Consider the following 72,089-nt stretch of genomic DNA (forward strand, 5'->3'; position numbering starts at 1 on the left):
TCAAATTATTCTCTCTACTGGACATGGAGGAAGCAGTTTATGGCTTCCTAACTGGAAGCTGTGTGTAATTAGTGTGGTTGTTAGCGTGGGCGCTAATGGAAGGGACAACATGACCTGAAGGGAAAGGGTGCAGAGAAACGCTATGCACTCAAATCAGTTAGCATCTATCCACTGCTGTATGTGTGTGCGTGCACACACTCACACACACACACGCACACGCACACACGTACACGCGCACACACACACACACACACACACACACACACACACACACACACACACACACACACACACACACACACAAGGGACACGGACACACACACACACACACAAGGGACACGGACACACACACACACACACATACACACACACACACACACACACACACACACACACACACACACACACACACACACACACACACACACACACACACACACACACAAAGGGACACGCTCAGAAAAGCTTTTCTAGCTTGACCATTTAGTTCTGACATGCATGATATTGGTCTACAACTAGATTCAACCAAGCTCCACCCTGTCTACATTCAATTGGCTGAATGCAAGAACGAAAAACCTAATACAGCCCAAACCCCTGCTTTAGCACCTGGCTCGGGGGTGGGCCTCGCTAGTCATTAGACTCACTTCACACGGGTGGGATTTATTTTTATATCGATGTAGAACACTATCACTCGTCTGACATCTCCATGGTTACACTTCCTGTAGGTGTGGCCTGTTGCAGGTGGGGGACCGCCTCCTGTCAATCAACGGAATCGCTACGGAGGATGGAACGCTGGAGGAAGCCAATCAGCTGCTCCGAGATGCAGCTCTGACCAATAAGGTCACACTGGAGATAGAGTTTGATGTGGCAGGTTGGTTCTTCTCTTCTCTTCTCTTCTCTTCTCTTCTCTTCTCTTCTCTTCTCTTCTCTTCTCTTCTCTTCTCTTCTCTTCTCTTCTCTTCTCTTCTCTTCTCTTCTCTTCTCTTCTCTTCTCTCGGACGATTGGTAATCGTCTCAATTTGGTGGTTGTAGTAACATTAGCGTTTTCTCGCCATCAGTTGATGCGTGTGCGTGTGTGTGTGTGTGCGTGTGTGCGTGCATTTGTGTGTGTGTTAGAGTCAGTGGTTCCCAGTAGTGGGACCTTCCATGTCAAACTTCCCAAGAAGAGAGGAGTGGAGCTGGGACTCACTATTAGTGGTAAGACATGCTTACTTTACTCAATATTAGTGGTAAGACATGCTTACTTTGACTCACTATTAGTGGTAAGACGTGCTTACTTTCCACCACTGGTTGTGTTGTGTTAATGTAGCATGGTGAAATGGTGCCATCTGCTGGTCAATCAGGTCCATGCAGACTGGTTTTGTTGTAGAACTTGAAGTGCAATCACTATAGTGTCTCGTACAGTAACTGGGGCAATAACCCATTCTGACCTGAGATCAGATTCATACGAGGTTTCCACTGGGGACACACTGGTCTGATTAACCCATTCTGACCTGAGATCAGATTCTAGAAATGTCAGTCGCTCTTCGATTTTTCAAAAATAGCTAAAGCATAACATGATGCCGACACCAAAATGGGTGCCCGGTCAGAATGGGCAATAACAGTGGCTCAGGAGGTAGAGTGGCCGTCTATGGAATCTCAAGGTTCCAGGATTGATTCCCGGCTCCTCCTGGCTAAGCATCAAAGTATCCTTGAGCAAGACACTGAACCACTAACTGTTCCCGTCCGGAATCACGCTCAACATAAACAGGAAGTAAACGAGGAGGGGGAAATGGCTTTTGGCCACTAAAACACTTCTTTATTGACTACTACGGACTAAAATCCTTCCACCTCTCTATCATTTGTGGCTCCTTATATTTTGCATTTGTACATGTCCGGAGTTGCTAATTCTGAAATGGTGTGTCTGCAGTGTGCACAGGGGTGAGAGCACTTAAACTCTCGTAGAGAAATACATCTACGAGAGTTTAGATCTTAGGTTACCCAATGAGCAGGCTGGTGAATCGGTGAATGTGAAGTACATTTCAATGTAAAGCACTCTGGCGCAATATAAATGCTGTCTATATATAACTGTCTTCAGTCTCCACTTTGGTGTGGCTTGATGACGGTGTCATGTTCCTCCACAGACAGTAAGAAATCAGGAGAATCCCTCATCATTTCAGACATCAAGAAGGCTAGCGTGGCTCACAGGTACATTCTATATGTTTGAGGGGCACTAGCCCCTCCTTGTTCACAAACTTTGTCTTACACAAACATTCAATTCCCATTGTCAATGAATGGAGAATTTTACGACATAGTGTCTGAGCAAAATAGGCATTGTGTCTATTATTTGTACCACACGTTCATGGGGTCGATCCCTTTGGACCACACGTCCATGGGGTCGATCCCGGGCACCACCAACTCAGCATAGGAGTAGCACAGTTTGGTGCAGCAAGTCGTGCGGGAAGTACTGGGAGCTGATGGTAGATGTGGCGCTCCACCTCAGCAATCCATCTCCCAGCGGTCTAGCGCATTGTAACGGGGACAGACTCCCACGTGTTACCGGCTGATACCGACAGTAAGCCACTCCCGATCTTCAACTTCTTCAAACATTCAATTCCCATTGGCAATGAATGGAGAATTTTACGTCATAGTGGCTGAGCAAATTAGGCATAGTGTCTATTTTACATCATGATGATGTACAATGATAAGAGTGCCCCTCACTTCACACGGGTGTGATTTTTCTAATTTACGAAATTATGTGTAATATATATATATATATATGTATGTATATATACTGTATACACGTATATAGCCTACTGTATACATATTATTCAAAAACAGGGCAAAGTTACAAACTATGCCTGCCAGCTCTCTCTCTCTCTCTGTAGGACGGGCACATTGGAACCAGGTGATAAGTTGTTGACCATAGACAATGTCAGGTTGGACAACTGCTCTAAAGAAGATGCAGAACACATCCTGCAGCAATGTGAGGACCTGGTCAAACTGAAGATACGCAAAGATGAAGACAACTCAGGTGTGTGCGTGTGCGTGTGCGTGTGTGTGTGTGTGTGTGTGTGTGTGTGTGGTTACAAAAATGTAAACCATGTATTACATATATCCAATTATCCATGTATGCATTGTTATGGCTGGCTCTGAGGCCATAAAGAAGAAGGGGAAACCACACCAGAGGACAATCCAAAAAAATAAATTGTGAAATAGTAACTAACTAGAAAAAGTGCCCTTCTGGGCACAGGTCTCCACCAGGATAGGAATGTAGGACATTGCAGCTTGCCTTCATCTGGTGGTTGGATAAAAGGGCAACAAAAGTAAATTATCCACAGATCCGTGCAGTTAGAGGTAAAAACACTTTTCGGCCAGTTATAGCGCCACCTTGAGGCTGAGTTGAAATTGTTCATGTGGCATTTCGTCCTCGGCCTAGTGGGAATGTGCGTGCACAATTTCACGGAAATCACGCGATGTGTGATTTGCAGCATTTTGTTTGAAACTGAGCACTCCTGTGAACTTTGGAAGCCAATCTTAACCTATCAGGATGGAGTCTGAGAAATCTGAAAGACACGTTTCGTTGAATGGCTCTAGAGAGACTGTACCAATTTGCGCGATGTTTGGACAAAATCTGTAGGTGTACTGTGCAAAAACTTGTTTTGCACAAAGCGGCCTCCTGGTGGCGCTATAACAGGCCGTTCTGGAAAGTTTGGGGCAGAGGTTCATCGTTGGCATCCAGGGAGTGTGTGTGCAAAATGTGGCATCGACCGGGTTAACGGTGGCCGAGATTAGCTGCTCACGGACACACGGACGGACGGACACACGGACAGACGGAGTGCAAAACATACTCTCCCCCCATGCCTTCGGCCTGGTGGAGACAATGAACTGAATCAAAGTTTCCAACTTAACTTGGCAGGGAAACATGCTGCCCAAAATCTAGAACCAAAACAAAGAAATGAACAAGGGTGTTCTCCTGCGGCCGCCCCTGCAGCCTGTGGAGAAAGGCCGATCTGAATAGCAGGTCTCTTAAATAGTGTTTGGAGACACAATGGCCAGGTGTCTCCCCTATAATCATCTCTGGCTCCGCCCTCCAATCCAGCACTGCAGGCACAGCCACACACACACAGAACCATAGTAGGCCCAGGGGCAGTCACAGCATTCATACAGTTTCTCCATACTATAGACAAAACATCAGAAGTAAGGAACCTGCTGGAACTCAACTAATTGATGGCCCGTTCCAGCTGCTGTTTTGATCACAAGGTGGCATTGTTAACTTTTGTTTTTCTTTGATTAATTACAATAAATAATAACTAGAAAAAGTGATCCTCTGAGCACAGGTGTTCCTGTATACGGCCATGCAGCCCAGGTAGGTTATTGTGGGCCAGCAGCAATGTTTGGAATTGCTAATAAGAAAAACGAAGGAGTAATATAAAAAGAAAATGTTTAATAAAATCTGCCTCCTGTTGGGTTTATAGGCTGAGGGCTGCTTTGATCATGTACATGATTTACACATCATGTATGGTACTTGAACACGCGTCTTAAATGACCGGGGCAGCAGCGCTCTTCTACGTGTAACCTTTATTTTCTTTAAAAAGAAAAAGCAAAGCCTTATATAGTTTGGGTGTGCACAATCCCCGGGTATCGATTAGTAATCAAAATAATAATAACTAGTCCATCCATACCTGGGTATGTGCACACTCAAAATGTTTGCGTGCTTGTATAGTGCTATGTCATGGGCAATGCGTGTGTTCCTATGAGAATAAATGTATTTTATTTCTATTCTTAATAGCGAAAATTGCTAAGCTCGCCACGTGTCGTAAAGTACACACACACACACACACACACACACACACACACACACACACACACACACACACACACACACACACACACACACACACACGTTGCCATGGAAACTGGCTCCCCTACTGTATGTCTCCAGATGAGTTTAACTGCTGGCCTACTTTTAACACTAAACATTAAACACTGTGTGTGTGTGTGTGTGTGTGTGTGGGGGGGGGGGGGGGGATTTGTACTTATGTCTCTCGCAAGTGTGAGACAATTTCTGCATGTGGGCGACGTGTGTGTGTGCGTGCGTGCGTGCATGAATTATCAAGTGACATCAGGGTGAAACATATATACAATTGGTCTTCAACAGGGAGAACAGGACCCCTAGGGGGCCCTCAAAGTCACTACAGGAGGGCCACACATCATCAAGACCCGTGACCCGTCTCTATACTTTCGTGTGGGGGTTAAGTGTGTCACCTCAATGTTCTGTTCTTTAGTTATTGGCCGTTGAATATAGCTTGTTTTCACCAAAAATGCTTCTGGGAACAGAAAGCAGAGACATTTTTTAAATAAATTCTATAATATTAGACTAAACCAGCTGGATTTTTTTTTGATCAGATTATTTCCGGGTGTACTCTTCTTGGGAAGTCCTATAGGATCACTCACAGGTTGTGTTACAACCTGGCCTAGGGGTGCCTATCCGTGGGGAGACACAGTACTCAAATGAAATATAAATGTATTAAGTAATCGAAATAAGGAATGAAATCAAACCAAATCAAATCAAGAGCAAACAGATGAGGTGTGGAAATCAGCAATCAGTAGTGTAGTGCGTGTATGAATGAGTGAGATGTATGTGTGTGCATGTTGTATGTATTGTATATAAATGCTGAAAAAGGTGCATGGTGGGAGAGGAGCAAAGGAGAACTGAAAACAACAGAACTGAGGAAAGGACTGGGGAGGCAGGCTTATATAGGGCGTCGGCACCGGGCCCAGGTGCAGACCCTTGGCTGATTGATCATCATCATCATCCTTAGCTCTGCTCCCCAATCCTCTGAAACACAAGGAGAAAGGGAATTAGGAATAGCAAAGCAAATGACCTACAGAAACCATAAACTAAACAAAGTGAATAATAACTATAATATATATATATAAAGCTACACCAGACCACATAATATAAGATACCATATACCATAACCTATACCAGACTATATACAGGGAACCGTCACAGTTGCGGAAGAGCGATATCTATCGTAAACACTGAAAAACACCACATGACAAAGTTATTCGTCAATTGCAGTTAAGTTAACACGAATCCATCCAACATTAGCAGCAAAGATAATATGTAAACAATTAAACAATACAAAGAAATACAATACAACACAATAAATATAGGAATAAAACTCAGAGGGGGTGGGGAAGGTGGATTCTACCATCAAGGCGTTCAGGAATTAAGTTAAGCTACTGTATATTATGCTCAAATTTGTATTTTAAAATCAGCCAAACCATAATACATTTTGGTAGGTCATTCCACATTTTGGTAGTAGTTGTTTAATGGACCACAAAGGAAACAAGCCTTTGGCTTTTTTGTGTAACATAATTTTATACAATGTAATATATAAGTGGCATGTACATTTGACCACAGTCTGGAAGAGGCATTCCGTACCAATGTCTTGGACACAAATGTAAACAGCTTGTGTTCATATTTGGAAGCCTCGGTAATGTCCATAAATCAGTTGTGAGAGGCCTGCAGATTGCAGGTATGCCCAATTGAAATTCTGTTCAGTGTCTGTGATTATTGGCAGTCACCGACTCACCATATGTGGCGATGCTTCCTATACCCGTGATCTGTATCCTGATTCCTGAAATACTTTTGAGTTTCCCAAGTTTGTTTTTGATTGATTGATTGAAATATTTATTAACAGTTTGTAGAATTTACAGTACATTTTAAGCACAAACTCAATACAAAGACTGTCAACTGTGAGTGGACGACCCAATTAAGCATTACACTTGTTTACAACAGGGTCCACATTGTTCAATTCATCAAAACATTTAAAGACATACAGACATTTAGAGACATACAAATAGACATTTCTATGTAGCTAAAGTACAGAACAGGAATTCATCATATGGGAAGCAAAAAAGGGAAAAGATACAATATACAGTGAGGGAAAATGGGGGTGGGGGGTGCATCTACTATTGTTTGTGTTCAAGAATTTCTTGTTTAATGTGAACGCAAATAAAGATGGTGTGTGTGTGTGTGTGTGTGTGTGTGTGTGTGTGTGTGTGTGTGTGTGTGTGTGTGTGTGTGTGTGTGTGCGTGCGTGCGTGCGTGTTATAGATGATCAGGAGACCTCAGGGTGTATCATATACACAGTAGAGTTGAAGAGGTACGGAGGTCCTCTGGGAATCACCATCTCTGGAACGGAGGAACCCTTTGACCCGATCATCATCTCTGGACTCACCAAGAAAGGCCTGGCAGAGAGGTAGGCCTGCATACAGTTAACCCATTCTGACCTGAGATCAGATTCATACGAGGTTTCCACTGGACACACACTGGTCTGATGAACCCATTCTGACCTGAGATCAGATTCTAGAAATGTCAGTCGTTCTTCGATTAAAAAAAAAAATAGCAGACCTACAAGCTCGTATCGCGCCACTCGGTGGCGCGATATGAGCTTGTAGATCTGCTATTTTTCAATAGCTAAAGCATAACATGATGCTGACACCAATTAATCATCAAACTAGTCTAACCATTTAATTGATGAATAGATGTTTTCTTTCAAACACTTTTAACCCATTTTGGGCTGGAACCCCTTTTGGTGTTTCAAGCATTCTGTTATACTTTAGCTATTGGAAAAATAGCAGATCTACAAGCTCATAGCACGCCACCGAGTGGCGTGCTATGAACTTGTAGATCTATCGTAGATAATCGTATAGATCTATGAGCTCAAAACCGTCTCTATATAGTGATACTACTTTTAGAAAGAAAAATCTGAGTACTTCTTCCACCACTATACGTTTGTGTGAGCGTGCGTGCGTGCGTGCGCGCGCGCGGTGCGTGCGTGCGTGTAAATGTGTGCGTTGGTGTATAGGACGGGGGCCATCCATGTCGGGGACAGGATCCTGGCCATCAACAGTGTGAGTCTGAAGGGGAAGCCACTCAGTGAGGCCATCCACCTGCTGCAGAACGCTGGAGAGACGGTCACTCTGAAGATTAAGAAACACACTGACAGTGAGTTACTCCTTTTACAGCAACAAAATACATTGAATAGATTTTTGTACTTTGAGTTCTGGGTACTTTCACTCCACTACATTAGAAAGGTCCATGGTTCAAGCTTGTACTTTATTGTTACCAGTGTTGGGCAAGTTACTTTGAAAGCGTAGCTTGTAAAGCTACAAGTAGCTCACCATGGCAGTAGCTTGATCAAGCTACATAGCTACCCCTGGAGAGATGTAGCTTGTAAAGCTACAGCTACATGGAAAAAGTAGCTCAAAGTAGCTCAGCTACTTTTTATTTTTCAGCGTTAAATTGAGAATGTACATGCGGGAGACCCCTCCTCCCCTCTGGGAGACCCCTCCCCTCTGGGAGACCCCTCCTCCCCTCTGGGAGACCCCTCCTCCCCCTGCTCCCCTCTGGGAGACCCCTCCTCCCCCTGCTCCCCTCTGGGAGACCCCTCCTCCCCCTGCTCCCCTCTGGGAGACCCCTCCCACCCTGCTCCCCTCTGGGAGACCCCTCCCAGCCTGCTCCCCTCTGGGAGACCCCTCCCAGCCTGCTCCCCTCTGGGAGACCCCTCCTCCCCTGCTCCCCTCTGGGAGACCCCTCCTCCCCCTGCTCCCCTCTGGGAGACCCCTCCTCCCCCTGCTCCCCTCTGGGAGACCCCCCCCACCCTGCTCCCCTCTGGGAGACCCCTCCTCCCCTCTGGGAGACCCCTCCTCACCTTGCTCCCCTCTGGGAGACCCCTCCTCCCCCTGCTCCCCTCTGGGAGACCCCCCCACCCTGCTCCCCTCTGGGAGACCCCTCCCCTCTGGGAGACCCCTCCTCCCCTCTGGGAGACCCCCCCACCCTGCTCCCCTCTGGGAGACCCCTCCCACCCTGCTCCCCTCTGGGAGACCCCTCCTCCCCCTGCTCCCCTCTGGGAGACCCCCCACCCTGCTCCCCTCTGGGAGACCCCTCCTCACCCTGCTCCCCTCTGGGAGACCCCCCCACCCTGCTCCCCTTGGGGGAGACCCCTCCTCCCCCTGCTCCCCTCTGGGAGACCCCCCCACCCTGCTCCCCTCTGGGAGACCCCCCCCACCTTGCTCCCCTCTGGGAGACCCCTCCTCCCCCTGCTCCCCTCTGGGAGACCCCCCCACCCTGCTCCCCTCTGGGAGACCCCTCCTCCCCCTGCTCCCCTCTGGGAGACCCCCTCCCCCTGCTCCCCTCTGGGAGACCCCTCCCCCTGCTCCCCTCTGGGAGACCCCCCCACCCTGCTCCCCTCTGGGAGACCCCTGCTCCCCCCTGGGAGACCCCTCCCACCCTGTGATACCAGGGCCAATCAGAGGCCAATTAGAGGCAGCTGTCAAGTGCTGATATGCCCTCAAAGCAATCAGAAAAAGGAACAGTCCTTGATTTTTCAAAGGGGGTTCTAGTACAAGAATTAACACAGCAACCAATGGTCAAAATTAATATATTTCTTTCATGTTATTGCCCAAAATTGTAGCTTGTAACTTGAGTAGCTAAGCTACAAAAAATTACCCAAAAGGTAGCTGAGCTACTTGACGAGGTACACAAATATGAATGTAGCTAAAATACCACAAGCTACAGCAAAATGTAGCTCAGCTACGTAGCTCAGCTACATGTAGCTTAATACTCCCCAACACTGATTGTTACATCTTTAAAGGTACATACTGTAAGACTAAAACGTATTTTTCTCCTCTTCCGTTTTAAAACTTATTTTTGTTCTGCTTCCTTCAGACAAGGCAGCACAGCAGCATAGATAATAACAATAAATAATAATGATTAAAAAATCAAATTAAATACTAAGGTACAATTAAGAGCAAAAATAAAAATAAATAGAGAACATCCTACACATGCATATCCTATATTATATATATATAGCTAGGCTGCCAACTAACTTTATGTAAACATCTTCACAGTATATTCTATATACAGCAGAATATCAAAGTAAAGTCAAACATAATCGTGCAAGAAAAGGACAGGGAGGAGAGGAGTGAGGGATGGGGGGGGGGGTGTTAACATCATACAGAGACACACGCACGCACGTGTGCATGCGCGCACACACACACACACACACACACACACACACACACACACACACACTACGATACTATATAGTTTAAGAATAAGAATAAGAATGGTTTTACCAAGGTGTGTAGTTTGTTATCGGAATCCGAGTATGGATTGTACTGAGTTCAGAACTGAGAGCCTTTTGTCCTAGCCCGAGACCAGGAGTGAGTGTATCAGCGAACAAGAACAATGTGCATTTACAGGCTGCTTTCCTGTAGTAATGATGATGATGCTGATGGTGTCATTGTGTCTGTCAGACGAGGAGATGAGGCAGGGGGCGGAGTCAGAGGTCGACGACACCACAGAGAATGACCTCAGTGACCCAGAGGAGGAGGAGCTGGATTTGACGGACAGCCAGCGGACCAATAATATGTCAGAAGAACTGTATTGCATCACCGTGCCCAGTGTGGACTCTGCTATGGAATCCTGGGATGGATCGGGACTGGATGCAGGATATGGAAGCCAGGTGTGTGTGTGTGTGTGTGTGTGTGTGTGTGTGTGTGTGTGTGTGTGTGTGTGTGTGTGCGTGTGCTCACGTGCTCACGTGTGTGTGTTAAATTGAGGAAATTTTCCTGGTTTTATGTTAGGAAAATTAAAGAGGAAGGTGCACGGAGGTGTGGCCAGGTGCACGGAGGTGCAGTGTAAACAGGAACTGCGATGATGGAGTGTTCCAGCAGAGGTGCTAGATAGAAAGCTCAAACCTTGTGATGTACATAATGAGATCCAGAACAGTTGAGAATTAAACAGCAGTCACCCTTCCCTTTTCAAATATTTTATATCATCCACAGCACTTGAATGAACAGTATCCATGTTCCTTTGTCATTTCACAAAAATACAAGTTTAACACATTTATTACAATCAAAGCGAGCATCAAAAGAACATCCACAAAAGAAAAATATACAAAAACATTAACATTTAGTACATTTACTTGTCCTTTGCCTTTCAGTCTGTTATATACAACATTTTTTCCACACAGTTATGAAATTGACTTTTTAAAATAAAAACAAAATCAACATCGTACTATTCTCTTTTTTTTATATCCTTTTTATTATTTCAGTTCAGGGTCAAGCACCCTTAACCCATTCTGACCGGGCACCCATTTTGGTGTCAGCATCATGTTATGCTTTAGCTATTTAAAAATAGCAGATCTACAAGCTCATATCGCGCCACCGAGTGGCGCGATACGAGCTTGTAGGTCTGCTTTTTTTTTTTTTATCGAAGAACGACTGACATTTTTTTAATCTGATCTCAGGTCAGAATGGGTTCATCAGACCAGTGTGTGTCCGGCGGAAACCTCGTGTGAATCTGATCTCAGGTCAGAATGGGTTAGAGTATCTAGCACCTCTGCTGGAACACTCCATCATCGCAGTTCCTGTTTACACTGAGCATAATGCAACTCCCGCAGGAGACCGGGCCACACCTCTGTGCACCTGCCTCTTTATTTTTCCTAGGTTTTATAGTTAACCCATTCTGACCTGAGATCAGATTCATACGAGGTTTCCACTGGACACACACTGGTCTGATGAACCCATTCTGACCTGAGATCAGATTCTAAAAATGTCAGTCGTTCTTCGATTTTTCAAAAAATAGCAGACCTACAAGCTCGTATCGCGCCACTCAGTGGCGCGATATGAGCTTGTAGATCTGCTATTTTTCAATAGATAAAGCATAACATGATGCCAACACCAAAATGGGTTCCCGTACAGAATTGGTTAAAGATGGAGTGCCACGATTTTTTGCCACCCTAAAACATGAGCATCAGGTATTATTAATATAATATAAGGAGGAAGAACTTTTTCCAAAAAGTGTACAGTATTTGTTAAAATCATGCTTTTATGTGGACACGCCCACCAGTTCATTAAGTATGCCTGGTTTGCCTGGTGGGTGGTGATGGGTGGTGATCCACCTGAACTGAAGCCGCACCCACAGCTGTAGTTGTATGATAAAGGGGGACGGGTTAGGGGAGGGGCTGATAGTGTGATGTCACTATATTACTGTTTATTTCATTGGCCCGTTTATTTCATTGGCCCATTTAGGAAGAAACCCTAAATACAAAGTTAATACACCATTGCACATAAAAACGAGGGTATCTAATAAAGTACTGTGACCTCATAGACACTGGAAAAATAAAAAAATTGTGGCACTCCATCTTTAAGAATGATTTGTATAGTCTTTAAATCCTTGCACACTGGGAGCTTTTATTGTATGCATTTGATTTACATTTATTTAAACGTAGACATTTTGTACCGCTAATTATCAATCTGTGTGAATGAGAAATCACAAATTAATAGTTTTATCCTACTAGAAATTTAACACACCAACTGCCATGGACGGAGATCTGCGTCTTCAAATCCATCGGTTCACTCTGATGATCTCAGTCTTTTAATGTTTATATTGATTCGGTTTGAGATTGCGCTATACTACTGTCTATCAGCGTCTCTGTGTCTATAAACCGGAAGTGGTTGGTCCGCCAGTAAAAAGGTGCCCCCCTCGTTGTCTTGCCTTTATATCGGATTCTAATCCCAGATTCTGATTGTAATAACAAGCTTTATTTATTCTGGTATTTCCGTTTAGACACTCAACCGGCTAGTTCTTGCCCAGCGTGTAAATGTCACACACATAACCCAATAATTACTACCCATAGCTGTTTTTCCTGTTTTTCTTTCTATAAACTGCCTTGTGTCCTAAGCAAAGTGGAGTGCAACTTCTTTTAACTGAGGCTTTAGAGTTAAAGTTAAAAATGGACATTCATAAAATTGTCATCCTTTATGTCATCACAACTTACAGGCCTACAGAAATACAAATGTGTACACTTTCACAGACATTAAAGTGAGGTTGTTGTGCAGGTACGTACAGTCACCACCAGAGCGCAGCAGCGGGCATCGCCCTGCACCCGCACGAGTGGCGCAGTGCAAAGCAGCAGCAGCGTGGTTCCACGCCCCCTCCTGGCCGCAGGAAGAACTACCCCTTCAGTGACGGAGGCTTCAGCGAGGACGAGTGGGACAACAAAGCTCCTGGGTGAGCAAACACACCCCATAGTGCTGGAAGAAGTACTCAGATGTTTTACAGCTAAAGTATCATTATGCAGAATCAGAATGTCCCATTTCACAATACAAACTCTACACATAATCATCAATAGTGATTTTAACGTCAAATTCACTGAACATGGGCGTTCACACAGTGGGAGTCTATAGAGGTTAAATTCCACCACTGTGCATCAAGTTTGTCGAGTGTCTATAAGAACAGGAACAGAGTGGCATTCCGACGCGCCGCCATTCCGACTACGAGGCTTCCGCGTGCGGTTAGCGTTAGGATTAGGGACATGGTTAGTATTGAGCACATCGGAATGGCGGTGCGTCGGAATAGCAGAGTTGGTCATGTTCGAGGATGGATGCCGGTCAGGGAGGTTGATCTGTCACTATATTATGCACTATGAACTACATGCCCTCGAGGTGGGGGCTGCTCACTAGCCAGTGAGCCAGAGGAACTATGCTTTCGCTGTTGGGGCTCCTCACTGCCAGATGAGCCAGTATGTTACAACAGCAGAGGCAAGCAGTGGGAGGAATTAACTGGAGTAATGACTAAAACCCGGGAGAAAAAAAGTAAAAAAAAAAAAGTTTGGCTACTCTAATGATAATATACTTAACATATTGTGTGTGTGTGTGTGTGTGTGTGTGTGTGTGTGTGTGTGTGTGTGTGTGTGTGTGTGTGTGTGTGTGTGTGTGTGTGTGTGTGTGCGTGCCTGTGTGCGTGCGTGCGCCAGGTATGGCAGCCACCATCCAGACGGAGTTCCTTTGGACCCAGAGGACAGTTTCTGGTGTCAGGCACTGGAAGACCTGGAGACGTGTGGCCAGTCAGAACTGCTCCGCGAGATCGAGGTCATTCACATGTTAGCATTCACATAGCAAAATGATTGAACCTATCCATGAGTTAGAGGTCTGTTGGCATGCTAGCACATTAGCTAGCACGTTAGCTTACACATAACCACATGAAGCCTAACCAGTCAGAACTGCTCTGCAGGCCCAGGCCGTAGCGTAACGGTCTGGGCACCGGACTGGTGATCCAGTCGCGGTGTGCCGCGGGTTCGACTCCCGGACCCGACACGGCCCCTACCGCACGTCATCCCCCCATCCCTCTCCCGTTTCCTGTCAGCCTACTTTCTATCCCTTACAAAATCAATAAAGGCGTAAGCCGCAAAAATATATCTTAAAAAAAAAAAAAAAAAGAACTGCTCTGCAAAATCTTTTCTTTTTCAGGCCTCCATCATGACAGGAACAGCCATCAGTCTGGGTGTTGACGGGGTGTCTAAGCCTCCTCCAGAACTGAGCCACAGCAACATGAGCCCCCTGCGGAGAAACTCTATCCTGCTCCAGGGTACCCACCTGCACCAGGGGACAGAACTGCACGAGGAGGACCACATTCATCATGGTACGGATCCTACTCCCCCTGCATTTCACCACCTATTTTTACATACTATATTCCCCCTTCTATGGATATCTGTTTTCATAGATTTTCTATGTATCTCTGTATGCATTTCCATCAAACTGTTGAGCAGTTGTGGGGATCAAACATGTGGCCTTTAAGGTACAGAACATTATTTCTAACCACTAGGCCACTGCACAAAACCAGTGCCTATATATCACAAAAAGGAACATTCAGCTGTGCTTTTTATTCCAAAAGGATACCACCCAGAGACCCACCTGCATCAGGAGGCCCACCTGCGTCAGGAGGCCCACCTGCGCCAGGAGGCCCACCTGCGTCAGGAGGCCCACCTGCGTCAGGAGGCTCACCTGCATCAGGAGGACCACCTGCGTCAGGAGGCCCACCTGCTTCAGGAGGCTCGCCTGCACCAGGAGGCCCACCTGCGTCAGGAGGCCTACCTGCAGCAGGAGGCTCACCTGCTACAGGAGGCCCACCTACGTCAGGAAGCCTACCTGCAACAGGAGGCTCACCTGCCCCAGGAGGCCCACTTGCACCAGGAGGCCCACCTGCGTCAGGACGCCCGGTCCCCTCAGCCCAAGGCGTCTCTGCGAGTATCAGAGAGGACATGGGAGTCTCGACGTATCAAAGAGGAGATGCAGGAGATTCTGTCTCCAACACCACTGGAGCTGCACAAGGTCTGTCTGTCTTTTGTTTTTCTTCCAATTTAGTTGTTATGCCAATTAATTCCTTCTCTCTCTCTCTCTCTCTCTCTAGGTAACAGTAATGAAGGACACAGAGAGTGAGGAGTTTGGGTTCAGTGTGTCAGATGGCTTCATGGAGAAAGGAGTTTATGTAAACATGCTCAGAACAGATGGACCCGCCCACCGTGCTGGGCTCAGACCCTACGACCGCATCCTACAGGTGCACACACACACACACACACACACACACACACACACACACACACACACACACACACGCATTCCTATATTCAAATTGCCTGATGTGAGACTTGCTCTGATCCGCACCAAACTTTGTACAAAATCTGTTCAGGGGTGTGGCATGACAATAAAGTCGCACAAAAAACTAAATTGTACACAAAAGGGGCACTAAAGTAGTGGTATGGTGACCATCAGCACAATATACCTGTAAATAGTAGATTTGACGGCCACGTGCCGACCTTCAAATCTAGTATTATTCAAATGGTTGAAAATGTGCTATACTGTACTGACAGGATGTTTGTTTCACTGGTTGTACGTTTGGATCTTAACGAGAGTGTACACATGGAAACCAAATGGACCCTTACAGGTCTGTAACTCTGAGAGTGTACACATGGAAACCAAATGGACCCTTACAGGTCTGTAACTCTGAGAGTGTACACTTGGAAACCAAATGGACCCTTACAGGTCTGTAACTCTGAGAGTGTACACATGAAACCAAATGGACCCTTACAGGTCTGTAACTCTGAGAGTGTACACTTGGAAACCAAATGGACCCTTACAGGTCTGTAACTCTGAGAGTGTACACATGGAAACCAAATGGACCCTTACAGGTCTGTAACTCTGAGAGTGTACACATGGAAACCAAATGGACCCTTACAGGTCTGTAACTCTGAGAGTGTACACATGGAAACCAAATGGACCCTTACAGGTCTGTAACTCTGAGAGTGTACACATGGAAACCAAATGGACCCTTACCGGTCTGTAACTCTGAGAGTGTACACATGGAAACCAAATGGACCCTTACAGGTCTGTAACTCTGAGAGTGTACACATGGAAACCAAATGGACCCTTACAGGTCTGTAACTCTGAGAGTATGCACTTGGAAACCAATTGGGCCCTTACAGGTCTGTAACTCTGAGAGTGTACACATGGAAACCAAATGGACCCTTACAGGTCTGTAACTCTGAGAGTGTACACATGGAAACCAAATGGACCCTTACAGGTCTGTAACTCTGAGAGTGTACACATGGAAACCAAATGGACCCTTACAGGTCTGTAACTCTGAGAGTGTGCACTTGGAAACCAATTGGGCCCTTAGAGGTCTGTATTATTATACCCTTGCAGTACTCTCAGAGTTACGTGAAGTCCACATAACCAGCTCTGACAGTGAGATGAAACCCGTTCTGGAATCGGTTCCAAATGTGATGGAACCGAGATGTTCCAACTCTATTCATTCCAAATAAAACCCTCTGCAGTCTACTGACCAGTATCTCCCCCTATCTCTCTCTCTCCCCCCCACCCAGGTGAATCATGTTCGTACCAGGGACTTTGACTGTTGTCTGGCGGTTCCTCTCATAACAGAGGCAGGAGACAGACTGGAGTTGGTAATCAGCCGAAACCCCCTTGTTTCGGAGGACAATAACAACATTCTACAGCACACACTAGACCTGTAACACACACACACACACACACACACACACACACACACTCTACAAGGTCAAGGTTCAGGACTCACTTCATCTCCATTCATACACTTTCAAAAAAAGAAAGAAAAATAATACTGTATATCTGCATCTCCAGACCATAAGTACACTGTAAAAATATTCCGTAGCTGTCAGTTGGAAACCTTGTATGTCCAAAACGGTTACGTTTCAGGAAGTTGCATATCATTTAGTCACAATCTCTTGTTAATACTTTCATAATATTTAAGCAATTGCAAAAAATAGCAGAGCATTCAAATTTACAAAAAAAGCATGGACTGAAATATGGAGATACAAGGATTCTGCCTGAGAGCAACGGTACATCAGCTTCTCCAGACCACATCTGCTGTGTAAAAGAAGAAAAAAAAAAACTTTCAACAAGTCCTTCAATCTGCTGTGGTGTATTCAGTTGTAACCACTGAAACCCTGTATTCTTAGTAAAGAAATGACCTGGGTTACAACTGTACCTGGACCGCCCTACGCCAAATCTCTTTGCCAGAAATAGCTAATGTACAACAAGCTCAATGCCGTTGTGATCAGTATGTGCCACAGGCAGATGAACAACGTTTGTTGGGACCAGGGGGTCTTTTATTAATGCATCCTACATGGATGCAATTGATTGGACGTCGGATGGAAGACGTAACGGAAACAAAAGAAAAGTGCACAGAAAGATGGATTTTCACCAGAGGCCAGAGGAGCGCCATTTACAGACTGGAGGAACGTTTTTGTTCATTTGGATGTTAGACTTCCGATGAAGAGGACCATGCCATGGACAGTGTGCAAACAGTGCTCTCACACACACACACACACACACACACACACACACACACAAAACAACACTCATCGGAAACAGGGACAGGTGCTGTGTGTGCACATGTTTGTGGCACTAGTGTGCAGTTTACATTTCTCTCTTCCATTTGCCATTTTCATTGCCCTAGTAATTCACGAGTCCAACTGAACTGAAATGAGATCTGTCCGAGTCCCGAGCCGGGACCATATTTTATCATGGTCACTCAGATTCTATTACCGCGGTGTGTTTATCATGATGTGAAATACCATGCATATGAAAAGAGCCAAATGTACAAACCTTTCATAGCAGTTTATTCTGTATTTACCCTCTCGCTCTCTGAGTTACAAAACCTCTTACGCCACCAGGCACCCGCTCCTTCGAACATTCATTGAGTTTAGATTTCCACCCTCACCCTTGTGTCAGTAGGCAGGGATCGGTGACACAGTTGGACAGCAGGAGCACTTTTACTGATGTGTCTTTGGAGCCAAAGGTGTCTTTGTGAGGAAAACACTGTCTCACGACAGAGATTGATGTATACATAATACAGTATATCGTATCTCTCACATGCGCGATGTGAACTTGTAGATCTGATATTGTCAGTGAAGAGATTTGGTGTACGGGGGTGTGTGTGTGGGGGGGGGGGGGGGGGGGGTATGTAGGGTTTAAGTGGTGAAGCCTGATTTTTAGACTCCATAGTATGGCGTGTTGCTTGCCGATATGTTACGTATCAGGTGATCTGTCATGCAATTGAGTGTAAATCTCAAAGCTTTTTTCTTTTGTAATATTTTTAATCTTTTAAGAAAGCACACTGTTGAATACCATGTACTGTAAGTATTTATGTATGATGAACAAAAAAGACAAAAAAAACAAAGAACAAACAAAAACAACAGTGTATGTTCTTTTTTACACAACTGTTTCTCAATGTGCGACCTGGGGACCACCAAGGGACCCTTAGGGGGTCTGTTACGGGGGTGCATGTGTTTGGTCCAAGGTACCCAATAATGCCCAACCCTAAACCTAACCTCACAGGAAGCCACGGGTTACTTTTAACTTGTTAGTTGTAACCTGCCACGCATGTCGGGAGCCACCGGTGAGCTTTAACCGGCCGCATGGGTTAGTTGTAACCGGCAGCACATGTCGGGAGAGACGGTGTTGTCTAACAAACGTATGCACCCCTTTTACAGACACCTAATGTTGAGAACCAGTGTCGTACATAAGAGGAAGTGGCCAAAAAGAGGTCATCTGCAAATAATAATAATAATGAAAAAGAATAGCCCTTGGCTATTCTGGTTGGATTTCCCTTCCCCTGAAGTTATGGGGCATACCAATCAGGGCACTGCAAAATATGGTGCGGGGGGGTGCATACTTAGTTTAGACTAGTCATTGGTTAGACATGGGATAAGGTTAGGTTTAGGTGTGCTGCCCCGTGGGAGGTTAGGGTTAGGGTGAGGGTTTGAGATAGGTTGTAGTTGTAGGACTAATGACTGGTCTAACCAATGACTAGTCTAAACCAAGTACTAGTACTGTCTAAACTAAGGCATTTCTTGAATTTGCTTCCTTTGAAAATGCAGGTTCCACATATAGATTACGCAGTGATATTAGTCTGGCCATGCCAGGCTAGAAAAGAGGAACACCCCCTATGCAGTTCAAAGGTCACCCAGTCTAGAATTGCACCCTGATGACATAACTATAAATATGCTAATAAGACTTTGGATTGGGCCCATATTGATCATTTTCATAATACCGGTAACACGAACACTGTATGTGTTATGTAATTATTATATATTTTTATTTTTTTCTGAATGATATAAAGTTGTAGCCTATTCTATTCTATGTCATATCATATTATTTTTCTATGCTGATGGAAAGGATTCAACTCTCGAGATAGAAAGCACATTTAAGAACGATAAGCTAGAGAACTTTAGGTTAGGAACATAACTCCCAATCTTTGAAACATTTCATGAGGTGACTGCCATGTTGTTGATGAACGTCATTGTTGTCATTTCATTTTTATTTGTTGTCTTTTTTTATTACTAATGATACTTGTACTTCTCTTTTGGAGACAGATGAGGGGGGGGGAAGCGAAAAAATAAAAGCAAATGTCTAATTTTAGTGATTTAATGTTGTGATTTAATGTTTAATCATTGGATTTATCTGCTCTGATGAGGAAACTCAGCCATAAAATCACATCATGAATGTACTTTAATTGAGTGAGGGCTGACGAGCTGCTTGTGTCCTCATTTAAAATCTTTAGTTATTTTCCACTGGGCCTTGATAGCCTGGCTTTGCCAGACATAGCGTGGATTCATACCGCGGATGAAGCGTCTGTGAATCCATGTTATGTGTCTGGCAAAGCCAGTCTATTGAGCAGGGTGTTGGCTATTAGTTTAACATACACGTGGACCAACTTTTTCATAATACCTCAAGTCCATTAAGGGCAGAAGAACAACCTAGGTCTGTCACAATTTTTACATGATCGCCTAATCGTAACCAATAGATATTTTTCATAATCATTTCCACGTTGAAATACATTTTCAAATATTTTCATTAAATGAATTAATAATGTATTTATTTATGTATTAAGTATAAAGTTTATGAATATGTCAGTCAGTCATTTATTTATATACGTTATTCAAAATTCTCTCAAATTTACGGAGCCTAAAAAGACAATTATGTGTGACAGGCCTGACAATCAAATGTCTGGATTTCTCCTCTGCAACCAGCGCTCTATTCAAGGAGCAGGACAAGAGACCAAGCAAAGTGGAATTATTATTGTCCTGAATGAGCCATGCATTTCACCTGCCCTCAAAATGAAATAAACACCATACTGTGCAAAACAGTAGTACTACCAGGCAATGCTTGTTGGAGTAGACAATACTGAATACTGATGGTGGAATTGAAAAGCGTGGTCCTCTCGTAATTCCGACGGTGCATTATAGTCTGACAAGTGACAACGTGGCTTCGCGTGCGGTTAGGGTTAGTAATGGGGCAAGTCAGACCAATGCGCTGTCAGAATAATGGCGCTGACCCAAAGCAACATATCATGATATCAAATCCATTGACTAACAAAAACATTGTTTCCATACGCAAAATGAGAATCAACTTTGCTATACTTTATTTTATTTGGATGGGACAATGCACAATGAACACAATAAATAGATGGCAACCTAGGACCATAATGGTGCATAGACTCCTTCACACAATAAATACAGTACAAGTTTACTGTTATGAATGTGCAGTGGATCAATATTCTGCTGCTGTCATTGTGTCAGGTTATTTTCCGGCTACTACTAGTAGGGCAGTGTTATATAACCTCACAAAACTATGCCAAAAAATAACCCTAAGTTCAGTAAAACTATGCCTAGCTATACCTAACCCTAAACTGTAAAACAAGCACCCCCTCAGCAACCATCGACTCCCAGGCTCTGCAAAAAAGCTCATCCCGGAGAAGGAAGGTCTGAGTGGAACTACAGGAAACATGGGGGCTGTAGTCCAGGAAGAGCTGACATTATGTACAGTCACCAAATCATGTTAAAACTTTCAAAACACATCTAATTTAAATAAACACATTCCATCATTTTTGAGCAGTGCCAAACAGCTCCAATTGACTGGCTGCGTGTGTATGTATGTCTGAGTACAAACAGTGGTGTCGTTGAGCAGCCTGCACCGCTCAGTTGACACAGTGTGATTTGTATTATGTTCTCAACTTCATTTAAACCGGAAAATTGGTAACGAAGAGCTGCAGGTAAAAAAAATTACAGATAAACATCTATGAAAAAGCAACACAAAAGTTTTATATTCAATCATGGTGATCATGGCATTCAAATCCACTGACACATTGTTACCATAGAGAAAATAATGTCAATCTTAACACAATCATTCCCGGGATTCCTTCAAAATAGGAGCTTGGGATTCCTTCAAAATAGGAGCTTGGGATTCCTTCAAAATAGGAGCTCTGGGGTGCCGGAAAGACATGGTCACTTTTACAGCCAATTGGTGTTATTATAGGGGAGAAAGTTTCCAAATTTCACTCAGAATAAAATAAATAATCTTATTATATGTTTTTGGTGAAAACCATTAGTGCTGAGGGACTCCTCTGGAACGCTAGGCCCAACCGGGGCCTACCAGAAGGCAGGGCGTTTCCTACTCTTCGGACACAGTTGGAGACGTGCCATCCCAAGGTACCTTGAGCCACGAGAGGCGCTGCCGAGTGCCGAGCAAGCTGAACTAAAGCGAGCGAGTCGCCGCGCCAATCGTGCAAAATGTGCTTGAGTCGGCTCGATAAGAACAGAATCGTAAATAATCGTCCACCCTACTCGGAACCTCCGACACAAGTTAGCAACTAAAGCTACGTTTTAGAAAGCCAAGTGGCCAACTAGTAGCCTGGGGTCCACCTATGCTTTCTATGGCATAGGCAGCTCCCGGCAGGATCCGCCGGGAGAATCTAGACACAGCTGCGCGACATGAAACTGATTAATTAGAGCGATAGAGAGAGGAGTGTGTGTGTGTGTGTACATGTGTGCGTCAATTTAACAAAGGTGCAGACGATCAGAAATCAGCAGAGAGTGATCGACGTTTGCGCTACTCTATGCCGAATTGAAGTGGACTCGGACCCAGACTTTTTTTTTTCCTCCCTGGAAATAAAAACGTCTGGGTTTCCGAGGCTAGCCAACTAGTAGCTTTGTTGTCGTTTTTGACCGGAGGACCACCCCCGCAAATGAGATACCTTGGCTCTCATCGGCTGCTAGTGTTGATTACCCAACACCAACAGCTGTCAATGGGTAGCCTAATCACAATATGTATATGAAAGGGGCGTCAAAACGCTCCCTCGTTTTGATGAGGGGGCATGAACTTGAAGAAAACTCCTTTTCCGATTTCCCTGAATTTTCCCTTTCACTGTAACATATATACAGTATTGTTGATTAATCAGCTCCACCCCTGCATGAATCATCACATGTCAATACGTTGGTAACAAAACATTGCCACACACTGCAACTAAATGGTTGTCCCCTTTCTATGAGTCTTTAAGTGCATGTTTAGATTACTTTTATCACTACAGCCTTTTCCACAAATTGTACAAGTAAAGGGTTTTTCCCCTGTATGAGTCCTCATATGTTTGTCAAGATAATCTTTCCGACCAAATCTCCGTTCACAAACTATACAAGTATGGGGCTTTTCCCCTGTATGAGTGAGCATGTGTCTTCTTAGATGACTATTGTCACGATATGCTCTGCCACAAACTTCACAAATAAAGGGCTTTTCCCCTGAATGTACCCTCATGTGCAATTTTAGATGACTTACGTGACGACAAGCTTTGCCACAAATGGCACACGTAAAGGGCTTTTCTCCTGTATGAATCATCATGTGTTTTTTTACATTGCCAAATTGACGAAATACTTTTCCACAAACATCACAACTAAAGGGCTTTTCCTCTGTATGAGTCTTCATGTGTTGTTTTAGATCACTCTTTTTACTACAGTTTTTGCCACAAACTCTACAATTAAACCCTTCTCCTTCCACGTGTTGTGGCGTTTGTGACGTCAGTGGGTTTAAAGCTGACTGACCTTCCCAGGTCTCCGCCCAATCCTCATCACTGTCTTGAGTGTCTTCAATGTCAGGTTCAGAACAGTATGAAGATAGGAGTTGGTCCGTTGAGGTGCTTGATAGAGGCTTTGTCTCTCCATTTTCATCATCATTTTCACTTTTCACTGCCAGTAACGTCAATGTTGACCGGTCAACCTCCTCTGGTCTTTGAAGTAGCTCTTCATATTCCTGTTTAATCTGTGGAGCCTTGTCTAGGGAAGAAAACATAACATGGGAGAGCAACATTAGACAACCCAGGTGCTCACCACAGACACAAAAGTCAAAGTTAAAATAGTGCCCAGTGCCCACACTTTTTTGACTTGAGAGCTACTTTCAAAATGAGCTCAACGAGATCTACCCACCAAAAGAAAAAAAGGGATCCCATTGCTGAAAATAGTTTAAGTAAAGTAAAGGGGGGACTTTGGAATAGCGTTACAAGACACATTATAACATACATTAATTAACACAAACACTGCTCATGTCAATTAAAATCCAACTGTCAACTGCTCCAGGCGGAACGCTCCGTCAAATAAGCTTTATTATTGATATCAAACGGGATCGCTGTATTATTATTTTTCTGGTTGGCCTTTCCTTTTTCAGCGATCCTATAGACCGGTTTCACGCATGTGCACTGCAGTTCACCTCTTGTATACAGGCTGAATAAAAATCTGAATAACTTTAAAGGGGCATTCCACTCATTTTCAACATTTTACTGTCATTAATATACCTTAGAGCTGTGTGGAAATATTAAAATAAAGTCCCCCCCATTCTGTGTTTCCTAGAACTGGAGGTCTGAAAGAAATCATTAACATGGTGAATCACATCTTGATGACATCAAGATTTGATTAATTATTTTTGTGTGTGTCTCTGTTGTTTCCCCCCCACTGCATCCTACTGACTGACCTTGCCCGCAAGATTATTGCTGAGGAAATGATCACATTCTTCATCACGAGCACCATGGCAGATTTATTATATACCTATGCATAATAATTAATTATTACCCTATGAATATGTCTGCTAACACAGACCTCAATGAGCAGTAGTCAGTGGAAACAAGTAAATGAAATAAAAGTTAAACATTACATACCTATCCTATACAACTTTACTACAGGTTGCAGTCTTCCCTCAAGCATTCCACGTGCCCGGTTCTTCTCTCGCTGTTCCTCTGACAAAATTGAATATCTTCTGGAGGCCATCTCTTTAGAAAGTGACCTTTCCATGTGGTCGTCTGTGGATGACACCAGAAAAGAGGGGGGGAGGGGTGGATTTAGCATTCACCAACCTTACATTACCAATATATATATAAAACTACAGGCTGTAGAATAAATGTTACAGGAAGTTAAACATTTGAATATTCACGAGTGGTTCAGGTTCTAAAAAACACCTCGTCTCAAGTGTAACTAAACCCATTTCTAAGTCTGCTAAGAATGACCCAAGGGTCATAGGGGTATTAAGGCCCTTTACCCTTAATTAAGGGTATTCATAGTCCAGTATTCGTTCAAGAGGTGGCCACCGAAAACTACATGACGTCCCGCTGCGGTGGTCACCGCTCTGGTGGTCACCGCTCCGTTTCCCTGTTTTTACTAACCACCGTTTCGGTGGTCACCACTTCACTGAAAACTGGACTATGAATAGGCCTTTAGTCTCATTAGGCCACTTGTGTTATCCTCTGATTCAGTGTAGAGGGAGGTGACCATAGACTAAATCCAGCCCTCAACGGCAGTTCCAGTTTAATAATAATCTGCCCAAGGCACCTGTAACCTCACACAGCAGGTGGTCTCACAAGATGACAAACAATCTGTCTGAGAGACTGCAAACTACGACCCTCCCTTGCTATCCACAGAAATATAAAGTGTAATTAAAGCATAGCAAATCTGACTCCCCTGTTGTCATGTGTTCAGTTGAGGTGCTGGCTACAGGTTCTGCCTCTCTGTTTTCATCACCATCTTCATTGTCACTTTCCACTGCCATTAGTAATGTTAACCCATCAGCCTCCTCTAGTCTTTGACGTATCTCCTCCTGCTCTTCTTTATTGTGTGGAGCCTCTAGTTCCTCCTGGACCAGACTGGAGCTCCTCTCCTGTTGTTCAGGGGAAACCTCTTCACAGACAGGGAGGTCCATGGAGTCTAGGCAAAAGAATGTTTGAACTTTACATTAACTCCTTCATTTTCAAAATGGTTTGTCTTCCACTCACTCCGTTACCATTGCCTCATTCAAAAGTTTTGTTATTTCCAACACAGCAGCTCAGACAAAATGGTAAATGACAGCAGAGAGTCTTGTAAGCATAACATTTTAAACATCTACCAAATTTCAAAGAAAAAGTGTCCATAGAAAGAAAAAGCTACAGTCAATGAATCTGTAAACACCCAAATGAAAGGAGCAATTCCAGGAACCATGACACAACACAGTGAAAGTGCCATCAGAAAAGACATGGCGATGACAAAGGTGTGAGATGCCACCAGCCTCAACAACAACAGTTAATAATTACTAATTTCGACATCCCTACTTTTTACAGATGCAAGCTTGCATATGTCTATACTCTATAATCTAGGCCAGTGGTTCTCAATCTTTTTGGGGATTAAGGAACACCACAGGTTAAGTCAGGATCTCAAGAAACACCACTGTAAGTATCAACATAATTGTGTATAATACTTAGTCTCCATCAGGTCAGAAGGCTATGTTTTAACTGTCCGTCTGTTTGTTTCTTTGTATGAGCTTCCTACATACCGTTACCGTGGGTTACAAACGTTCATGAGGCATGAGGTCATATGTTGCGTACTAAGCTTGTGCACTGGGAATACACCTGACACTTATAAAAATGACCTCCGGGAGTCTCAATAAAGAAATAAATAATAATCTGCATCCATGATGCAGATGTTATCTGTCTATGGGACAAAATGTTTTTAGTTCATTTAGTTTTTGTATTATGGGGGGATCTGGTGTTCCCTGTAAAAGCCACACACCCAAGTCAAAGTCATGGAAGTGCCGGGGTAATCGCCTTGGTCTCCTCCCCCGTGCTGCTGCTGGGAGCTCTGGAGAAATGGTTCTGGCTGGTTCTGGAGAACTCATTTTCACCTGAAGGCTGGACTCCATAGACCGGTCTGGAGTCTCTGGAATGAAGGAATAGAATAAGGATGTTTTTGTACTGTAGATGAAGGTTGAGTGTGTTACACAGATGTAAATACTAAGCATTTAAAGTATGAGGTATAAAGTACAGCAGCCTTGTGTTCATACAACAGAATGTTTGGGTATTGGGTAAGACGGACGTTATGTATCCTTTTAGCAGACCTGAGATTGTACTGTACTTCCCTGTGCTTGTCCATGCAAACTGTTAATAAAATATTAAATTAGGCTTCTCACCTACAGTACAGAGTACAGACCATTGTAGAATTCTGTACTAAATGTAATAGTTACTGTCTGAGACTATATTAACCAACTACAAAACTGTCACAACTGTTATATAATCGCCTAATAAAAATTATGGCAAATGACAGCAAAATGATGGCAACTCTTGCATATACTAATGCTACTAATTTCAAAAGAAAAATAATACAATTATATTAAAAATAGAGGAAATAGCTCAATCTACAAGCTTATTTTGAGAACTTTGAGTGTTAAGTCGCTATTTGTCGTGCATATTAAAAATAAATGCATTTTTCATGTTCAATCATTCAATGCAAAAACACAATTAAATCGTTATAACGATTATTTGCGTGACAATCAAACATGTCATGATCGTGACAGCCCTAGTTGCCTGGAACCATATGTTTCAAATGGGAGTCCGTATCAACAAATGCGGGGTCCTTGACATGAAGTGTTTATGAACCACGGGCTTGCAGTTGCAATTCATTGAATACTTAACGTGTGTTTAAAAGAAACATGAACAAACCTGCAGTATGTAGCTGTCTGTCAATCACTTTGTTGTGTCTTAATGTGTGTTGCTCTGAGTCCTGCAGTTTCCAGTTTGTGAGACGCTTGCTTTTCGTTCACCGTGTTTGTTTTTCCTCACCACCATGAAAAAAAAAACTACGCGCACCTAATTTCCGTTTCCGGGACAAAGCCAGTTCATTGGTCAAAAGCAAGGGACAGCTATGCACTCCAATGTTGAAGCGCTGGGCCCCTTAGATATATATACTCTATGCTGGGCCCTAGTGGTAAGAGGAAGGACTGCAGGCGGACCCGTAGATTCTTGACGAGGAAACCCCGTGCAACCGAGCGCCCAATGTTAAAGCCCAGCTGCACTTCCGCATTTCCGGACACCAAAATTTGGTGTCCAAATGCTGAATCAGCGAAAAAATGCGGAAATAGACGGTACTTCCGGGTGCTTCAAAACGCCACTGAGCAACTTCCACTGACATGAATAGCGGAGGGGGCGGAGCTTCGCGCCAGTTTAGTCTCTATCCTTTTAATACTCTATGGTCAAAAGGCGTCCGAGCGATTCCCAAGCAGGTTCGGCCATGAAGCCACGCCCTCCGTCGCAGCCGCGCTGTGTGTGTGTGTGTGTGTGTGTGTGCGCGTGTGTGCGTGTGTGAGAGGAAAACATTACTGTCTAACATAGGATATATAATATAATTATAATATTCACGATGCTTTATAGAAATAAAATAATCATAAGACATTGCATGACTTAGTTATAAGGTGGGCTATAACTATTCTACTGCATAAATCTACTACATTTATTGTTACTTTAATTACAGCACCAACAGCAAATTTATGAGAATCATATAAATATAAAAGGCATGTAATAAATATAGTAGGATTATTGTTATTTACCAAAAAGTACTGTTAGTCTGGGTTGAAACCTGTGATCTAACAATGTACAGCCTATAATCATGTACCTATTCTGCATACTGTCAATCAATCACTCAATCAATCTCTTTATTTTATTTGAAATGAGATTGGAGGATAGAGATGCAGCAACTCCTCGTTTCAAGAAAATAATCAAAACAGAACAAAACAATCATCCACTGCAATACTACATCATATCATTTTTCCATTTTTCATACAATATATGGCAGGGACCCCCATAGGAGATTTGTACAGCTCTAGCAGTGATTCTCAACTTGTTTAATTTCAAGGACCCCCCGTTTGACATGCATTAGTCTACGGACCCCCATTTGATGGCATTTCTATCTCCGAGACCACAATTTATATTGTAAAACCAAGGTTAATTTAACTCTTGAGTGTACAAATGGAACCAAATCGACCCATTAACACAGAGTTACAGACCCATAAGGGTCCATTTGGTTCCAAAATCATTTATCATGTCCCCGAACCCCCTTTGGGAACCACTGCTCTACGGTATCAAGTACCATACCCCTGCACCTCTCTCTCTTGTCCTTATTTTTGCTGGGAGGAATTCATTGCTACATAGTCTGCAAGTTGGTGAAGCCCAAACCTTGCAGGTCTCTTTTTATTCTCCTTGTCAGAGCAGTATGGGTGTTCAGGAGCACTTGTCTGCTTCCTTGAACGGCCAGGGGTCAAACGTCTCTTTTAACCAGATTTTGGGCTGCGCTTGCTAATAGCAGTAGGCTGGGCTGGAATCATGGCACCCGGACGCCTTGCTGCTCTGCGAATTGCCTTTGAAAGTTTGATCTGTTGGTTGCAGTGGTGAGGGATTTCCCAAAACTGTGCATTGCAGACAGCACCTTTGCTGGATTATGGCTCAAACGTTTGAACTGCTTAGCCATTGCAACCAGCCCAGGGCCATGGTACTCATCTGACTAATCCAAATGTTTGGGCTACATCTGACTGATATTTCTGCAGTTCATTAAACATATATTCAACCACTTCATGATCCATCTGCTTCTGCTCCATGGTGGTATCTGCCTGGTCTGTGCTGGGATCCGATTGTGTATGCAGATCGATGTTGGAGTCCATCTGCTCCATTTCTGTCAACATAAATTGATTGAATACTTTATTAGACAAAATACTTTACATAGACATGATATACTTACTTATATACATTATATACATACTTATATACATAAAGACAGACAAAATACTTTATTAGACAAAAATATAAACAGCAACAGAGTACAGTCAAACTAAACTAAACTAAACTAAAGTAATTGTGGTGTTCCATTCGGGTAATTTGTAATCAATCCATAAACATGAAAAGAAAAAAAAACATAAAACACTATAGGAAGGTAATTTAGTTAGGTCATTCCACACTTGGGTGGCAATGCTGTAGAAGGTAGTAGAAGAAAGTAGTAGAATGTCGATCTTGATAAGATTTTGTCCCAGGATCCCCCATCTCATATTTGTTTTGCTTATGTTTTATTACAGAAAGTGTATGAAACTGTAACCAGAAGAGTGGACATTTTTACAGATAGCAACCCTAGCAATATATTAAAAAAAAATGTAGACTGCTTATTGTACATTTCTGCTTGTGCTGGCATCTGTATTTCATTAAATTTCATTGTTGAGTCACTAGGTGGCGCATTTACGTTGTGCAACTCCAGCCCTCTATCACTGTACTCAAAATTTGGCCTAATTAAGGGGAATTAGGAACACCTTTTCTTCATGCTCAGAACTCAGTTTGCAAGTTGTCACTGCAGACGTTTGACCTCCATGACCAGTCACCAATGGCAATGGGATCATTGCTTGTAAGTTTGAGCATTATATGTCTTTAAAAAAAATGATTGTGTCGATTAGGCTACATTTGTGGGGGTTTTTAGACATTGTAGCTTGCCTTCTTAGACTTACACGGTTACAAGCTTTGTGTATGGCATTAGCTGTTAAAAAACGATTGTAATAAAAAAACGATTGTAATCCCCTGTGCAAACCTGTGTCCATCAGTGGTTCTTGGTATCAGACCTAACGAAAGTTACAAGACCAACTTCGATGAGGCTGTATTGCTTTGTTTGAAAAATATAAGGTTTTCTTAATTTCCTGAAAAATGAGCATTTTGGAGAGCAGAGATATATACACATTACACACTATTTTTGATCCATACGCTTCCCCCTGCATGAATCATTAGGGACTTTAATTAAGCAACGACGGCTACGGGAGTCCGCTCCGGCAACCGGAAATGGATCAGTGCTCGATACATAAACAGGCTTGCCGTCACAGCCCTTTCTACTACGGCAGAACCTACACTTACACGTAGTGTCTACAACGCCATGTCATAACCATGTTTATTGAAATTATAGCTAAAATACAGTACATTTACACCGATTGCTCTATCACCTCTTTTCTGTGCTCTGAATGAAGAAATAACACTAATACCACATGTCATATTAACCATGTTTATTAAAACGGTTTTAGAATAACAGTTAGCTGACGTGCGACGGGGCGTTAAAAAAAACAAAACAAAAAAAACATGCCGCATAGACTCGTCACCATGGGAACCAATGTCACCGTCGCCGACGGCTGTTAACAGCCGTCGGCGACGATTTCGACAGCTACGGCGATTGTGTCATAGCCACCATACTTCCGCCTAGCGTCGCCGTCCTGAAACAGTCGTTGATTAAAGTCCCTATTATGTCAATACGTTGGTAGCCTGAGCTAACGTGTTAGGTTTCTGGTCTAGAGGGGCTGGTCGCGGCTCAGATTTGCGCACGCCCTGATTGGATCTCATCGATCTGTCCGTCACCCCCGGCCCCTCCTCTCCCCCCTAGTGCAGCGCTACGTCACATCATTTGTAGCGACGCCCACCCGGAAGGGTTGACTCCCACTTTTAGACCAGAGCGGCCAATGCGTTCTTCCAGGCTTTCAATTTTTGCACCAACAAAAATGAAAGCCTGGTACCGAGGCTAATACGTTGGTAACAAAACATTTGCCACACACTGCTACTAAATGGTTGTCCCCTTACTATGAGTCCTTAGGTGCAGGTTTAGATTACATCTTACAGTACAGCCTTTTCCACAAATTAAACAAGTATAGGGTTTTTCCCCTGTATGGATCCTCATATGAATGTTAAGATTTGTTTTGCGAGCAAATCTACGATCACAAACTTTACAAGTATGGGGCTTTTCCCCTGTATGAGTCATCATGTGATATCTTAGACGAATTCTGTTACTATATGCTCTGCCACAAACTTCACAAGTATGGGGCTTTTCCCCTGTATGTACCATCATGTGCGTTTTTAGATGAGTTGCGGTACGCAAACCTTTGCCACAAATTGCACACATAAAGGGCATTTCTCCAGTATGAATCATCATGTGTCTTTTTACATCACTAGATGTACTAAATCCTTTGCCACAAAAATCACAAGTAAAGGGTTTTTCCTTTGTATGAGGCCTCATGTGTTGTTTTAGATTATTTTTACTATATCTTTTGCCACAAACTGTACAATAAAACTCTAGTTCTTCTACATATTGTGTCTTTTGTGATGTCAGTTGAGTGTTTTCAGTGCCAGGTTCTGCCAGTAACGTCAACCTCGACTCATCAACCTCCTCTGGTCTTTGAAGTAGACCCTCTTGTTCCCCTTTATTCTGTGGAGCCACGTCTGGGGAAGAAAAGATAACATGGGAGAAAAAACATTAGATGTTTGAACGCAGAGAACGAAACAAGCAGGTGCGGCGCTAACCACAGAAAAAGGTGCTCCTAGCCCTGGGGCCTGTTTCACGAAACTTGGATTAACTAATCCAGGATTTAGGCCAAAGCCAGGCTTTTTTAATCCTGATCTTTACAGCCTGGTTTATTCCGTTCCACTAAAGCCAAGCGAGGCTCAGAATTGGTGGATTTGGCGAGCCGGGATCAGTAAGCCTGGCTTAATAGACAGTCTGGCTTTTTGTCTCTAGACCCATTCTGTAGAACACAGATTTACTGATCCTTCTTCTTCATGGGGTATTAAGGCAGTTTGCATCCTTAATAGTTGCATTACAGCCCCCTTCTGTATATCTCATTATCTTTACTAATCTATTCAAGACTTACTGATACAAGGACTTAAGCTTCTAAAATAAATACTGCTGCTGTAATTAAAGAGAGAACATACTCTCAATAGTGGATAGACTGAATGATTAACTACCCCAAAAATATAGTTTACATTTTACCACTACTATTAACTTAAAACAGAATTCTTAATATTGTAAGCATAATGATATTGTCGCATTGTGATATTTGGCCATAACTCCCTCCTCTGAGGGAGCTACCTTTGGGGAAGGGGGTTGTTGTCCAGACAGGGGCCAGACTGGTGAGGGTCATGGGTTCATGTAGCATGCCAAAGTTTGTGCTATTGCCATAGAGAATGCATTGGGCGTTTAAGTTAAATAACTCAGAAACTACAAAACATTTCAAAGTAAAAAGTTCCAGCATGTGTCTCCACAGTAAGCTGAATTTTACAAAGTGTGAATGGAGTTTCTAGGTGAAAGTGATTTTTTGAAGTGCCACTATCTGCCTATAAATGTCTCAAATTTGAAAGCACTATATTTCTAAAACTATGAAACATTTAAAAGATTCCTTTTCAGGCACACATGTAGGATGAACCTAAATAGGTTTGAATGGGGTTTCTAAATATGTAGGACTAGTAGTGGGTGAAACGTTACAATGGTAATATGTTGTAAAACAATGAGTAATGGTAATATTTAGTGGTTTTCACTTTTACAAAAACAAAAATAATAATAATAATTCTTCTTAACCGTGCACTTGCACGACAGCAACCCTATTCATGGGGAACATTCACCAAAAGCAGCTGATCTACAAGCTCACAAGCTGTCATGATGTTGTGCAGCCTATATATTTAGGTTATTTGATTTTATATAGTGCTTAAATTAGTCCTTTAATGCAGACCGATACAAATAAGGCAACATAAACCCATAATAATTGAATTAATCTGGAAAACATCATTGGTTTGTGATCAGTTTGACTGCTTAATGAACAGTAAAGACATCAGGATTAGGTTAAACCTGGCTGTTAGCCTGGTCCGGAGCAGGCTAAGTCCAAAGCATTAGTTTCCATGGTAACTAATGTAGCATCACTTTCATGAAACCGAATCAAGCCTCAACATATCCAGGTTAACTGGTTAAGTTAATCTGGCAAGATCAACCAGCTTTCATGAAACCGGTTAATCACTGATCCTATATTTTATAGATGTGGTAGTTGTTAACAAAAAATCATGGCATGGATGCACCTGGGACGTATCCTCAGTGATGTATCCCAAGGTCATCGAGGTTTCGGGTCTCTCGAACATCATACCCCTCACTCAGGTGACCCAGCCGGGGTGATCAAGTCCCGATATACGTCCCAGTATCTACCCTCAATCAGTCCCATTAGGGAAAAACCAGGGCCACACAATCTGTTGTTACCAGAACTACTCTGCCAGGACTGGGAGAACCAGATTCTGGCCCGTGGAAGGAATAGGCTCTGTGGGTTGACTCCTGTCGGGCCCCTCCTACGTCTCACTAGGTGCACTTCTGCTCTCACCAGGCCCAGGACCTGTGCATTGCACCAGACTCCCAGCACCAAACACTTCATTCAGGAGTGGTGGATTATAATGGCCCTCCTAAAAGCCTTAACAAGGGTTTTTTGGGCTTCCTCCTCACGGAGGACACAAGCTGGGGCGCTAACCCATACTGCTGGTGCCGTCTACATTCCGGCTGTCACGTGTCTCTCCGGTGGTCACCAGGCTATACCTGGTTGTCACATAGTCTATTCCTATGAGTCACTATAAATAGAAGAACTATAACAAAAAACATCGACTGTAATACACTGTAAATAAATGGTCTTTTTCCAAATAAATCTAACCCTCAAACACATCAAATCCATTTTTATTGGCTTTCTATGTAATTGAATTTGAACAATTGAGAAATGTTTCCCAGTAACAGGGGTTTACCCCATTTTGGCAATTAATTCCAAGTATCTCGGGGTCTTGTTCACGAGTGAGGGGAGGACGGAGAAGGAGATCAGCCGGAGAATCGGAGCGGCAGGGGCGGTATTACAGTCACTGTACCACACTATTGTGACGTAAAGAGAGTTGAGCCAGAAGGCAAAGCTCTCTGTTTACCGAGCAAACTTCGTTCCTACTCTCATCTATGGTCATGAAGTGTGGGTCATGACCGAAAGAATAAGGTCGCGAATACAAGCGGCCGAAATGAGTTAACACTCCGTTGATATAAATCGCTTGGGCGCTATGATTTTATGGATTAAATAACCCCGGGCAATCGGAGTACTTTTACAGACGGACCGGCATGATTAAATCTAACGCGACTAGCGACTGGACAGTGGGAGGCTGTCTAACACAGGATCTTTTCTTAGAATTGGACGGTGATTTAGATCACGAGTTATTAACGTTTTAAGATTTTAACTAATAGAAAGGACGCTGAACTTCGTCCTGGGCGATTGGGGTGTTAAGACAGACCTCAATGTGCAGTAGTCAGTGGAAACAAATAAAACAGAACAAAATAAACATTACATACCTATCTTACACATTATATATCCTATTACCACAGATGGCAGTGTTGCATCAAGCAATCCACAACGCCGGTCCATCTCTCTCTGTCCCCCTGACAACGTTGCATATCTTCTGGAGGACATCTCTTTAGATACTGTAGACCTTTCCATGTGGTTGTCTGTGGATGACACCAGAAGAGGGGGGAGACTCAGCATTCACCAACCTTACATACCAGGATGTATAATGAAGGACAGAAAGTTCAACGTTCAAATATTCACGAGCGGTTCAGGTGCAAACGAGTCTTTCCTACACTTGTCCATGATGTCATGGACACTGGGCTCACTTCCTTCCTGGACTACAATTCCCATAATGCTTTGGTCCACTGCTCCTCCTTGTGGATTCAGTGTTTTAGCTGTGACGTGAGCGCCCCCTCCTGAGATACTTCCGGGTCCTACCTTTGTGTCGCTTTTGTGTCCCCATAGTTATACTGTGACGCTCCGTCGGACTAAATCTGAGACGAAAACAACCATGAAAGTCTCATTTTACCGCAACAACAAAGCTGCGCTGCTCTCCCAAATCTGGCTGTGACAGGCCGTCTGCCCCACATGGAATACTATCGCCATTTTATTTCATTGTGTCAACTAAAATCCTCATTAACGCAAACTAGATTCAACATTGCACACATTCTAAATATGCCCCCGAAATATTTTACCGGGTATTTTGGACTGCTGCCACCTTCAATAATAATGATAATAATAGTCTTTATTGTCTCCACATCATATATTTTTGTTGTCATGGACACTTGTACAAAACACAATAAATCTACTCTAGTTGGAAGCATTAACCCATTCTGAACGGGAACCCATTTTGGTGTCAGCATCATGTCGTGCTTTAGCTATTTAAAAATAGCAGATCTACAAGCTCATATCGCGCCACCAAGTGGCGCGATACGAGCTTGTAGGTCTGCTATTTTTGAAAAATCGAAGAGCGACTGACATTTTTAGAACCTGATCTCAGGTCAGAATGGGTTCATCAGACCAGTGTGTGTCCGGCGGAAACCTCGTATGAATCTGATCTCAGGTCAGAATGGGTTAAGACCCATTTTAACCCTCAATGGCTTCTTTTCTGAAAAATAACGTCATTGTAAAAATATTCACGCGTTTAGATATTCTATTTACAATGGGATGCGGACGGGAGCTGGTGCCACTTGGACCCGGACGTAACGTAGCACTACAAAATGACGTCGGACTTAAATACTGAATAGGGGGATGAAGTCCAGGAAATAAGTGAGCCCAGTGTCCATGACATCATGGAGACCATGGACACTTTGAAATAGTGAAATATCTAAAAAACACATATTACCCACATAAAAACCCCAGGAAAGTGTTTCTTGTCTCCCAAACATCATTCAAATAAGATCTGGTTGCAAAAGGGGTGAAGTGGCCCTTTAACACACAAGATGCATTCAGGGAAAAGGAACATGAAGCCAGAGATAACTGGGCCGGTGGTCTCAATACTAAGGGGGTGGTGAAGTAGTCAAATCTGTCACTGTTGTTCTGGTAAGTGTGAACTGGGAGGGGGAAACAAGTTTCCATTAGTTGGAGCAAAAGAAAAAGAAAAAAAATCCAAAACCTGTTGCTGTTGTAGCTTCCGATGAAAGATTACTGGTTAATTGACTGGCTAATTTAGTGCAGGGGACACACACACACACCATAGGGATCCAGCCATCATTGGCAGTTTCACTTTAATAATAATAATCACAACCATTGGACTGAGAGATGGCAAATTACAGCTTCAAGTTAGGCCTGCTATCCACAGACAATTAAGTAATGTAGCAAAGCTGACTGACCTTCAGAACAGTGTGATGAGAGGAGCTGGTCAGCACTAGTTGGTTGTGATGTTCCACAGTCCTCTAAATGAGGTTGTGTTGGCATGTGTTCAGTTGAGGTGCGGGCTACAGGCTCTGCCTCTCTGTTTTCATCACCATCTTCATCGTCACTTTCCACTGCCATTAGTAATGTTAACCCATCAGCCTCCTCTAGTCTTTGACGTAGGTCCTTCTGTTCTTGTTTATTGTGTGGACACTCTGGTTTCTCTCGGGCCAGACCGGAGCTCCTCTCCTGTTGTTCAGGGGAAACCTCTTCACACACAGGGAGGTCCAGTGAGTCTAGGCAAAAGATAAAATGAGAGAAAAGCATTGAATGTTTGAACTTTACATTTCCTGTTCCTCATTCCAAGTTGTTTGTCATCCACTCCGTTACCATTGACTCATTCAAAAGTTTAGTTATTTTCAACACAGCAGCTTGGCCAAAACAGTAAATGACAGCAGAAAGGGGGTCTTGTAAGCAAGTGTGGATAGAGAAAAAAAGCTGGTCAATGAATCCGTAAACACCCAATGAAAGGATAAATTCCAGGAACTCAACCACGACAGCACAGTGAAGTGCCATCAGAAAAGACATGGCGATGACAAAAGTGTGGGATGCCTGAACAATGCATTATTTTGAATGCATTAATTACAAAAAATAATCACCCCAAGTTAACTAATGAGTACATTTCAGCTATTTAGACAAGCTATTTTGTCTGTACCTGTGGACATATGTTTTTATTCATAAATACAATGGCAATACTTCGTACACGGCGGGACCGTCTGACAATTGGATCTCGTGTCTTTCCCTGACGATGAGCGAAGTGCCATGCATTGTGATGGTGAGATGCTGAGTACCTACCTACCACCCAAGGAATAATAACCATGAGTAACAACCCCTATTTCAACTATGGCCATTTGAAAATCTACAAGCTCACAACACATCACATTGTGACATTGCAAGCTTGTAGATCTGCCATGTTCAAATATTTTTCTAAATTAGTTATGAGTTGAGAATTAACAACTGATGTATGGTGGTGGCCACTAGATGGAGGTATCTCACCACCGAATGGACACTGATTGGTAAAGGGAGTACTTGTACCTGTGTGCTGATGGAATTGTTTGGAAGTAAAGTTCAGAGACTCCGTCTGCTCATCTCATCTCATTTACTATCTTCCACAGTATATTAAGTAGTACACTTTAACTGAGTTTGACATCAATAAGGAGTTTCATAATTGAAGTAATGTCCCCTCATTTACTGTGGTTACACATGGCATGCAATATAACAATAGCACTGACATGATTATGTGTATTAATCATGAATAACAGCGCTATTTGAAAATAGCCAATGTCAACACATCACATTGTGCAAGCTTGTAGATCTGCTATGGTCAAAGATTTTGGTAAATTAGCTATAAACTAGAACTGCACTCTGTCGAGTCTACAGTACCGGTACTTGCACGCTCTGCTTGCGTAAATGGCCTACTTGTGTGCAACAAGCAAGTAGGCACTCGACAGAGTGCAGTTCTAGTTAGTACAAGCAATTGATTTCCTCACCCTTAAGACACTGTACGTCACAGGTGGCCAACCACAGGGGATGTGGTTCTGACCTCACTGTAGCCTCTGGTTCCACCATAGCCGCTGCTGCTGGTTCTGGTTCCACCATAGCCGCTGCAGCTGGTTCTGGTTCCACCATTGCTGCCGCTGTGCGAGCTTTACGTCTCCCTGCCCTCTCGCTGGGAGGCTCCACCTCTGTGTGCCCCAGATGTAATGACGGTGCCCAGTCAGGGTCTGATTCGGCCATGTCATCTGCTTTTTTACCTGAAAATAACAGAATTTTGTTGCTTTAGTTGTGTATTAACCAAAATAAAATAAGTCATCTTCACATTAACCTTTGATTTAATTTGATTAAGTAAACGGGACCTCGTGTGAACCATGCTACATGTGCAAACAGCAACATTAAAAACATTGCTGAGCATAGTTACATCATGTGTAGCGTTGCCAAAATAAAAAATACATATAATACTAAGTACTGATTGTTATTATTGAACTCATTCAGTGCCACCTGGTGGACACCAATTTTGGCCCTAGTTGCCACCGATGCCCATTATTAAAAAAAACTTAAATTAAATTCTATTGTGCATGTCATGTTTATGTCATCACCTGCACACCAGATTAGAGGAATTTTAAAAATAAATAAAAGGCGTCCAAAGGTCAGGTGGCACTGAGACAGAATTATTGAATCATTATTAATTCGGGTACTTTTATTTACAGTTACAATAACACAACAAATACCGGTACATAGAAAAAGTAATCAAGAATCATAAGCAAGCGAAGAACATCTTTCAGGTCTATGGGCTATAGTATTTTCTTACAATAAACATTAACTAAATCCAAACACATAAAATACCACCACTGCCGAACTTGAAGAGAGGTCCGCTAATGCGTTAAATATCTAAATAAATGTGATATGTATTTTTACCAGTAAACATGGCTCTGAACCCCGGATTTAAACAGAGGAGCAGAGGATGTTCGCTTTGCGGCGAGATCAAAGTCACGACTCACTAGTCTCTCATTATACACTAAAAAATTAAGTAATGTTGAATACTGATTATTATTTTTGAATTATTATTCATATTCATTCAGGAATCATTGTCTTGAGTAAGTAAACGGGACCTGAGATGTATCTCGTGAACCACAGTACATGTGCAAACAACAACAACCACCACCACACAGAGCAGTTATCTAGCATTAGCATCAAATGTGGTACTTACCCGTATGAAAATGTAGTGAACACACATACATGTGTCTGGCAATGTTGTAGAAGGCTATGTCCTTTCGTCTTACAGCTGACACCCAAGCCATTCGACGTCGCTTTGATATATCCGACATCTGATCCCCGTGCGTCTGCCTCCAGGTTGGAAAGGAGAAGAATTTCACTCCAACGTCTGAACACTTGTTATAGCATCCGACAACGCAGCACCGTCGACCCATAGCTAAATTAGAGCGACAGACAAACAAGTCAAAGATAGTAGAGATGGAAGACAGCTGCGTACTGCAGTGATAAGGCTCATACATAGTCTGGATTTACGGTGGTGGGGTGACCACCGAACTACAACATGACGTCACGAGCCGCGGTGATCAGCAAACCACCGCCACCGCACAGTTCTCTCTGATTTTACTCACCACCGCTCAATGTTATTTCAGCTCCGGTGGTCAGCTCACCACCGGAGCGGTGGTCACCTCACCACCGAAAATCCAGACTATGAATAGGCCTATAGTCGACACAGACAAGTCAACTTACAAACTGCAGACCGCAGTACTTATACACGTCAAACTTGTAGGCTGGAAAATGGCGCCAAAAGGAGGCGGAGTTAAACCTGAATTTTGATTAACACGTCACTATGCATGTCCCTTATCATGGCCTATTCATACTCCAGTTTTAGGTGATAAGGTTACTTATTCCGGCTACTTCCAGATAGTGGGTTGGGGGAATTTAATAGCTGTTTACCAATATTTTTTGAAATAACCTGCTTTGAGGAATGCTTTGACTTTTCAAATTTAACAATCCTCTGATATTCTTTCAAGCACTCTTTCAGAAGGCATGACACATGTTGTCGTTAAGCTCAGAGAGGCCATTAGCAAAAGTGACAGGGAAATGATCAGAACTGACTGGAGGACAAACGACAATAAAAAACAGTCACGAACGTGCTTTGCAGTTGCAATTGAATAATGTGTATGTAAGTTAGTTACAACCATCTTTGTTTACAACCATCTTTGTTGGTTGTAAAGTGTCTTGAGACAACTTGTTGTGACACTTTAATAAAATTGAATTTAATTGAAGTTAGTGTTAACTGTTGAATGTAATGCAAAGAAGCATGAACAAACCTGCAATGTGTAGATTTGAATCACTTTGTTGTGTCTTTAATGTGTGTTGCTCCTGCAGTTTCCAGCTTTTTCCACCGTGTATGTTTTGTTTTTCTCCCCACCGCCGAGCAAGAAAGAACTACACGCACCTAACTTTCGATTCCGGGTCAAAGCCAAGCCAGTTCATTGGTTAAAAGGATCCAGGCTCAGTTGTCTTTCGCCCCCTGGTGGAGGAGTGTGTAACAGAGAGAGAGAGAGAGAGAGAGAGAGTCCATGAGCTGTTACTTACGAGTTAATTACGAAATGGGTGGGCAAATTCTTGTTTGAATTTTAGACTAGCTGTACTACTTCACATTTTTGTATGATAAACCATTGCAGACTATATAGCAGCTTAGTGGTAGTTATCATGCATTGAATATGTGGACCCCATATTGTCGCATGCACATTGTGACAACAAATGATCAACTTTTGAACCTACTTTGTGCAGAGACCAATGAAACCACTTTTCTGCATAATTCAAATATGGGAAATATTGATTGGAATGGTTATTTTACTTCCATGTGCTTAAATGGCCTTTTAATGCAGTATTTTGCACACACATCTATAGGAATTTAAATAAGGCTCGTAAATATCCCCATTTTAAAGTGTGTGTCTGAGAACCAATATGTTCCTAATGGCTATAGAAAACGGCTCACCATTCTAATCTTTAATAGGAGTGGTAACATGTGTTTGTACGTTTTTTAACTTTTAACGTCACTTCTGTTCTGTTCATTAGTATTGCCATATTTTCATTATTGTTCTGAAGTTTGGGGAAATAACTATAAAAATTCAGTTCAGTCGCTAGTCATTCTACAAAAAAGAGCAATAAGAACCATTCACAAGGTCAGCTATCTGGAACATACAAATTATTAATTTTCAGTCAAAACTGCTAAAATTCACTGACATAGTTAGTAGCTTATCAAACAGCAATAATAATGTACAAGGCTATAGGAACCATAATTTACCAGCAAATATTCAGAATTTGTTTCGGGATAGGGAGGGGGGTTATAATTGGTGGGCAAACTTAAACTATACCCTATATTAAATTGTTTATAGGATCAATACAAGTAAAATAATACATGATAACCCTTACACAGTAGTAGCTTTTTCATATTTTCTATTATTTTGCATATTTTCCTACATAATGCCTCATTTGCATATTTAAAATGCGTAATACAATAAATCATTGTCTTCGTGTAAGTACTCAAATGGAGAAGTTTCATGGTGATAACAATCTAATTGAGAAAAAGAGGTTGCGCATCAGCAATGGCCAAACCCAAATCAAGAAATACGAATTTTAAAAATTCCAAAAAGGTAGCACATCCAAAAATTAAACAAGTGGGGGACAAAGGACTCACTTTTCCATTTCTTTATTGGCTCACACCAAAAAGGAACGCTTATTATGCTCTGATGAAGGCTGCATAGCCACAACCGTGGGTCTGACCGACTCGACACCGGGCACTGCACATACATTGTCAGGACCTCTTTATAAACAACATTTCTGAGAAACTGGCACTTCTTGTTTGTCTCTTCATCTCGAGCAAGAATATGCAGCCTGCTTTGATTTGCCAACCCTGGCCGCCACATAGAACTGGTCATGGCTGAAGAAGTCTCTCGTGCAGAAGACCCCAACATGGTGTAGTGTAGTGTCTGGCCCTGAGACTTATTGACAGTCATGCTGAAGCAGGGTCTCACTGGAAACTGTCGGCGGGGATGGATGATGTCGGTTGGGTACAGGGTGATGCTGAGTGTGCATCCTGCATTGACACCAACCACAGATTTTGCAGCTCTGCATCTCGTGCTTTGTCTGACTCATGTATTGAAAATAACAAAATGTGTGATAAATATGAAAAAGCTGCTACTGTGGAAGGGTTATCATATATTAATTTACTTATATTGACCTTATAAACAATTTAATATGTTTTTTTCCACTCATTTCGTAATGCAAACTCTCATGGACTGAGAGAGAGAGATCTGTGTGTGTGTGTGTGTGTGTGTGTGTGTGTGTGTGTGTGTGTGTGTGTGTGTGTGTGTGCGCGCGCGCGTGCGTGCGTGCGCGCGTGCGTGCGTGCGTGCGTGCGTGCGTGCGTGCCAGGGGGGCAGTCAGCCAGATATTTCGTGAAGCCTCATTTGAAATCGGTAGTTCATATAATGGCCTGTTGTGGCGCTGGACCGGACCCAAAAAGCCCCATAGCTCCATAGAGGCCCATGTATTTTGGCCCAACTTCACCTAGACTGTATTACCTTAATAAACATGGTCATGAATACTTTCTTCTTCCAGTCACTAGTTTAAAGTCTCATTTCTAATGTCATAATATTCTTTTTGGAAAATTATGGTCCCATTAATAAAAAAAATGACCATAAAGAAAAAAAACCATCGCGTATGTTCTGAGGGGCGTGGCTACCATTACAGTCTATGATCGGGATTCCCCTCCCACTCGAGTCAAAATAAAAACCAACGGAGAAGAAGGGGGGAAGTCCCGCCTCGTTGTCTGGGCAGCCAATGACCAGCTGGTATACAAAACGGAGCCAGCCAATGGCCAGCTGGTACCAAAGATGGCGACTTACATCAGGAATTAGCATATTATTACAGGCTTCATTTTACGTTCATGTTAGACCCGGGGAACGCTTTGTCCATATTTTTTACAGTCTATGGTGCGTGCGTGTGTGTTTGTGTCTATCCATGGACTGAGAGAGAGAGAGAGACCCAAGGTGCTTTAAAATGTGCATTCACACTGATTCAGAGGAAGATAGATGTTCAGGCCAGTGTTGATTTTGACAGCAAATCTATATTTAGCTTTTGTCATAGTTTTTTGAATAAAATCCGATTTAGTTTTACTCATATTTTAGTTATCTGAAAAGTAAAGCTCACACTGCGTGAGCTTGTAGATCTGCTATTTTCAAAGCGCAACATCTGAGCGCAACCAAACATAAAATGGCTTGTCTTTAATTAGTTCTACTGGATCTCTTCTAATAGTCCCTCCCTAACATTTTAGTCTAGTTTTTATTTGTCGACAAAATTGTCTGTATAGTGTTATAGCTTGACACTGAATTTTCATTTAGATTCACTTCATTATTCAGACTGAAAGCCCTTCCCACAGCAGCAGTTTCTGGGATGGGTGTTGCAAAAGGGGCAGAATAGCAGCAAAGCAGATGACCTCCGGCTCCTTGTCAATATGGCTAATAGTAACCCGGTTGCTAACCAAAACAACACAGGCAACGATCGATACGGTGATTACCGTCCCACGTAGTTACCACAGTGGGGGCAGCAAAGTGTGTTGTTTGACATCATGGAGTTGAAACGGCGCTGATGGCCAATCAGCCGCTGTATCCGATGTCCAACCAAGTCTATCAACGCCATAGACAGAGTCGCCAGACCTGAATCACCAGAACATGGTGACATTTTGTATGGGCGTGGCTAGCGATTCAGGGCTGGAGCCAGGCTACTTAGTTTAAGTCATTATAGCCTCGTTTTTATGAAGGTTGTATTCATTTTACGGCAGTATAGCCTACGAAAAAATTCTGTCATTGTTTTAGTCAATGAAATGAACACTGGTCCGTTATATATAGTGACTGTGAGCGCAGCCCTGCTGTTTTGTGTGGCTGTGTCTTCATTTGTAGAATGTCTCCCGTCTCCTCTCTGTCTTAACGAGATGAAAACGTGTTAATGAGTTCAATCTGCGCTTTCTAAAAACAATGAGGTGATAGAAACCCTCCCCCCTCCCCGTCACTTCTTTCAATTACACCTCCTTTTAATTACACACACACACACACACACACACACACACACACACACACACACACACACACACACACACACACAATTACAATTACACTCTCCTTTTAATTTCACAGCGACACAGGAGCCCGTCGTGTCGACGGGGGCCCTTGCAGCAAGGCGAGCACTGGGGCTATTTTGGTGTGTGTGTGAGAGAGAGAGTGTGTTACATTTTTGATGTGTAAATGGAATCAAGGAGTCTCTCCCTCTCTCTCTCTCTCTCTCAAGCATAATGATTTATTGCCCCTCAAAAAGAGCAGGGAACTAATTAACAGTGTAATTAATTAATATAAATTTGCATATTTGCATTTGCAATTAGTGCAGCGAAGTGATTAGCCGGAGATGCTGGGTTTGACTCATCAGACGCTGCTACTGGTGTGCGAGTTTGTGTGTGTGTGTGTGTGTGTGTGTGTGTGTGTGTGTGTGTGTGTGTGTGTGTGTGTGTGTGTGTGTGTGTGTGTGTGTGTGTGTGTGTGTGCGCGCGTATGTATGTAGTCACAGTCACATGCACGTAGATACAGGAAGATTTATTGACATCATAGTATAGCTAACTACACCCCCTGCAGTGTAAATGGATATTTAATGTATACTGAGGAAGCTCATATGCTCAGTAATGTAGAGCATCAAACGGTGCACTGAATTATTCCCCTCAGTGTGTGTAACACACTTCAGTTTTAAACACATAAATCCTGGCGTCCCTAGTTTGGGGGAAACATTCGTCCAAAATGTCCGATCTAGATTGGATACAATTCCGCCGGTGTAGACTAGCCCATTCTGACCGGGCACCCATTTTGGTGTCAGCATCATGTTATGCTTTAGCTATTGAAAAATAACAGATCTACAAGCTCATATCGCGCCACCGAGTGGCGCGATACGAGCTTGTAGGTCTGCTATTTTTTGAAAAATCGAAGAACGACTGACATTTTTTTAATCTGATCTCAGGTCAGAATGGGTTCATCAGACCAGTGTGTGTCCGGCGGAAACCTCGTATGAATCTGATCTCAGGTCAGAATAGGCTAGATAATGGGTTCCAAAGCTTTTCAGCCCGCTACCCAAAAATAATGCTGCCATTGACTTGTGACCCCAACCTAACCCCGTAGGTAATCTTATGCACATAAATAAAGTAAATCAGCTATTTTCGGTGAAGAGGTTTGGTATAGAAGGAAAAAAGAGCAGACCACGGTACTGAGCCACTATACTCGAGTGGAAAATATGTCGAAATGCAAGAGGATCTATTACAGAGCCCACGAGGGGGCCCAGTCAACTAATTAATTATATCGGGTTTAAGAAAGTGACCAAAATATTACTTTCAAGTTTTATTCTTTTATTTTATTTTATTTTTCTTGTTTGACATCACAGCTGCTTTTAATGCACATGCACATCATCTCTGTCGGGTGGAAACCTCCAAAACTATTACTTTTCACGATTCTGGATTTTGTGTGACGCTGTAGTGTGATCAACTATAGGGCATTCATTTACAAAAGAAGACAAAAGGTTATATGGAGATAATAATATGATCTAATATCTAAAATGTATAAAGAAAACAAAAATGTTCCAATGGAGCAGTCACAAGCTCTTTAGTAGCCTACCTTTCATTGGTTCAATATTTATAAATCACACACACTTTAATCTCTTTCACTTTGAAAATATGTAACGGTAGCAAAAATAGCAGCCCTGGGATCGCAAATGCGTGACCTTGTATAGATTTTGGCTTTGGTTATTGTTGGTGCTGTTATATCATAACAGATGATGGAGACAGACAGACAGACAGACAGACAGACAGACAGACAGACAGACAGACAGACAGACAGACAGACAGACAGACAGACAGACAGAGCATATGAGGGGGAGAGAAAGTGAAAGGGTGAGAAAAGGAGAAAGAGGGGTTCAGGTGGTGGGTGTTCAAACGTCCCCTGGGGCGGGGGATAGATAGAAGTGGGAAAAATCAACTCACGTGATCCAACCGTAGCTAGTTGACGTAAGCTAGCAGATGGCATGGGTACCAGCTTCTAGGAGGTTGGCATTGCACGCTGTCAGTCCTCAAAATCAAGAGAGAGAGAGAGAGAGAGAGAGAGAGAGCGAGAGCTAGAGAGAGAGAGAGAGAGAGAAAGATAATTATTGCAGGCTGGTGGAGTGGAGGAGTCTAGGAGAGAGAGGAGAGAAGGAAAGAAAGAAAGAAGGGAAGGAGGGAGGTGGAGGAGAAGAGGATACTTACATAAATACTATATATACCTGCCTAAAGTAGGAAGCTGGATGGAAGCAGGATGATGTAACGGGAAATAACAATCAATACAGGTGAGAAACCGAAGGGCCATTTTAACGACAATGTAACTCAGAGAGGGTACAAATGGAACCATTCCATTTGTATCCACTCTGAATTATATTATTTGTATTTTATTTTTATACTATATTTTAAACTATGTTTTGTGTGTGTGTGTGTGTGTGTGTGTGTGTGTGTGTGTGTGTGTGTGTGTGTGTGTGTGTGTGTGTGTGTGTGTTTATTTAATTATATTGGTTTCGATATTCCAGTGGTCCCTGGGTTTAAAAAAAAAGTGAAATTAAAATGAAAAACAGCATTATTTAAATTAAGGGGTTTCCCCCTCCTTGATACAAAATGTGAGGTGACTGAATTGAACAATAATGTTTACACCCACCCAATTTGATTAGGCTCAAGTTATCGAAAAGTATTTTTAATAAAGATTCCACTTAAAATCGTGCAGTCCTGCTATGTGAGAAAGCTGGCTGTGTGCGTTAATATTAAATAATAATAGATCAAATGTCCTGCAGAGGTGGCCAGGCCAATTAAATGGCCCATATGAAAGTCAATGGCTATTATATGAAACTAACTGATACGTGCAATGTGGCAATTTGAGTTAGACAAACGTCTATACTGAAAAATAAATACTCAAGTGTTCAAAAGTACAAACTACGTAGTAGGCTATACATTTTCAGACCTTTTCAAAAGGTTTTACAAATAGTGATAGTGATAGAAATAGCAGATCCACAAGCTCACAATGTGTAGTGCCACAATGCATTGTGAGCGTGTATATCAGTTGTTTTTACTGTAGAAATAGCTCAAGTGATTAATTCGTAATCAATTCATATATTTCATTAGTTCCGGTCCCAAGACAAGAGTAATTCCTAGTCATTTATAGTGGAGTCAAAAGTACAGTATTTCTAAGCCTACTTAAAATGTAGCAAAGTCAAAGTTATCAGCTTGTAAAAAACTTAACAAATACTCAAAACATTTACTTAATGTACCGTATTCAAGTAAATTCACTGTCCCCAACTGGTGGTAATGCAATTACAGTACAGGAAAAGTCATTGGTTTTTAATTGTCTCCACCAGGCTAAAGGCGTGGCAGAGACTATGTTTTACAGGGAGTGTACACACGTGTACACTCCCTGGATGCCACATGCAGAACACTTGCAGAAAAAATATTACTCCTACACATTTTGTCCAAAACCGGTACACGTGTGTCAGAAGACACACCGTTACCCACGAGGACATGCACCTGCAATAAAATAAAATAAATTATAACTATATAGGGCCAGTATATGCCTAGTTGTATGCCTAAATTGTTAACCATGTTTATTTGTCATAATATTGTTTTTGTTGCTTTTGCAGTGCACCTGTTGACTTCATCGTTATGTTAGCATTTTATGAATTATTGCTCAACACAAATTATTTTAATAGAGTTAATATGCAACGATTGTTTTAATAATATGGTTTGCTGTTGGTCGTGTGTGTGTGTGTGTGTGTGTGTGTGTGTGTGCGTGCGTGCGGGTGCCTGCACGTGCGGGCGTGTGTGAGTGCATGTGTGCGTGCGCCGTGCGTGCATGCGTGATCTTCATGAGCAGTGCATGTGTGTGTGATTTGGTGGAGGGCGGCACGGAGTGCTTTGGGTCCACAAACAAAGTCTTGTTTTGGGCCACCAAAAACTCTAGTGGTCCCTGGATTGGATATATAGGCAAACAATCTCTCTCTCTCTCTCTCTCTTTCTCAAAGAACCAAATGCTGACTTTACCGTTTGAAGAGTCGCTGCCCAAGATGCCAGAGAGCCCGTCGATCAGGAGTGGCAGCTTCCCTCAGCTAGACACGTGCAGCAGGGCCAATAAGCCCCGCCTCCTCCACCTCCACCACCACCAGCAGCACGACACCAACCACCAGGTGAAGACGGGTCTCCTCCTGGCCGTCGAGGACCAGTTGCTAGAGTCTGAGAGCAACCGAGGTGACGAGGAGGAGGAAGAGGATGAAGATGAGGGGTTCCAGGGCCTCCAGCAGGTAGTAGCTAGATATATATTGATTTAACTTGTTCTATAGGAGTGTCAAAATAAGATTATAAAAAAATATATATATTGATAACCAATCATTTAATTGACAATCTATCACTAATTTTGGGGAACATTTCCAGACATTTTAGATACATAGCAGATCTGTTATTTTCACTATTTAAAAGTGTCACGGTTTGCAGGTGTTAGCACCTATAAGTGCAGGAACTCAAACAAAGGCAGGAGAAGAACAAGAAGATACATGAACTTGACTTTACTTGGTAAATGACATATAGGAAAACAGAAGTACATACACTGAACATAAAACCTGACACTAATTTAAAATTCAGCACTGACTGAACAAGGCAGAGTTTAAGGGCGCGTTCGGAAATAGTGCACTGAGCGCACTGTGCAATGCCAACTAATAGGCGAGTGCACTCCGGTGCGGTATATCCGAACGCACCCTAAATAGTCACTGGAGCTCATCACCCAACCTGGCTCAGCTAGTCCCCACAGGTGATGGCACTCAGGGCAATCAGAGTCAGAGGAGCAGGACTTGGGAGAGACAGAGGAAAACCATGGACAAACGGAGGGCTCAGGACGTGACCATGACAGTACCTCCCGCTAAGGGACAGATCCCAGATGTCCTTCTATAGGCCACTCTGTTCCACAGGACAACTCAGAATGACGAGTCATCACAGAGACGTGTCAACACGGAGCAGAGGGCACATGCTGGTCATCAAGGGAGAGAGGAGGGCGTCGTTCAGCCAGGGCTCTGGCGCGGTTCATCAACATCAACAAGACGCTCAATGTGGAGCAGAGGGCACAAGCTGGTCGTCGCCTCGTCGGGGGAGGAGGGGACATCAGGATAATGGCTAGCCACAGGGCTCTGGCGTGGATCAATCATCAAGACATACTCAACGCGGAGCAGAGGTCACAAGCTGGTCATTAGGGTAGGTAGGGCCCTGCACAGGCTGGCCTCCCAGGTCAGCGCAGGCAGGAACACAGGACTTGACAGGAGCAGGAGGGTGAGGTCCTCTCCAAGTCTCAAGAAGGATTACTGGTTAGGATACTGGACAGTGGGGAGTCAGTTGGGGAGCGCAGGGAGAGAATGGCTCTGTTCAGCGCTGGGAGTTTTGCTGGGTCCAATGATGGCTGGATCTTACTGTCACGGTTTTCAGCTTATATAGGACCAAAGTGCAGGAACTCAAACTCAGAACTCAAACAAGGCAGGAGAAGAACAGCTCAGGACGTCACCATGACAAAAAAATTGAATGTAAAAAAGGGTACACTTATTTATTATCTTTTTGTTGTTGTTGTAATTGTTGATTACGTTACACCCCTAATCCTGATGTTTTAAATCATGGTTAACAGCACAATGAAACGGGTGTCTGACTTTTGACATTTGAAACTCGGGAAATATGTATAACGTATTGATATTAACAAGAAAACTTACCTTTGTCTTCTACTGGATCTCTTCTTCACTAGTCCGGGTAGTCCCTCCCTAGCATTTTATATATATCAATATATTGTCTTAGTCATCATACCAGCTTAGTTTCTATTTATTTAGTTCATGTCGGTGAAAAAAGGTAGTCGATGAACATTTGTTCTCATACGTTTTAGTTGACAGATTAAAATGAACAGTGACTGCATGGAGTCTAATACGTTTTCCACCACTGCCAAAACAGCAGGATGAGAATGGCGTTCCACGGCGGCAGAGAGGTCCAAGGAAGAAGATGAGCCGCGCCCGCCAGGACCGCGTCAAAGTGCGACGCATGGAGGCCAACACCCGCGAACGCAACCGCATGCACGGCCTGAACAATGCTCTGGACAGCCTGCGCAAGGTATGCTATACGTATTGATGTATTACCGGTAATTGTTTTTAACCCATTGAGACGATTCTACAACTGGCTTCTAAAACAGTAGATTTAGAATCACACAATTTTTCGATTTCTTTTGATACAGAGACAGTCATGGCAGCAAGACGTTTTTCTCAGGAGAGGAGAAAAACAGATTATCTTTTTTTTAAATGCAAAATGTGTTAATAGCACAGGCACTCTTCACATACTAGAGCATGTCTGAAATAAATGTCAGAGTTGAAATCTTTTTTTCAATATTAGGGGACAATGAACACTAATTTCAGTTTTCAAATCGATGTAAGTGCCAGAGTTGTTCAAATTGGTAACCAATACAAGACAATACAATAATTAATAAACATGAACACAAAAGACAAAACAATTACAGTACGATGAAAACAAAAATGAAAATTGAGGAGATCATTATGCATGATTGCGCGTTTGGTGGTCTTTAAGCCATTAACATTTAAGAGTTTGAGACTAAATAACTACATTGGATCCATTGGATTTTGAAAATTAAATACTGTACGTCGTTTCATTAGGTGGTGCCCTGCTATTCTAAGACCCAGAAACTGTCCAAGATAGAGACCCTGCGCCTGGCCAAAAACTACATCTGGGCCCTGTCTGAGATCCTCAGCACCGGGAAGAGACCTGATCTGTTGACGTTCGTCCAGACCCTCTGCAGGTAAAACAACGAAGTACATTTACTCAACAATGTTGTAGGATCTGTACTTTACTCGACAGAATCAATAAACAGAATCAGAATGGTTAAATTCATAACAGTATACCCATCCCTATATCTGCAGGGGGATCTCCCAGCCCACCACCAACCTGGTGGCCGGCTGCCTTCAGCTCAACGCTCGCAATTTCATCATGGCAGAGCAGGACGCTTTCGCAGGAAGGTCGCCGTTCGACGCGCTGTACCCTCCTTACCACCACCATCATCTCCATCACCATCATCACCACCACCACAGCGGCGATGGGGAGAGTGCCACTGGCGCGGACAAGCCCTTCCGGCCTTACGGTGCCTACTACGACACTTTTTACGAGAGCACTGCAACTTCCCCCGAGCGCTCCAACTCGAGCCCCCCGATTTTTGATGCCGGGGCTGCGGTGGCAGCCCCCTCAGGCACCCTCAGCCCCCCGCTGAATTTTAATGGGATTTTCTCCCTCAAACACGAGGAGGGGGGAGTGCGGGATTACGGGAAGGGCAGCTGCCACTATGGCGCCGCCTTGCGCTACTGCGCCGCGCCAGCATCGACTGGCGGGAGAAGTGCCGTCGGCACGCTGCACGGCACCATGTCGAGAGGGGGCTCCGCCCCGGCGGACATCCACCCCTATGATGTACACCTCCGGGGACAGTTTTACCCCCTCAACGACGACATAAACACACCTTTTCACGATTAAAAGAACTATGAGAGAGAGAGAGAGAGAGAGAGAACTGGCTATTATAGAGCAATGATTTTTCAACGTTTTTAATTTCAAGGACCCTCAGTTTGGAATGCATTAGGCCACCGACTTTTTTGTGTGTGCTAATTCGAAACACAGTTTGAAATGCCTGTACATACAAATGTATTGTATTTTGGTTTTTTTCATTCTTTAGTTTGTTCAAATGTATTCATGTATTTACTGTATTTATAAAATACACAGCGTTTAGGACTCCACACGAGGCTTTAACTGTTAAAGCCTTGTGGAGTCCTAAACGCTGTGTATTTTAAAGCATATTATGTTAAAGTTTAACATAATGCTTTATTTCATGACTACGGCAGTGTCATTAATGTAGCTGTTACAGGTCCTTTTGGTTACATTTTGTACCCTCACAGTCACATTCTTTCCTTTTGTCTTTTTTTTATATATCGTCCAATATGGTATGAACTGCAGAGTTTATAAATTGTAAAATATCTACAGTGAATTTAATAATGAAAGATTAAATGTTTGTAAAAAAAAAAGGGAATTCATTTGTACAAACACATTGAACAGATTCTCATGCAAATAGTGTATAACAGTACAGTAAGAGTAAGAGCACAATTTATTTAATTTAGTCGGTGTTGTGACACTTTTGTGATGAACCTTTAGCCACTGAAATAAAATTAAGTAATATTCAATGGTTGGCTGGCATATAAAGTACAATTTATCCCTTATTCACAAATAATAAGGGACAAAAGCACAGGTTTTAGCCCACTATATGCAACATTTTTGCAGAAGTGTTTAGGGGGCATATAAAGCAATACTTGGACACCATTTTGTATTTCAACCATTTGGCACTTTAGCAATCAATTGAACAGCTGTGAAACTTTGTCTTTTCATGAGGAACAACTTTGCCACTTAGACCTCTGACCCTTAGCTCTTCTCTCAAGTTCAGTGTATGTTTCTATGGCTTATTGTCCATATTTCACATTGCATTTTCCATAGTGCACTTAGCATTGCTTGGCCCCCACATTGCTACTTGCAGCTATATTTCATTTTGTCTTCATTGTGTATGTGTACACAGCCAATCTTCACGTTACCGTTATCATCCCATAGCTATGGTCCAATAGGTCCCTACTGGCCTAACCAGGAGGCTCTGTTAGGCTGTTATCAGCCTTAACGCATGCTGTCACGTGACCTGTCCAAGTTCCGGACAAGAGGAGCTGTGATTGGCCAGTATTCACTTTGATTGGCAGTTGGGACGATATTTTCTCAAAATATGATTTTCAGTCAGAATCGGACTTTCTAAACGTTTGGCGTGACGTGATCGGATCATAGGAGGTTAGGGCTGAAAGTCTAATGATTAGCGAGGCATCCTGGCCTCCTGGTAGGCCAGTAGGGACCTACTGGATAGCTATGGGATGATACGGTAACGTGAAGATCGGCTACAGAACCGTGTAAATACACACACTGAAGACAAAATTAAATATAGCTGCAAGCAGCATTATGGGGGCCTATCAATGCTAAATGAAGACCCATTCAATGGTATGATTCCTAGCTAGTTCTAGGTATCGGCAGCATAACGGTAGGCTCACGCCTCCTCCTGTGTCTTGAAGATTATTTATAATATTATTCAATTATTTATGTAGTTCAAAAATATACATATTTGCCTTAATTTAATTTGAAACGTTTCTTCACAAATGGATGGACAATGCAACGTGTATGTTTGGAATAGTGGCTTTTGGCATATTTGTGGTTTGTTCTGACGCAACTCCTAGCATATTTTATTTTATTGGTCACATTTCTTTTATCATCATTTCGCATCAAATAAAAAACGTAAGTCTATGGCTTGTTTAAAATTACTTTGCTGTTATCTCAAAGTTTAAGACATTAATTAAATTAATCAAAAATATGAACAATCCTATAAACCATGTGGATGCGTTGCCTGTAAAAAGGGACAGACAGAAGGACATGGGAGGCAGGGAGAGAGACATTGCATGCTAGCATCGTTTACCATCACGCTGGTACACACATGTGTGCATGCGTGCGTGCACGCCAGCTTCCCCCTGTGGGCAAAGCTGGCAGTGTGCCAGCATGGTGACAGACTGCCAGTGCAGACGTGTCCCCATGTGTCTCCGCATTGTCACCCAAACGCACATTATAGAGGGGAGGCACATTATATAGGCCACATGACAACCGACTATAGGCTACATGACAACTAAAAGCCTGGGTATAAGGTTACATGACTTTTGATTGATTGAAATATTTATTAACAGTTTGTAGAATTTACAGTACATTTTAAGCACAAACTCAATACAAAGACTGTCAACTGTGAGTGGACGACCCAATTAAGCATTACACTTGTTTACAACAGGGTCCACATTGTTCAATTCATCAAAACATTTAAAGACATACAAACATTTAGAGACATACAAATAGACATTTCTATGTAGCTAAAGAACAGAACAGGAATTCATCATATGGGAAGCAAAAAAGGGAAAAGATACAATATACAGTGAGGGAAAATGGGGGGGGGGGTGGGGGGATTCAGATTTTACAGAGGCCAGTTTCGAATTGCAGCCATCCGTAGGTGCCCTTTGAGAGCGGTTTTGAAGGAGTCAAGGGATTTACATGTCTTAATGACTGTTGGTAGGGCGTTCCACATTTTGGTGGCATAGGAGCGAAAATAATTTAGTCCCCTGACAACTAAAAGCCTGGGAGGTTACATGACCACTAAAAGCCTGGGTATAAGGTTACATGACAACATGTAGCCCTGACATCTATAATGAGAGTTGAGGATTCATTATATTATTTATATTAAAAATAAATATATATATTTTGGGAACTCCTCCTTTGGTCCACCCTGCATTTCTGTGCAGAATGTGAGAATGTCCCAGTAAAAGAAAAAGCCCATTGTAGGTGTATGGGTTTTTTTCCCACTGGTCCCAATATCACTAAACCCGGTTGAAATTCATCCGAACACCTGCCTGTAGAAAAACCAGGGATGTGGGCAGGGAAACAAACCTACCTTGACACTGCAGCATCATGACACTACCCGAGGGTACATGAACCAATGCTTATGCAATGCATAAATCGATGCTGTGGCTATGGGTTTCTTAGAGTTATTGCACTCCTTTGAGTTTATCCAACACATCGTTGGGCCTACGCATAAACATGGGCACACTCTGGACCTGGTGATATTTAGCGACCCCCCCCCCCCCCCCCCATCGAAGCTTTACTGCGATTAAAACGAATCCTGCTGCACATTGTCGGAAAGTGTGCTTCGTTTGGCAGGTGTGAAGCATCAATCGAATCCTAATGCGCATCAAAGAACCGCATTCTACTCCGACCAAAAACGGGGGTTTCGCTTCGCTTCCAATCGCACTTGATTACAATTCGGTGAAGGTGTGAATGCAATCCGCAGCAAATAAAGGAAATGAAGCAAACAATGTGGCGGGTGAGGAGGAGCTAAACACAGTTGGAGACGGAGAAGGCATATTTTACGCAGCGCAAAGATGTCCCGTTACCGTGGATAGACGTGGTCGAATGAGGAGACCGAAGCCCTGGTCGAAATGAGGGGTACATTAATCAATTGCTTAAGGAGACATAAAAACACTGCAGTGTAGCCTACAAAATATTCTGTCTGTCTGACCACTGTGTGGGGAGTAGGGACTTTGTCTGTCTGTGCTCAGTGCCATCAGTGCCATCTATGCCCAAAGGAACAGTGCGTGCGGAGGGAGAGAGAGAGAGAGAGAGAGAGAGAGAGAGAGAGAGAGAGAGAGGAGAGAGAGAGAGAGAGGTCCAGTCCCCGACGCCACGACACATGCACGTTATGAGTATAATTTTAACACCATAGATTTCACTGTGTAGGCTATAGTTTAGGAATTGAACACATTGATAAAGGTCCCTGCTGTGTTTCCAATTGCTGCGGATGACAGCGCAGTGTGAAGGAAAACCGCAGCAAGTTAAATATGCAAGAATCTCAACTTCTCCGCCCATTCGCATCGAGTCTACCGAAGTATTAGGTGGGAATGTGACATATGAATGAGATAGCATTTTATACAGACTTATGTTACGTAGTCAGCACTAGAATTGCATTTTATGTAGTCAGAGTAACTTAAAACCCAGGGTCTTTATTTTACTCATAATAGTTTAACTTGTGGGATTTAAAATTGTGGAACGTTATATAACTTTTGACTTGCATACATTAAATTAATAAAATATTGTTATGAAACGTGTTCATCTCTACACATAAAGTGTGTCTCTAATGAATCATACATGTTATTAAATATTAAAATGAACTATTAATGTGAGGTGAATAAAGTAGTTCCATTAACACGCACTAACGCAGATTACCATATAACAATTACATGAGAGGAAAGAAAAACCTTCCTTTTCTTTTACACTGGCGTGTGTGTGCGTGTGTGCTTGTGTGCAGGGCCGGATTTACCGTCCCAAGGGCCCCCGGGCAAGACAAAATTTCAGGGCCCCCCTTGGCTTGCATTTTGGTCGCGCGGCCGGAAAGAATTTGGCGTATTTTGTTTTAATTTCGCTGTAATTTTGGAGTATGTGTGTCTGTGTCTGTGGCTGTGTCTGTTTCTGTGTCTGTTTTTGAGTCTGTCTCTTGTTTAGCTATGTATTTATTGATGTCATGCAGGGTTGCAGTTAATTGCTTGGGCCAAATTCCAACATGGCTTGGACCTACTGTATAATAACACACGCGTGCGCGCGCACACGCACACACACACACACACACACACACACACACACACACACACACACACACACAGCACGTGTCTCTATCCCCGGCCCTTATTATCCACTAAATAAATAAATCCCATCCAACACATCATAAAAAATAAATATTAGAATAGAGAAATGGAGAAATGCCTTATTGGCCCAGTGTTTTTCAACGTGGGGTTCGGCCGCCCCAACTTGATCTTGTGTGTGTCGTAGCCTACCATTGAGGCGACGTGCATGACATGGTGCCAATGCCAATTGGTGACATCGGGGGAAAAGAGAATAATGTTCATTTGAATTTGCCTCTGGGGGCATTAACAAACTCGTTGTAACTGGAGTTGCAGAGTTGCAGACAGATTCAGCTGCAGAGCTGTTAATCTGTCTTGAGAGATAATGTGCAAGATAAGTGAATGAAGTATAAGCACTCACAATGGAGCGACATTAAAAAGAAGACCACCCCAATCCTAAACAGCAGCTGACAGTACAGGGGCACCACGCACGCATGCACGCACACCGTCACCATGCCCAGACTGTGTGCCATGGATCTCGGGTCGCAGATGGCACGGGAAGCCATATTATCCCCGTTAAATTCCTAATTATCTTCTTTTGTATGGGCTGTGTCTGTGTGCGTGTGCGTGTGCGTGTGCGTGTGCGTGTGTGTGTGTGTGTGTGTGTGTGTTTTTGGATGGGCTGTGTGTCGGGACGCCTGGCAGAGGGACTTCTAGTTTTAATTAGAAGATTTGAGGAGGTAAGCCTCACGTGTACGAAAGCACGGGCCCTTTAGCAATTACCGTTTCAAATGAAAAGGGCCCCAAGCCACCAAGGAGCCCCTACAGTCCCCTTTTAATTCTGAACCCTATATCCTAATGGGAACATTTGCCCAAAACAGCCTAGCCTATTAGCCTATAAGCTTTTGATTGATTGATTTATTTATTGATTGATTGATTGACAGTTTGCAGAAAATAGGCACAGGAAAGTACAGATCAAGACAAGGTCTTCCAAGAGAATAAAAAATCCAAGAAAGACTATATGGCTTGTTTCCATTGGGGTCCTTCATATTCAATTAATCCGAGCTCAGAGCGAGTTTGTGAGGTTGTGAACTATTTTTGACAAACAGCATTCGTAGATCTTGGCAGATAGTAGCCTCGATACCCAGGCTTTCATTTCGTCTGCGCGAAAGATGAAAGCCTGGAAAAAGCCGTGGGCTGAACCAGTCTAAAAGTGGGAGTCAACCCTTCTGGGTGGGCGTCGCTCTAAATGATGTGACGTAGCGCTGCACTAGGGGGGAGAGGAGGGGCCGGGGGTGACGGACAGATCAATGAGATCCAATCAGGGTGCGCGCATTTCTGAGGCGCGACCCGCCCCTCTAGACCAGAAATGTCTCTGCTTAGGTCAGGCTAGGCAGATAGTAAACTTGACCTGAGTTGACTCTGTACTTGCTCCACTCTTTTCCCCCCTGTATAGTACGGTAGGGTTTAAGAGGTTAAGTCAGCAATATCTTCAACCAAGACATGATATGTACTACCCCTGCCTAAAATAATGTGCCGTGGACAGTACTGTACTTGGGTAAAATTCTACTCCACTACTTTACTTGAGAATTCATACTTCTACTCCACTACGTCTCTATACGTGTACGTTTAACTCAACTACAATTATTTGACAACTTTGGTTGTGCTGACAATGGTCACATGACTTTAAAGTACCAAATTGTTTTCACCTGCTGTTCTTATAAGTTGATGAATTACAAATTGGAAGCGCGTGCCAGTCTATCATAATTAGCATAGGTAAACGCCCTTAAATCACCATATAAGGGCACCAGCTTGCCGGCGGAAAAGGAAAACACTAAGAGACGACGAGACAAAGGGAAATCCAAACTTCAACTCAACTCTAAAATGCCAAAAAGGAGAAAAAAGGCTCCGTTGAGCCAAAAAGAAAGAAAAATTCTGAACTGGAGGTAGGCCTACTTCTGCTTTAGCAGTGTGAACTCTGGATTCAAAGGGACCCACAAAACTAAATGTTGGGGGGAAGTCACGGCAGTACAGTTAACATAGTCACAAGTGTGAGGGGCGCACAGGAGCAGATGTAAATAAAAAATGGTTCGACCTCAAGTCTGAGGCAAAAAACAGAGTAGCCGAATACAGACGGAAGACACTCGTCATTGGAGGTGATCGAGTACTATATGCTGCTATCCCTTTTGGACTAAATGTCCAAAATCTCTGTCTAATAAACATTTCTGTCTAATAAACTTTTCAAACAGGTGGACAGGGTCCTCCTAATCTAGAAATATCTGACCTGGACGCCAGAATTGGGTAGCAGTGTCCGGTGTTCCTGGCACAGAGGGGCTGGATTCAGACCTAACCACCGTGACACTTCTGTCACCTCCTCCTCCTGTCTCAGAACCCAATGGTAAGCTTTAATTTCATGTAATTAATTTAATTTAATTTATGGTTTAAAATATGTATTTTACCCTTTAGGCTACTTTTTAACAGATTCCATAAAATGGAGCATTAAAGAGTAGGCTACAACAGGAGAGAAATTTGTGCCGCTGGCGCTGCATGTGTAATGTGTAAATTAGGCCTATAATCTTTTTAGAATCAGTTTTCCCTGGCTTCGATAGGTCTTGCAGGCCCACGTGTTAAGTGTTCCCTTGTTTAGTTGCTATTGCTGTAGCCTGATAAAGCGGTGCGTAATTGAAACCCCACAAATAAAGGTCACTAAAATGGTTTCATTTTAATTACAGAACTGACGCTGCAGTTGTCTTCTGAGTCGGATGGCGACACTGGACAGTCTCAGGACTCACAGGAAACAACAGCAGAGCAAACGCCGTCGCCATCCTCCTGCAGTGGTACTACTGTGTCCGCCCGAACACCACCACCACCACCACCCAGGTCCCGCACCGAACACCACCACCACCACGACCCAGGTCCCGCACCGAACACCACCACCACCACCACCCAGGTCCCGCACCGAACACCACCACCACCACCACCCAGGTCCCGCACCGAACACCACCACCACCACCACCCAGGTCCCGCCGTCCGCAGCCTGCCTCTGCCCCCCCACAGGTAGGCCTACTAACTGATGCGGTACTAGATAGATACACAGGAGTGGCTTGCTGCGTCAACAGAAAGCATTGCACAGTCTCTCATTCAGATTGTGGATGCGTCCTTGTTCAGATTCCACTTAAGAACAAAAAAAACACAGTGTGCATAGATTTTGTTCTTACCTACGAACAAATCACAGCGTTTCTTACATGTTTTCTTCATGTAGTTTGTATTTTTAGTCTGTCTGTCTGTCTGTCTGTCTGTCTGTGTGTGTGCAGGTGATGGCCCCCAAACCAAAGTTGGTAGCAGAGAGCTCATTTGCATATTATTTCTGTCTGTATCGGGACGGCTGGCTGAAGAGGGATTTCCAGTTTTTAATTAGTATATTTCAGTATTTAAGCCCCTCAGAGTATCAGCCCCTCCCCTCACCACACTGGGTGTCTATAGGAGATGCCCCCCCAAAAGTATTTTGGGGTGCTGCATGCATCGGCAGCCAAAAGCTGCGTATTATATTGGTGTCACGTTGGCACTTAATTGGCACCCATCCTGTAGCTTGGCCCCCTTAAAGACCCCCCCCCCCCCACCACCACCACCACCCATGTCTCTCACTCACATTTTCATTTGGCAAAGACAGTTGTGGAAAGCAACTAAACTTGTACATTTGCTAAAGTATTGCACTTGTGCAATTTTGAGGAACATTTACTTTACTTAATTTACTTTACTTTGTGTTTGAAATAGACACTTGTGCTGTCAAAAAACCTATATGTTTTTAATAGACACTAGTGCTATCTAGGGTATGATTTGGGGCCCTAAAGCTCAATACAAAATCAATTTCAAGATCTTAATACTGTCCAAAACTTATGACAGGCAGTTTCTATGTAGCCTATAGCATTTAAGCTGCCCTGAGAGCAGCATTCAAAAGCTGCCCCAAGAGCAGCAAATTAACATGGTTGTATAGCATTTAAGCTGCCCTGAGAGCAGCATTCAAAAGCTGAGATTATGCTGTCAAAATCTGACTCTCCAGACAGTCCCCAGTCAAAAAACAGTGTTTGAAATACACTCATGCTTTCTAAGGTGTGATTTGGGGCCCTATAAGGATGAATACAAAATGAATATCAACATCCTAATACTGTCCAATAATTAGATAGATTGGGGGTGTACATTATGACAGGCAGTTAATTTCTATGTATAGCATTTAAGCTGCCCTGAGAGCAGCATTCAAAAGCTGCCCTCAGAGTATTTTTGTTCTACCTGATCTCTTCTCCACTAGTCCCTCCCTAACAGCCTAGTATTCATTTGTTGACGAAATTGCCAATATATTTAGTCTTAGTCATCATAGTTCTTATTTTGATTTGATTTTGTTTTTGTCAGTTAGAAAAGGTAGTTGACGAACATTCGTCGTCATAGTTTGAGTCGACGAACTGAACACTGAGACACCAAAGTGCCATTTCTAACATTCCTGTATAGACACCATCCAGGGCCTTGTGTCCTGCTTGCACTGTAAGCATGTCCAGAATAGGGATGCTAGGGTTCTTGTGCTTAACCCATTCTGAACGGGCACCCATTTTGGTGTTAGCATCATGTCGTGCTTTAGCTATTTAAAAATAGCAGATCTACAAGCTCATATCGCGCCACCGAGTGGTGCGATACGAGCTTGTAGGTCTGCTATTTTTGAAAAATCGAAGAGCGACTGACATTTTTAGAATCTGATCTCAGGTCAGAATGGGTTCATCAGACCAGTGTGTGTCCATGTGGAAACCTCGTATGAATCTGATCTCAGGTCAGAATGGGTTAACTGCCTGCTCCAACAAGTGTTGAAATCTTCATCCAAACTCCCATCCTTTCATTTAATCTGTCTTCTACGCCATTAGCATGAACATAGAACCACTCATTAAAAATGGAACAACTCTCCTTATCTGGACAAATGACACACAGTTTGTCTGCCCTGACGAGGCTAATCAGGGACACATTAACCCATTCTGACCGGGCACCCATTTTGGCGTCGGCATCATGTTATGCTTTAGCTATTTAAAAATAGCAGATCTACAAGCTCATATCGCGCCACCGAGTGGCGCGATACGAGCTTGTAGGTCTGCTATTTTTTTTTTAATCGAAGAACGACTGACATTTTTGAGAATCTGATCTCGGGTCAGAATGGGTTAATCAGAACCAGTGTGTGTCCAGCGGAAAACTCGTATGAATCTGATCTCGGGTCAGAATGGGTTAAAGGCCATTTGGAATCCGGTGTCACCAAACGAGCTCATTTATATTACCAGTTAATGCTAAGATCCAAAAATGATCCAATAATGGCCCCCCGAGTCTCTCGAAATGTCATTAGTTAATTTTAGTATGACAAAGGGTCATTTAACCAGTGGTGGATGATTTTTTTTAACTTATAGGTAAAAGTGGCAATAGCACAATGTGTGGAGAACTTTAACTGAGGGAAAAGTACAAAAGTATTGGCATCAAAATACAGTACCGAAGGCAAAATTGGTCATCGTGCAGAATGTCCCTAGAATGTTAATTCTAGGGACATTATTAATAATATGTGCATTTTGCGTCTTTAAAATAGTGCTTTATTGGTTAATGTAATGTATGTTCTGTAATACTAATCTAAATCGTAAGTAACTGTAGTGACTAAAGTTACAAACCTGTACTGTATGACAAAGTAGGGAATTAATCTTTTGAAAAACAAAAAGCTGACTTATGGAGACACAAGGTTTCTGCTGACAGTGACAATGTCCTGACCTGTTCCATTCTTGGAAGATCAGATATTTTTGAAGTCCTTGACTACCTTGAGCAAAAGGTTTTGTCCTCCATGTTGAATCATTGAATGTCAATACTTTTGTTTTCTTGAATGTCAATACTTGTTGACATTCAACAAAACTAAGGTTTTCGAGCCTGATCTTCCTGTGTTTCATTACTACTGCCAGTAACACAGACTGTGCAACACATTCTCACAAATAGGGGCTGGGCCTTCTCATCCAAAAGTGTCTCGCATCAATTCTGTATCTGGAATGCTTTGTACAATAACTCGCCTTGATGTTTGCCCGGAAAATGCTTCACAAAGGACGCAGCAGCGGCCAGCATGTTCTAATACAAGCATACACGTGTACAGAGTACCAAACACCACCTCTACAGGAAGTCAGCGAGCCCAATTATTTCCCCTAAGTTCAAAGGCACGGCGTGATACTGCATAAACAATAACAACAAAAAGATAAAGACTTTTGATCACGTTTCAAAAAGGAGTGAGGGGGGGAAACAATAACATCAAATATATAAATATTGTTTTATAAATAAATAAAAACATCTCTCTCTCACACTATGGATGGATAAATAAGACGTGGAATCAGTAAACAAGGGGGACAGCAGGTGTTGTAGATGCAAATGAAAGAGGACAGATGGCTCCCTGCTACATCACTCACTCAACAAATTCAATATAGAAATACAATACAGAAAAACTACAAATATAAAATAATTAAAATAATAAGAACATGCAACAATTTAAAAAAGCAAAACTATTGCTCAAGTTCACAATGCTTTGCGGTGTGACGCATTTTGAGCCTGTAGATCGTCTATTTTCTGCCGAATGCTTCCCCCCTAGAATAGGGATGCTAGGGAGTGAGAGAAGTAAGCAAGTGGGACAGGTGCTGTGGATGCAAATGAAAGGCGAGGACAGATGGCACTCGCTCTGTGGGACACAGACAGACAGACCAAACAACAGACCAGTAAGACGCCTGAGGGTGAGAAGCGACCTCGCCCCTTCACTGGCCATATTAGGGTGAGATCTAAGGGTGGCAGCGGGGGCAGTGTCTTGAATGTACAGGGTTTGATGAGGGCCCAGGCCTTAATATTCGGGCCCTTTTGCGAACTCTGTTTTTTTCCCGGCTGCCAGGTGCGGCTGCCAAATACCTTTGGGGCAGGCTCGTCTAGATTTTAAATGGACCGGTATCAGTCAAAAGGGAGACATCGAAATTAGGAAGGATGGATGGGGTAGGATCATCCCAGCAGCCCAGAGCCAGAAGGTGGCGATGGAAATCAACCTTTACCTGGCCCTGCCACCCCTCAAAGCGGATGATGATCCCCTAATAAGTAGCCTTGTCGAGCCATGAGGCCCATAGGGCAGGAGCCTATCTCCTGTTTCTGTAGCATGAGGCAGCTTGATGTACAAGTACACCCCCTGGACATGACGTTAGTATGTCGCAGGGACTTACACCCCAATCCAACCCTTGATGCTGAGTGTCAAGCAGGGAGGCATTGGGTCCCATTTTTAGAGTCTTTGGTATGACCCGGCCGGAGATCGAACCCCAACCTCCCAGTCTCAGGGCGGACACTCTAACCACAAGGTCACTGAGCTGGTGATGATGATGATCCCCTGGTGTGGTGGAATTCCAACTAAAGGCAGTTTCCACTCCTAGGTAATGTATAAAAGAAAAATGCATCCATGTACCATCTGAGAGGGCATTTAGCACCAGTGGGCATATCCTCTCTCCCCAAAGGTCAAGTAGTAGAGGAGGCTGAACAAACAGTCAAAAAGGACACGCACATCTATACCTACCATCTATACCTAAAAAAATTATTTAAAAAATAAAGTCATATAAGAAATGAAAAATCTGCACACCAATACAGGCTCCCAAATATTTGGGAGCCTGAATTGGTGTGCAGACTTTTCGGAATACTTGCTGCAACACGAGACCAAAATATGTCAACACAAGATAGAGGGGAGGATAATAAACGGTCCGAAAGACACCAAGAAAATGGTGACAGCAGCCGCCACAGACTCAGGTGCCAACGGGCTCCACATGATGATGCTGGACATGCACATGGAGACTCTGGAGAGGAAGGTGCTGAGCCTTGAAAGACAACTCAAACAGATGTGTTACCAACTCCTGTCCCAGGACCTGCAGAACCTAATGGACAGTCCAAACTTCCTCCAAAATAATGCCTTGCCAATGGTCATATGTTTTTAGTTGTTATTGTTTGCAGGGTTCTGCTTTTACAGTAGGCCTACGACTTAACACAAATGGGGGCATCAAAAGAGTTAACGGCAGATATTTCTGAATGTGGGACTCATTCATTACGTTAAAACGGTAACGGTAACGGCAGCCAGCCCCTCCCCCCATTCCTTTCCCATTTTCGTCGACAAATGGCGTCATGGGATGGATGGCGGACATGTAAATGAGATGGTTATTACAGCGGGTGTTCATCAACGCCTGTGCGGGTGCGAATTCAACGGCCTGATGAATATGCATGCAAATTTGTTAATTAACTTAATTACTGGGCTGAAAATTCATTTGTCTTTTGCTGCACGCTGCAAACGGCTCTTATAGCATGTCTCCGTCATTACTCACCCTCCATGCTATTTAAAAAACACTTTGATCCACATTTCTTTATGCTGTGGTGGAAAGTAACTAAGTACATTTACTCATGAAGTACTGTATGCGAGTACAATGTTGAGGTACTTATTCATGTTTTTCATGGTACTACATGAGCATCTACAAAGAGACACACAATGGTCACTTGGCCAGGACAAGCGTAATTTAACCTGGAATACAGAAGACTCTGATCTCTAATGATATTCCCTGGGTGGGGTTCTTTGTGCTGCTGACACTTTTGCATTGCGCTGAAATTGTTTGTATGATGAGATACAGTGAGGCACTTAAGAAGCACTGACTGTAATAGACATTATTTGTTTTGTATTTGTTTTGTAACATTTGTATTGATGTTTTTTTGCTTGTTTTTTTTACCTTGCCTTGTATTGATGTAGGCCTACACAACAGTTATTTTTTATTTTCTTCACCAGTAACTCTGTAACCTTAACTGTTGTGCCACTGCCACATCTGGGCGACTGATCCCCAGGCTCACAGAGCTGGACTGATGCGCGCACCCATGCGCACACACAAAGAGTGAGGAAAATCAACGAGTTAACCTTCATGTGTCCTGCTGATAGAGAGATCTATGTAATGGCAAGCGCTATATAAATGCACCATTTACCGTGTGTGTGTGTGTGTGTGTGTGTGTGTGTGTGTGTGTGTGTGTGTGTGTGTGTGTGTGTGTGTGTGTGTGTGTGTGTGTGTGTCAGATGTGTGTTTGTAAATCATGTGGCATCATGCTATTCTTGTCCCACAGCCAATCAAATTGACTAAATCTGGACAGGGAGTGAGGCCCTGTAGGAAATAGAGTTTGTTTGGACAGATTCCTGGTCTCTGAATTGTGCTATGGCATGTTGCGGATGTGATGTTGTAGCTACAGCTTGCATCGCTATACAGTATCCAGTGATGTGCTCTGCAGTGCAGCGAGGGACACTGGCATGCGACAAAGTATACGTTAGGCTCCAGCGCTTTATTATTTTACCGTGAAACATTGAAGGTTACGTTAGCTTGACTGTCATGCTGGAACACACATGCACACGCACGCACGCACGCACACACACACACACACACACACACACACACACACACACACACACACACACACACACACACACACTGTAGCCTAGTACAGGCATAAGCGAACAGACATGCAAACACACACACACACACACACACACCACATGTGCCCACGTGCGCAGACGCAATTAAAAGGCACACTTAATCACGCAATTAATCTGATATATTTGAAATAGCACACAAAAAGAACAGTGTTTTCCAAAAGCATTTAAAGATAGTCTCTGTCTGTCTGTCTGTCTGTCTGTCTGTCTGCCTGCCTGTCTGTCTCTCTCTCTCTCTCTCCATGGTTCCTGTACATTTCAGACGGTGTGTTCTCACTAATAGAGCTTGTTAATGATGCGTGTTATTCAGAGTGAGTGTCTTGTTCAGGCGTACAGGGTAGATCTCTACATGCAAATGGCACAGCATGCCATCGCAATTAATGGCCCCCAAGATGCCAGCAATGAGACACAAGCGTACCAATGCATGCACGGGCACTGGCGAAAATAGGCCCTTTAATTATCTTTTATTTTTAGTTTCTTACATTTTCCAATCCACTTTATTTATATAGCACATTTCACAACTCAAGGTTTACATAGTGCTGTACAGAAAGTCAAAAGGAGTAAAAGGTGGATCTTAAGGCGAGATTTAAAAGTCTTGATTGTGGAGTTTTTAATTGTTATTATTTCAACAGATATAATGCAGTGATGGGTGTTATAGGCCTACAGTAGCTGTCGCCTGAAGAAATAAAGAAAGAAAGAAAGACAGACATTTTGCAGCGGCCTAGCTTAAGAGTGTGTGTGTAAGCACACTTTAGCTTCAAGAGACACCTAGTCCAGGCATCTCTTCTGGGTTTTTAACCAGCTGGTGGATGTAAATGACGCTCGCGCACGGCTGCAACTTGACACGTCTGCAAAAAAACTGAAACGTTTTTCCTACGCTACAAGTTGCAGCCGTGCGAGCGTCATTTCCATCCACCAGCTGGTTAAAAACCCAGAAGAGATGCCTGGACTAGGTGCTTTCGTGTCACCTGTTTGACACGTTTATGTGCCCGCGTCCAAACATGGTGTTTTCATCGAATACTGGACTACTCGCCCCGGTGCTTGCCCGTTTTTCCTCCCGGAATTTTCCCCAGTGAGGGGGATAACTTTGTAATATGCTATTGGCCGTTTGTATTCTTTTTGGAAAAATATAAAAAGATACTCCTGTGGAAAGGCTATATTATTTGACTTATATTGAACCTATAAACAATTTAGTATTATTTAGTATATGTAAGGTTTAGCCCCCTCAAATGGTACCTCGTCAGATAATCCCCACATATCCTACAACAACTTCTGTGAACAGACTTCACTGTAGTAGCTTTTCATAAATTATATTTGTACTTAGGCTGTTCTGCTGTCATGAAAGTTTATAGTTAGAGAAATTCAGCCGTCTGCTGAAAGTCCAGCCGTCTGCTGTCCAGCCTCTCCCACCCCTCACTGGGGAAAATTCTGGGAGGAAAACAGAAACGGGGCGAGTAGTCTTGTTTAATACCTTTTCATCATGGTTGTTCTGCGCTGCAATTGGCTGATGGCTCCCGGGCCACAGTCAAAGATGATGTGATAGGTCCATCTGGTGAGGGGGGATTAGTCATTGACTCATACTCTGGTTTTGTGTGTGTGTGTGTGTGTGTGTGTGTGTGTGTGTGTGTGTGTGTGTGTGTGTGTGTGTGTGTGTGTGTGTGTGTGTGTGTGTGTGTGTGCGCGCGCGCCCATATATGTGTGTGTTCCTGCCCACACACGAGCTGTGTGCTGCGACCCCACCATCAGACCTCCAATCTGGAACAATGAACAAACAGAGTTCATATGATATCTCAGAATCGTTCACTTTGTGATACAAGCACCACATTTAACATGAATAATGCCCAGGCCATAGGACCTACTTTATCAGAAAGGGCCCATTAACCACCTGAGAATTTGGAAACAAGTCCTCCCGTGTCCTTTAACCCATTCTGACCTGAGATCAGATTCATACGAGGTTTCCGCCGGACACACACTGGTCTGATGAACCCATTCTGACCTGAGATCAGATTCTAAAAAAAAAAAAAAATCTTCGATTTTTTCAAAAAATAGCAGACCTACAAGCTCGTATCGCGCCACTCGGATGGCGCGATATGAGCTTGTAGATCTGCTATTTTTCAATAGGTAAAGCATAACATGATGCTGACACCAAAATGGGTGCCCGGTCAGAATGGGTTAATCATATTGAACATCCTGGCTTTTGGTTATCAGCATGGTACCATGTGCAAAGAGTGTTCTGACATCTCCGCATCCTCCAATAAAACCAATGTAGGGTTCACAGGAACACAAAGACAACATTTCTAAACAAGACGCGTGGGTCACAAACGGAACTACAATACCTATAGAAACCTAGACTGAAAAAGAACTACAGAAACTAGGTATAACATATAATACAACAACCGACCAAGGAAACAATACTAAAGACGACCAAACAGGGAACAGAGCAGCTAGAGGACACAACTAGAGGAAGCAGTAAATGCCCAGGGTTAAAGAACGTGCATGGCCAGATGGGACAGACCATGACACAGATCATGACAAAAAATCAATCCACATAACTTGGATGCACTAGAATTAGTAGGCTACATATTTGAAATACTGTATAAAGGCAGGCTTGCTTGTGAAACAGTTATGTGAATCTGCACCCCGGATGCAATAGTGGGACGATAATATCTTTGGCTATATTAGGCCCTCGATAATGATATCACGGTATTCGATATATTGCAATTTTGCGATATTCAATATATTGCAAGAGATTTCATCAACGATATATCACGTAACGTTATTGTTCTGCCCTCGCTGCTTCGAGGCACAGTTAAGCAGAAAGATAACTCTGGACAAAAGTACCAGGTGTAACAATTAACTCTTTACTGAAGTCCCAGAGTAAAACTGAAATGAATACAAAATGGGTGTGGACTTCGTTTACATTAAGGAAGTATTTAGAGAGGTACATGGGTATCTTAGTGAAGTATTTAGACAGGTACATGGGTATCTTAGTGAAGTATTTAGACAGGTACATGGGTATCTTAGTGAAGTATCTAGACAGGTACATGGGTATCTTAGTGAAGTATCTAGACAGGTACATGGGTATCTTAGTGAAGTATCTAGACAGGTACATGGGTATCTTAGTGAAGTATTTAGACAGGTACATGGGTATCTTGGTGAAGTATTTAGACAGGTACATGGGTATCTTGGTGAAGTATTTAGACAGGTACATGGGTATATTTGTGAAGTATTTAGACAGGTACATCTTGGTGGTGTATCGAATCTTGTGGACCAGACCCATTGCAAGATGCTGTACTCTGTCGTCAACCCTAAGCCATCCCAGCCTGTCAAAGTGGGCAGGGGTGAGGTGGGTTGTCAAAAACAACACTGACGGAAACACATTTCTGGCCACTTTAAATGGCCAGAAATAAGTATGTAAGTAAGCACCTTTCAAAATAAAGTTACGAGGTGCTGAACAGTGAGCACAGAACCATCAACAAGTTAAAACAAACAGGAAAACAGAAGCACAATGAAGTAAAAATACAATATTTATTGTAAATGTAACGAAAACCAATAAACAAGGCAAACATCTTTGAGAATCTTTGAGAATTATTAGTGAGGACCTATTATATGAAGATAGGTTGCAAAGTGGTGAAGTGGTCCTTTAACAACCTGATTTGGACCAAACCCAGTTTCCTCACAAACACTTTATTGATCTATCGGTCTGTGGTGTTAAAATGAAACAGATGGCTGTTATTCATTGATTACATGTTACATTACATAGTCTCCCCTTTATCTGAATAATGGAAATATGAATTATCCTCTTGAACCCCAGCATGACTATTCTGGGGGGAACATTTCCCAAAATAGCAGATCTACAAGCTCATTGTCTATTTGGTGTACTCAGAAAATAAACGAGAACCCCCCCCCCCCCCCCCCCCCCCCCCCCCCCCCACAGGTGGTAGCTCCAGGCACCACAAAGGGTTAATCAGGTGCTGCACATACACATAACTATTACTACTTAATGCATAACTCTAGAAAACTATTTCACAAATCCAATTGCGTGTTGACCCACATGGAGTGTCGTACCATCCAACCATGTTAAACATAAACATAGGAAAACTATTAGTATGATTAATAGACTCAGCACAGTCTGATCCTTCACCACCATTAGGCTGACCACGCCCCCAGTACCTGTAGAAGTAGACACATTAATACATTACAATACCTTCACAACAAGGATTTTATCTGAATGTTTAGTTTTCTTTTTATCATGACTTCAAATGATATTACATTATATATTTAGGTAACCGGACAATAAACAACGGATACAGAGTAATTGTGTTTTATTATAGAGTTCAATTTAGAAATAAATATGAAGATGAAATAATGTGAAATGTAGTTTGCTGAAAATAAATGTAGTTAAAATGTTTTCTTTAACCCATTCTGGGTGGGAACCCCTTTTGGGGTTCTGTACAGTATGTACAGTATTAAAGAAATAAGAAAATGTGTTGCTGCTATATAAATATTAGTTTTTCAGAACACTTAGGTCAGTATTTAGGAGGCGTTTATAGAATGGGCCTCAGTAGAATAATGAAGGTAAAGTCTTACGTTGGTGTGGTCAGTGGTGTTCCATCCACCCACTTCCACACTCCTTCTCTCTCGCTGTCGGTCAATCCAATCCACACAGACTTGGATCTGACGAGTCTGACAACAAAGTCCTGGACAGAAAAGCAGCTGGTTACTGAAGTACAATCTGTACAATACTAGATGTGTGTCTCAACTAGATGGAGTAGGTTACATCATGCACTAATGCACGCGCACACACACACACACACACACACACACACACACACACACACACACACACACACACACACACACACACACACACACACACACACACACACACACACACACACACACACACACACACACACACACACACACACACACACACACACACACACACACACACACAGCACCTGCTTCTCTCTGCTCTTTATGGTCATCAGGTCAGATTGTCTGGCTGTACAGTTTGCTCTGCTGTCCTCCCAGGTCTTCTTCTCAGTAGAGTAGTAGTAACACCCATCACCACCTAATGTAAATCCATGTGATTCTAAATATAATATATATAATATAATGTTAGACACTGTTTTTAATGTGATTAATGACAAAATGATGAACAACATGATATAAGAATGTATAAACACAGTGACGTCTCACTGACCACAAAGAATCCTCTTGGTCAGGTTGTCATGTCTGCTCAGTAACTCATCAAAACTGGTCTTCCACTGGTCTCTCTGTTTAGTCAGGTCCAAATCTGCAAGAAGGATAATCAACAAACTGATTAGTATTACATCCAGCTTTATTGTGATCATAAGTCTGCATTTGACAATGAGACAAAGAGAGGTGTCTGGTTGCTACAGGGGTTGAAGTTCTAGGAGTTTGAATCTGCCATGTTGCGTTTGTCATTGTAAAGTATCTATCTGTGTCCACATGGACTTAGTGAATCTGCCATGTAGTGTTTGTCATTGTAAAGTATCTATGTGTCCACATGGACAGACTTAGTGAATCTGCCATGTAGCGTTTGTCATTATAAATGTGCATAACATTTGCACTAAACTTTTTTTTCTTTTTTACATAATGTCCTCTGCAAAGTCCTAGTAGTAGAAAGTAGTAGTAAGGTTGAAATCTCTTTTTTGCAAGTAGAAATATATCCAGGTCTTGCAGGGTTAAGTCCACTATGTGTCCACAGGGACAGACAGATCTGTTATGTAGCGTTTGTCATTGTAAAGCCATTAAGTCCACTATGTGTCCACAGGGACAGACAGTTAGCAGACAGGACCAGGTCCTAAAGGTCCACACTGCAGTCATTTATTTTGGTGTTGGTGGATACCTGTTCATGACAAAATGTCTATAATGTTGGCTGTATATGCTCTGCATGCGTCAATGCACTCCTAAAGGTCATATTGTGACTTATACACACACACACACACACACACACACACACACACACACACACACATTCATCCTCATCTACATAATGAAGTTCTGCTTTTCTAATGCTTATCGCAAAAAGCTGGTTACAGGCCTCTTCCTGTCGCAGCTTGATTATGGCGATACCTGTCTACCGCTTTGCTAG

General features: G+C 43.0%; 3 protein-coding genes and 1 long non-coding RNA gene across 4 annotated transcripts in view; 2 read left to right on the top strand and 2 right to left on the bottom strand.

Moving 5' to 3' along the window:
- grip2b (glutamate receptor interacting protein 2b) overlaps positions 1 to 16,874 on the top strand; it is a gene marked incomplete at both ends in the record, with an annotated part of 157,677 nt that extends 140,803 nt beyond the window's left edge. Inside the window, 14 exon segments of the mRNA XM_083770795.1 lie at positions 726 to 871; positions 1,117 to 1,197; positions 2,124 to 2,187; positions 2,868 to 3,013; positions 7,109 to 7,253; positions 7,863 to 8,002; positions 10,315 to 10,525; positions 12,914 to 13,075; positions 13,821 to 13,935; positions 14,314 to 14,431; positions 14,893 to 14,897; positions 14,899 to 15,174; positions 15,254 to 15,400; positions 16,725 to 16,874. Coding sequence (XP_083626921.1) covers positions 726 to 871; positions 1,117 to 1,197; positions 2,124 to 2,187; positions 2,868 to 3,013; positions 7,109 to 7,253; positions 7,863 to 8,002; positions 10,315 to 10,525; positions 12,914 to 13,075; positions 13,821 to 13,935; positions 14,314 to 14,431; positions 14,893 to 14,897; positions 14,899 to 15,174; positions 15,254 to 15,400; positions 16,725 to 16,874 — 1,906 coding nt within the window.
- Positions 16,875 to 18,507: 1,633 nt separating this feature from the next.
- On the bottom strand, positions 18,508 to 27,297 carry LOC310862764. The gene is made up of 5 exons (XR_014569619.1): positions 27,164 to 27,297; positions 26,238 to 26,384; positions 24,362 to 25,400; positions 22,372 to 23,486; positions 18,508 to 22,074 (listed from the first exon to the last, which is right to left on the bottom strand). It is a non-coding gene; the product is annotated as an uncharacterized lncRNA (long non-coding RNA).
- A 1,031-nt stretch (positions 27,298 to 28,328) lies between these two features.
- LOC310862749 (uncharacterized protein) lies at positions 28,329 to 40,438 on the bottom strand. The gene is made up of 7 exons (XM_083770818.1): positions 40,362 to 40,438; positions 39,248 to 39,469; positions 38,031 to 38,294; positions 36,459 to 36,776; positions 34,635 to 34,787; positions 31,593 to 31,726; positions 28,329 to 29,165 (listed from the first exon to the last, which is right to left on the bottom strand). The coding sequence occupies exons 2-7, from the start codon at positions 39,465 to 39,467 to the stop codon at positions 29,016 to 29,018; spliced, it is 1,239 nt and encodes a 412-aa protein (XP_083626944.1). The 5' UTR covers positions 39,468 to 39,469; positions 40,362 to 40,438; the 3' UTR covers positions 28,329 to 29,015.
- Positions 40,439 to 48,207: 7,769 nt separating this feature from the next.
- Positions 48,208 to 51,691, top strand: neurod6a (neuronal differentiation 6a; the record flags this gene model as incomplete). The annotated part of the gene is made up of 4 exons (XM_083772264.1): positions 48,208 to 48,441; positions 50,117 to 50,272; positions 50,827 to 50,969; positions 51,091 to 51,691. The coding sequence occupies 4 exons, from the start codon at positions 48,208 to 48,210 to the stop codon at positions 51,689 to 51,691; spliced, it is 1,134 nt and encodes a 377-aa protein (XP_083628390.1).
- Positions 51,692 to 72,089: the final 20,398 nt, after the last annotated feature.

This window comes from Protomyctophum parallelum (genome assembly GCF_964188405.1).
Source record: "Protomyctophum parallelum genome assembly, chromosome: 8".
In the NCBI taxonomy this organism is placed as follows: Eukaryota; Metazoa; Chordata; class Actinopteri; order Myctophiformes; family Myctophidae; genus Protomyctophum; species Protomyctophum parallelum.

Excerpts from the sequence above, each read along its gene's own strand:
- LOC310862749 (XM_083770818.1), bottom strand. The coding sequence starts at position 39,467 with ATGGGTCGACGGTGCTGCGTTGTCGGATGCTATAACAAGTGTTCAGAC. Across the intron at positions 36,777-38,030 it reads TGACGTACAGTGTCTTAAGG|ACTCACTGGACCTCCCTGTG; the intron begins GTGAGGAAATCA and ends TCTTTTGCCTAG. Across the intron at positions 29,166-31,592 it reads CATCACAAAAGACACAATAT|AAATGGAGCAGATGGACTCC; the intron begins GTAGAAGAACTA and ends TTATGTTGACAG.